The sequence below is a fragment of the Anabrus simplex genome, chromosome X, assembly GCF_040414725.1.
Source record: "Anabrus simplex isolate iqAnaSimp1 chromosome X, ASM4041472v1, whole genome shotgun sequence".
Lineage (NCBI taxonomy): Eukaryota > Metazoa > Arthropoda > Insecta > Orthoptera > Tettigoniidae > Anabrus > Anabrus simplex.
Genome location: NC_090279.1, coordinates 22,812,805 through 22,884,893, shown reverse-complemented (window position 1 = coordinate 22,884,893; position 72,089 = coordinate 22,812,805).

Sequence of the window (72,089 nt, the reverse complement as noted above, 5' to 3'; positions counted from 1 at the left end):
ATAGACTAAAGTTACAATGTTCGGAAGAAACCAAGTTTTAACCTATAGAGGTTAGACATTGCTGTAAGTTTGAAATTATAAGATTAACCTCTTCTATGGCATGAGGATTGAAGAGAATAACTATTTACGAATAGACTAAAGTTACAATGTTCGGAAGAAACCAAGTTTCAACCTATAGAGGTTAGACATTGCTGTAAGATTGAAATTATAAGATTAACCTCTTCTATGGCATGAGGATTGAAGAGAATAACTATTTACGAATAGACTAAAGTTACGATGTTCAGAAGAAACCAAGTTTGAACCTATACAGGTCAGACATTGCTGTGAGTTTGAAATTATAAGATTATCCTCTTCTATGGCATGCAGATTAAAGAAAATAACTATTTATCAATAGACTAAAGTTACGGTGTTCGGAAGAAACCAAGTTCCAACCAATAGAGGTTAGACATTGCTGTAAGTTTGAAATTATAAGATTAACCTCTTCTATAGCGTGAGGATTGAAGAGAAGAACTATTTACCAATAGACTAAAGTTACGATGTTCAGAAGAAACCAAGTTTGAACCTGTACAGGTCAGACATTGCTGTGAGTTTGAAATTATAAGATTATCCTCTTCTATGGCATGCAGATTAAAGAAAATAACTATTTATCAATAGACTAAAGTTACGGTGTTCGGAAGAAACCAAGTTCCAACCTATAGAGGTTAGACATTGCTGTAAGTTTGAAATTATAAGATTAACCTCTTCTATGGCATGAGGATTGAAGAGAATAACTATTTACCAATAGACTAAAGTTACGATGTTCAGAAGAAACCAAGTTTGAACCTGTACAGGTCAGACATTGCTGTGAGTTTGAAATTATAAGATTATCCTCTTCTATAGCACGCAGATTAAAGAAAATAACTATTTATCAATAGACTAAAGTTACGATGTTCGGAAGAAACCAAGTTTTAAAGTTACGATGTTTTAGAAGAAACCAAGTTTCAGCCTGTTGAGGACAGACATAGCTATGTGCGCGTGTTTGAAATTATACCACGTCATGTGTGCGTGTTTGAAATTATACCACGTCTATAGTATGTGGATTAAAGAGAACAACTATTTATGATTGCTTAAAGTTACGATGTTTTAGAAGAAACCAAGTTTCAACCTGTTGAGGACAGGCGTAGCTATGTGCGCGTGTTTGAAATTATACCACGTCTATAGTATGAGGTTAAAGAGAACAACTATTTATCAATTGCTTAAAGTTACGATGTTCGGAAGAAACCAAGTTTCAGCCCGTTGAGGGCAGACATAGCTATGTGCATGTGTTTGAAATTATACCTCGTCCATAGTATGAGGATTAAAGAGAACAATTATTTATGATTTGCTTAAAGTTATGATGTTTTAGAAGAAACCAAGTTTCAGCCTGTTGAGGGCAGACATAGCTATGTACGCACCTCGTCTATAGCGTGAGGATTAAAGAGAACAACTATTTATCAATAGACTAAAGTTACGATGTTTTAGAAGTAACCAAGTTTCAACGAATAGAGGTCAGACATACCTTAAAATCTTCGCGCTGCAAACTGTTACTCGGATGTATAAAATGCATGCGTTCAAGCCTGAAACTCGAATGATAATATTCTGCTCGTACCTAAAAAAAAAGAAGAAACATATATGAATGTAGTGTAGGGTGCATCATCTAACCTAGTTATCTTTACAACTCAAAGTTCGAAAACATACCTTTTTTAAAAAATGCACGTGCTGCAGACTGTTACTGGGATGAATAAAATTGTGTACTTTCGAACGGTACCTAAAAAAGAACAAACATATATGAATGTAGATGTCTAGCGTAGAAGTTGCTTTGCAAATAAAAAAAGTAACTAACAGTTCTACCTTACCTTAAGATAAAGGCTGAAGAATAATATTCACTGCAGACGGGAGATGTGTGTACGTACGTAATAAACGCATACAGAGAACTGTGAGCACTTCGCGCAGACTGCAGCGGCTAAATATTCTGCTTGTTACCAACCGGATATGAAAAAATCGCTGACAAACTGCGGGTACAGTCGGAACGAAGTGTTTATGCAAACAAGAGCTCCCACCTGCAGGCTGACGTATTCGAACCTCCTGTTGATGCCGAGGTGTCAGAATTTAAGAGTTCGAGCCTTGGAAAGTTAGCGTGTGATCCTCGACTTCTCGAGGGTACATACGCGGTATTCCTTACCTGTAGGTATTGAGCTAAAGCTAGGTCATGTAATGACGATCGCGCAGGCCCCTTGCCTAGCATTTACGGCTTCTAGTTCGAACCCGCTATCCCCGAAGTAGCGAGAATGATTGGAGAGTGTTGAGGGTGATTCATTCGTCGGATGGAGGCGTTGAGCTATGTGCAGGCTTCTTCTAGTCGGGGTACGCGATTCAAATCCTGACAAACTTATACCGTCGGGAAGGGCATCCGGCTAGATCATGCAATGACGATCGCGCAGGTCCCTCGCCTAACATTTACGGCTTCTAGTTCGAACCCGCTATCTTCCGAAGTAGCGAGAATGATTGAAGAGTGTTTGAGGGTGATTCATTTGTCAGATGGAGGTGTTAAGCTGGCTTCTTCGGTAGGAGTAGGCTATGTCGGGATATCGATTTAAAATCCTAGTCAGGAGGGGCAACCGGTTGTATAAAACTATGGTGTGAGGTGGGGTGTGCAAAAGCCAGCAATAAGTAAGGGCTGTTGATGGGGATGTTAAACCTTGTGCAGACTCCTTCGAAAATTATTTTTTGAGTACAAGACTTGACGGTGATTCATTTGTCGGATGGAGGCAATAAGCCTTGTGCAGGCTTCTTCAGTGGGAGTAGGCTATGTGTCGGTACCGGGATATCTAGTTATAAAACCAGCTACAACAATCGCGTATACTGCGATTTAAAATCCTAGTCAGGAAGGGCAGCCGGTCGTAAAACTATGGTGTGAGGCGGGGTGTGCAAAAAAGCCAGCATTAAGTAAGGGCTGTTGATAGGAGGCGTTAAACCATGTGCAGGCTCCTTCACCAGGAGAAGCCTACATGCCGGTACCGTGCAGGTTCTTTCGATAGGAGTAGGCACTGTGTTTGTTTTAACCTCTCCGTACAATCATGATAGTTTACGTTAGGAACTTACATAGGCTAAATGCTACACATTCCGTGGCAGAGCCGGGAATCGAACTCGGACCTCCGAGGGTAGCAGCTAATCACACTAACTACTGCACTACAGAGGAGGACTATTTCAGAATATTTTACAACCTTAATTGGTACTGTGTTTTAAGAGCTTACATGCTACTCAGCTAAGAAGACGTTCGCGAGTTACAAGCCGCTTATCAGCACGCAGTGTCCTCGTTCAAGGTCGAGCCGGAAGATACGTGTACAATTTCAGCTAACACATGCATTCCACACAACTCGCTCAGAATGACTGTGCCGATACTTCAAGGACTGTGGAGCAAACCTATAGCCTACAGCGTGCATGCCTCTCACCCAGTAGTCTCGGGTTCGATTCTCTTAGAAATAAAAATGTGTTTAAATCGCATGAATTTGTTGAGTTGTCCTTCCTGGTGCAAAACTAGCAGTATCTAACCTCATACACTATAGTTTTCAACCGGTTGCCCTTCCTGACAACTCGGATTAAGAATCTGTTTTGTTTTAAGACTAGTTGTCCTTCCTGACGCAAAACTGGTAGTATCTAAGCTCTTACATCATACGCTATTGTTTTCAACCGGCTGCCCTTCCTGACGTCAAAGAACTCGGATTAAGAATCTGTCGAGAATCGGGGGTTTTCGACCGGTTGCCCTTCCTGACGTCAAAGAACTCGGATTAAGAATCTGTCGAGAATCGGGGATTTACAGCTAGATGCTCTTCTTAGATTTTAAATCGCTGTATCTCTACTGCCGGATGCCCTTCCTGACTAAGATTTTAAATCGCAAGAATTTGTTTTAAGACTAGCTGCCGTTCCTGACGCAAAACTCGCAGTATCTAGCCTCTTACATCATACACTATTGTTTTCGACCGGTTGCCCTTCCTGACGTCAAAGAACTCGGATTAAGAATCTGTCGAGAATCGGGGATTTACAGCTAGATGCTCTTCTTAGATTTTAAATCGCTGTATCACGAACTATTGTTTTACTGCCGGATGCCCTTGTTTTACGGCCGGATGCCCTTCCTGACGCAAAACTAAGATTTTAAATCGCAAGAATTTGTTTTAAGACTAGTCGCCCTTCCTGATGCAAAACTGGCAGTATCTAGCCTCATACACTATGGTTTTCGACCGGTTGCCCTTCCTGACGTCAAAGAACTCGGATTAAGAATCTGTCGAGAATCGGGGAGGATTTACAGCTAGATGCTCGCCGGATGCCCTTCCTGACTAAGATTTTTAAATCGCATGAATTTGTTGGGTTACACTTCCTGACGCAAAACTAGCAGTATCTAGCCTCTTACGTCATACACTATTGTTTTCGACCGGTTGCTCTTCCTGACAACTCGGATTAAGAATCTGTTTTACAACTTCTAACACGAGAATTGGGGATTTACAGCTTAAAGATGGCAGACGACAGCTGTCAGAAAAGCACATGGGTTTGTAAAGCACGTGGAATTTGCCGTCACCACATAGAGGGCAGCACGGTGATTAAAGATGGCGGATAACAGCTGTCAAAAAAGCACATGGGTTTGTAAAGCACGTGGAATTTGCTGTCACCACATAGAGGGCAGCACGGTGATTAAAGATGGCGGATGACAGCTGTCAAAAAAGCACATAGCTTTGTTTCCAAACAAGAGCACGTGGAATTTGCCGTCACTACATAGAGGGCAGCACGGTGATTAAAGATGGCGGATGACAGCTGTCAGAAAAGCATATAGGTTTGTAAAGCACGTAGAATTTGCCGCCACCGGTGCAGCACTGTTCTCTCTGGATTAAAAGCTTTGTTTCCAAACAAGAGCACGTAGAATTTACCGCCACCCGGCAGCACGGTGATTAAAGATGGCGGATGACAGCTGTCAGAAAAGCACATGGGTTTGTAAAGAATTTAGAATTTGTCGCCACCACATAGAGTGTACCACGGTGATTAAAGATGGCGGATGAAAGCTGTCAAAAAAGCACATGGCTTTGTTTCCAAACAAGAGCACGTAGAATTTGCCGTCACCACATAGAGGGCAGCACGGTGATTAAAGATAGCGGATGACACCTGCACATGGCTTTGTTTCCAAACAAGAGCACGTAGAATTTACCGTCTCCACATAGAGTGCAGGACTGTGATTAAAGATGGCGGATGACAGCTGTCAAAAAAGCACATGGCTTTGTTTCCGAACAAGAGCATGTGGAATTTGCTGTCACCACATTTCAAACTAAAGATCGCGGCACTGTTCTCGCCACCGGGGCAGCACTGTTCTCTCTGGATTAAAAGCTTTGTTTCCAAACAAGAGCACGTGGAATTTGCCGCTACCGGGCAGCACTGTTCTCTCTGGATTAAAGATGGCGGATGACAGCTGTCAGAAAAGCACATGGGTTTGTAAAGCACGTGGAATTTGCCGCCACCACATAGAGTGCAGCACTGTTCTCTCTGGATTAAAGATGGCGGATGACAGCTGTCAGAAAAGTGCATAGGTTTGTAAAGCACGTGGAATTTGCCGCCATCACATAGAGTGCAGCACTGTTCTCTCTGGATTAAAGATGGCGGATGACAGCTGTCAGAAAAGCACATGGGTTTGTAAAGCACGTGGAATTTGCCGCCACCACATAGAGTGCAGCACTGTTCTCTCTGGATTAAAGATGGTGGATGACAGCTGTCAGAAAAGCACATAGGTTTGTAAAGCACGTGGAATTTACCACCACCACATAGAGTGCAGCACTGTTCTCTCTGGATTAAAGATGGCGGATGACAACTGACGAAATTGCCCGCAGCACAGTGCTCTATTGATTAAAGATGGCGGATGACAGCTGTCAAAAAAGCACGTGGCTTTGTTTCCTAACAAGAGCACATAGAATAGTTCAAATTGCCGCCACCACATAGAGTACAGCACTGTGCTCTGTTGATTAAAGATGGCAGATGACGGCTGTCAAAAAAGCGCGTGAGTTTGTTTCCAAACAAGAGCATGTAGAATTTTTCAAATTGCCGCCACCACATAGAGGGCAGCACGGTGCTCTCATGATTAAAGATGGCTGCTGTCACGTGGAATTGCCTGCCACCACATTTCAAAGGTAACTAGCTAAAGAGGGCAGCACTGAGGTTTGCGATGCAAGATGGCTGCTGTCAAAAAGCATTTTTCAAATTATCCGCCACCACATTTCAAAGGTAAGTAGCTAAAGAGGGCAGCACGGTGCTCAAAGATGGCGGATGACAGCTGCACGTGGCTTTGTTTACCTCGCGCTAGTTAGGTTAAGTTGGTAGCACTAAGGTTTAGACCCGTCAAGATGGCAGCACTGCCGATGACAGGTGACGAATTTTACATCTACTGCGATATAGAGGGCAGCACAGTGCTCAAAGATGGCGGATGACAGCTGTCAAAAAAACACGTGGCTTTGTTTACCACGCGCTAGTTAGGTTAAGTTGGTACCACTAAGGTTTAGGCCCGTCAAGATGGCAGTACTGAGGTTAGCGATGCGTTGTTGTCTGTCAAAAAGCACGTGGCTTTGTTTACAAATCTGTCAAAAAGCACGTGGCTGTCAAAAAGCACGTGGCTTTGTTTACCTCGCGCTAGTTAGGTTAAGTTGGCACTACTGAGGTTTAGGCCCGTCAAGATGGCAGTACTGAGGTTAGCGATGCGTTGTTGTCTGTCAAAAAGCACGTGGCTTTGTTTACAAATCTGTCAAAAAGCACGTGGCTGTCAAAAAACACGTGGCTTTGTTTACCTCGCGCTAGTTAGGTTAAGTTGGTACCACTAAGGTTTAGGCCCGTCAAGATGGCAGTACTGAGGTTAGCGATGCGTTGTTGTCTGTCAAAAAGCACGTGGCTGTCAAAAAGCACGTGACTTTGTTTACCTCACGCTAGTTAGGTTAAGTTGGCACTAGTGAGGTTTAGGCCCGTCAAGATGGCAGCAGTGAGTTTAGCGATGCGTTGTTGTCGATGACAGCTGTCAAAAAGCACGTGGCTTTGTTTACAAATTCAAATCTCGCGCCAAAATTCAAATTTCCCGCCAAAATTCAAATTCCCCGCGGGCGGCGGCGGCGGCGGCGGCGGCGGCGGCGGCGGCGGAGGAGGAGGCGGGCGGAGGCGTGCGGCGGCGGAGGTGCGGCAGAACTGTCCAATTATACTACTGAAATAAAACCAAATTAATAAACCAAAATTAATAAAATGCTGCGTTCGTCATTTGTCATAAACTACGTTATCAAGTGCCACCTGGTATTAGCCAAATAGATTTACAATTATACCCGCAAACGTAAGACTAGTGACTGAAGTGGCAATACGTAATTCAGGCAATTCACGAGATAAATCCTGACTGTATAGTGCCGGACGTCGTATCGGAAAGTGGGGTCCCTAAACTGTATGGTTAGCGACACTGAATATAAACCCAACAGTTAGAAAAGTAACTATAAATCACTATATTTACATTACAGGGGAGAAAGAGTAAGGTTGACCCTTAGTGTACGGGCTTACGTGCTCAGGAGTACAACAATGGTCATTTGAGTGTTGCAGCCAATGGCCAGAGATGAAAGTGAAGAAGTGAATGACAACAGGGAAACGATCCAGATTCTCTGCCTGTGTAAGTTGAAAGCTCAATTGGAGAAGGTGTTAATGTTTTCCATCAGGTTTCTCGCGAGAAGAATGCTGTTCGCAGGTTGAAAACAGCGGAAATGGAAAATCTTATACCACTTTAGAGCCATAGTAATGGAACCACTTAGCGACTATCGATCAAAGTGTAAAGAGAGACTTCGTGAAGACGTACGAGAAAGATAATTGAAAGAATATTGGTCTCTTGGCAGCAGAGGTAAGAGAACACCACATGTTGATACTGATAAGGAGACATTTAGAATTGTGTCATGTGTTTCATACCTAAATACAGATGTAGTATGAGTGAAAGTGCGCAGGGGAGAACATCACATGTTGATACCGAACAGGTGATCCTGATGAGTGGACATTTAGAATTGTGTCGTGTGTTTCATACCTAAATACAGATGTAGTGTGAGTAAAAGTGCGCAGGGAAGAACACCACATGTTGATACAGAACAGGAGATCCTGATGAGTGGACATTTAGAATTGTGTCATGTGTTTCATACCTAAAGACAGATGTAGTATGAGTGAAAGTGCGCAGGGGAGAACACCACATGTTGATACAGAACAGGAGATCCTGATGAGGGGACATTTAGAATTGTGTCGTATGTTTCATATCTTAAGACAGATGTAGTATGAGTAAAAGTGCGCAGGGAAGAACATCACATGTTGATACCGAACAGGTGATCCTGATGAGGGGACATTTAGAATTGTGTCGTATGTTTCATATCTTAAGACAGATGTAGTATGAGTAAAAGTGCGCAGGGGAGAACACCACATGTTGATACCGAACAGGTGATCCTGATGAGGGGACGTTTAGAATTGTGTCGTGTGTTTCATACCTAAATACAGATGTAGTGTGAGTAAAAGTGCGCAGGGGAGAACATCACATGTTGATACCGAACAGGTGATCCTGATGAGGGGACGTTTAGAATTGTGTCGTGTGTTTCATACCTAAATACAGATGTAGTATGAGTAAAAGTGCGCAGGGGAGAACACCACATGTTGATACCGAACAGGTGATCCTGATGAGGGGACGTTTAGAATTGTGTCATGTGTTTCATACCTAAATACAGATGTAGTATGAGTGAAAGTGCGCAGGGGAGAACATCACATGTTGATACAGAACAGGAGATCCTGACGAGGGGACATTTAGAATTGTGTCGTGTGTTTCATATCTTAAGACAGATGTAGTATGAGTAAAAGTGCGCAGGGGAGAACACCACATGTTGATACAGAACAGGAGATCCTGATGAGGGGACATTTAGAATTGTGTCGTATGTTTCATACCTAAAGACAGATGTAGTATGAGTGAAAGTGCGCAGGAGAGAACACCACATGTTGATACAGAACAGGTGATCCTGATGAGGGGACATTTAGAATTGTGTCATGTGTTCCATATCTTAAGATAGATGTAGAATGAGTAAAAGTGCGCAGGGAAGAACACCACATGTTGATACAGAACAGGAGAACCTGATGAGGGGACATTTAGAATTGTGTCATGTGTTCCATATCTTAAGACAGATGTAGTATGAGTAAACGTGTGCGGAGGATGTTTTATAAACACATCGGCAGTAATGAACAAAACTGTTTCTACATCTGCATAACGCAAGAAGAAAAGAGAGGAAAATCCACAGTTCTAAACCTCTGGCAAGCAACTCAATGCTGAAAATATCCTAGGGATATGAGCTACGACTCTTAAGTAAATAAAATATAATAAACTATGAGAATATATTCTATATTAATTCCTAAAAACTGCAACCATTTGTTTAATCATCGTTACCCGGTCGATTAGTTTATCAGTTTGCTTTTGTCCACCACTACGAGCGCTAATGTGAGCCAATACATTGTGTCACGTAAGCACCACTACGAGCGCTAATGTGATCTATGCAGAGTTTCACTTAAGTCTTCGTCCATATGGCCCCACATGGGTCCCGATCTCCCGCGACACCCGACACCCCTACGGTATACTCTACCGCGGGGTTCGGTATCGCTGGACCCGCCTGCCGATGGGACATAGCCTGGCCAACGCTGGGCTGTTGCAGTCCCTTGAGTTCGGTGTTCAGATGATCCCTGGCTCATCCATAGCCCCGATCTCACGGACGCTCTCATGCGCGAGATCGATGTCTATCTTACCCAGATTCTGGGCATCACCCTCAACTATTCCAAGTCGGAGCTGCACCCGACTCCCATACTGACGTATCTTGGCGTCACCATCGACATCCCCAGCCAAGAGGTGACCATGCATCATGTCACCCAGCAGCGCGCCCTCTCCCTTGTGAGCGAACTGCCCGACCTGTCCCCACATCAACTCCAACAGGCTGCCGGCTAATTTTCTTGGCTCTGCTGGGTCATGGGGTGGCCGGTATTCCCTGCTAAACACATCCTTTCAGGCGAGTTCTTCTGGGTACGAGGACTCTTCACCCCTCAGTTCCTGTCGACGCCCCGCCAGATGTCCGGTGGCTCTCTACAGCGACGCCACCCCACAAAGCGTTGCAGCAGTCTGCCCTGCAGTGAACCAGGCCTGGGCACAGGCATTCCACCAGCCTCATCGGATCAATGTGGCCGCGGTCGTGGCAGTGCATCACTTCGTACAGGACTTTGCCCACTTGTTCTTGTGTATACGGACAGTTCCATGGCCCGATACACTTTGTAGTCGGGCCGCAGACCTGACCTCCATTCTAATGTATTTCTTCTTGATTTGTATGTACAAGTTCTCAATAAAGCAGCACAGGGAGGCGTTCGCCTCTCATGGCGGCCCATCGCGTCGGCCGATAATCCTGCTGACGCTCCCTCCCGGGAAGTGCTGTCCTCAGTACACGCGAGCCTCAATTCTATATAAGGAGGCTCTCCCCGGGAGGGACGTCAGTCGGCTGTCGGTTCGGGGCAATAGGGCGTCACCTTCCCACCGCCGGGCAGCATTCGGCGTCCGACCAGAGGGTACTCCCCAAACTCGCTTAGTCGGCACGTCGATTGTGGCGTCAAGCTGGAACCTTCAAGTGCTTTATTAATATGAAAGAATACAGGAGGGCGGTCCGAAGACCTAGTACAAACAAATTATGCATGAGAATACCATTAACAAAAGAATAAGATCAAGGCTGCATAGGCTGTAATGAACAAAACAATACACAGAATCACTCCACAAGTCCATGACACAACTGGTAATGGCTGATGTACGGCGTGCTGGGCGGCAGGCAATTCCCAGACGTCGTCACTAGGTTGTGCCTCCGGATGGCGCCCCACGGGCCCCGCGAGCGCCGCGACCCCTGCCGCGACTGACCGCGGGTAGCGTGGTGGGGTTCTGAAACTGGAAACCGGGCGGCAAGTTGACCAGGTCATCAGCGGTGGCGCTGTCCACCTGGACGGCCATCCTCCACCCCTTGGTTAGTGCGTAGTACAGGATCGATATCCCGGTATAGAAAAACCTGCGTTGGACGTGATCCATTTTTCAAAAAATCAAAGTTCCCTGAGAGTGCTGAACCAAGGAACGCATAACAGAAAGAATATTTCAGCTAGGATTTGAATAAGATAGAAAACGAGTAATGACCAAGTGGTTTTAGGCTCAAAGTGATTTTCGAAATTTGTTTTTTTAGTTTGATAGAGCTCTCCAGTTCTCACAACATAACACGTTAGCCCCTCAACTCTCGGCACAATTGAGGAAATCCCCCACTTTTATAGTTTTCGCAGTATGGGGACCCTACATTGTCAGCTGAGAAATGTTTTCTATATTAAAGTCACCTGGTGATGCGATGTGTTGCTGAGGTTCGTTCATTTGAACACTATGTACTCCGTGTCGGTCGCACTCTATATTCTAGGGAATATCTTTCAAACATGTCACAAGTGTGGAACTCTACAAATGAAACTGAAGCTAGCCAAGGATTAAGGAGAACAAGAGATCAAAAATGAAATTTCTCTTCATCAGATGAATCCTTCAGTTCGACTGAAATCTGAATACACACTGAATGATGACACAAACCTGTTTGTATCGAATAAACTACAGCCGAATATTTTTTCATCACTGCACTTCCTATTTCCAAGCAAAAGTACAAGGATCTGTTAGTCCTTTACCGCTGATTGACACAGTCTTCGAAGTTGAAGTCCACTGCGGAAGCTGAAAATACACTTCCTGAAATAGATGATTTCACTGAATGTAAGTGTGCCCTGTCAGAAGGTGTAATTGTGCAAAATACACTTGCATTCTTATGAAAAGTACGACATACTTGGTGTTGTCAAAACAGTTGTCAAGTTTGAAACTTAATTTTCTTATAATACTTCAATTATTTTACGTTATTCTCCGTTCGTTCTGTCAGTATACGGTATACTAAGTCCCATTAATATTAAGAAGGTCAACGACATAAGGAAACTTATACTGTATATTGGTGGTAAGATGCCAGTTTCTACCATGACACTGTCAACAACTGTCCAATTACTGAGCAGGAAGCTCTGCATGAAGAAGAATTCTGATCCCCTTAAAGAGAAGGTACTTGCAGTTCTTGTTTCATATTCTTAAACTACGGTCAGGGACTACAATATGTTCATTACAATGGTTGCAAGGTCAGTTCTCGATGAGAGAACATGAACCGTATTGAAAAATGTAATGTCCTATAAGACGGAATGAATATGTTTGCTGATTTTTTTGTTAAAACTATAATATGTCCGTTGCTTAGGATCACTTCATAAATCTCTGATTTCTAAATGTTATAGGTTGATTGAAAAACGACATTGTAACGGAAACTCAAATTAAAATCAAAACTAAAGGACAGGGATGAAAATTTCGTTTATATTTTCTAAGAAAATTCAGTTCACATGGAAAACTGTACGCATCCGGAGAACAAAATTTGATTTTTCTTACCTTCAGGGATGGGATCTGAAATCCGTATGATAGGAATAAATGGCCCTTTACTAGTTATATGCAAATTCGAAAATTTCGTTTGTTAATTCCATTTTGTATCTCTCCTGTTAAATGCAATATTTTGGACGTGTCCCCTTTTCCAGATGACCGACTCAGTCAGTGCCAATCGCTCAGCTTGACTTATGTCAGGAGAAAGTTGCTGTTCACCACAGAAACAGGCTCCAGAGGTGAGAGAACTCAGTTCGTTAGCAGGAGAACGAGGAACTCTCAGTAACGTTATCAAGTCTAGCCGTTACTAGGAACGTACAACTTACCGGAAGTTCCATGGAAAGGTAAACATCGTCGCGCTAAGAAATGAACAATGCCAATTACAACGCCTCAGTTCTCTTTAAATGAGAATCCAATTGCTTTTAGATGTTTCCTGTTCGCTGAGATACGAGTATAAATGTCCTCCATCACCAGTGAGAGAAATTTGGCCACAAGTGAACAAAACGCATAGTGCATTCCCTAGTACAGCTACGAGGAAGAACGAAATCACTTTGGACCCACGAATTAACCTGCTACTCATATCTGGAGCAGGCTGAGTGAACCTCTGGGTCATGTGCTGCTCCAGAAAATGAAATCTATTTTCTCACGTTTCTCGAACTCACACCCTTCCAGGAGAATCAAGGACGTGTTGGCAACCTCGGCTATGCAGCCCTTGTTAAATAGAGGTCTTACTGTAAGGGTGAGTCTCAATTCTGTGAAGACAGGTGACTGGTGTAAATTCAGGATATTTCTCCCTCTCTCGGACGACCAATGACTTACATCCAAGTGTTAGGCGATTTAATACGCGTGCCTAACGGCAACACAAGTGTTCATAGACAATAAGACTGCATATTATTCGTCGTAATTTGACATTGAAAGAATGTTTAACTTTACTCTGCGCGTTTAGCGATTACAAGTGCAAACAGGTGTTTTAGAAAATAACCTCAGATTGGTCGTAAGAAAGGCGTTGGTGATAAACAGTTGTACACCGCGGGTGTGATTGTACTTCTTAAAGTAGCTGACATTACGGTATCTGTAATGAGAAAATGTGTAGATCTGTTTTTATCGTGAGAGGAATGAGAACTACCAAGTATATCCTGATATATTCATCTAACAAACGTTGAAGAAACTGCAACTCAGGTACATTTTACCGCACGAGCTACTCATCTCTTGAAAGTAGCAGTCATACATCACAATGAAAACAATAACAAGATATTTATAGCACAGCGGACATTGAGCAGGTACGGCAATTGCTTGTTTTAACCACTTAGAATATAATTAACTACTTCTAAATCCCGTAATGGTCCACATTGTTTATTATCGTGTTATATTAGTTATATTACTCGATTGTAAGCACTTCTGATACGAATAATAGAAACACTCACTCGGATCATGAACTTAATAGTGGGCACTAGGAAAGTTTTGCAATACGCAGAACCAGTTGGCTGGACACCGCATTTATGGTGAGGGATGAAAAGAGGGTGAAAACCGGTCTAGAAGACAGCAAGGCGCGACCTTCACACCAGTTGTTACCAAGCAGTGGGATTGATAGCATGTTAAGATGTCAGTGTGGTCTAAGGGTGAATATCGCGCAAATAACCGCTACAATTTTGCTCGTGTATTAACTGTTAACCAGTGCCTGGAGGAAATGACTCCGGTGCTGGGGAAAGACTGTCCACATCGGACACCAATTTTCCTCTGGTATAAGCAGTTCCAGAGGGGAAATTTTGGGGTTCAAGACGATCCTCATTCTGGGCGAATCTTTGAGTCAGTGACTGAGGAAAACATTGAAGCTCTGAGGAAAATGTTGCAGCAAAGGGACGGATGACATATCGCCAGGTAGAAGAGACCTTCCACATTTCTGCACCAGCTATTCATTCAATTTTACACGACCATCTCCATGATAGAAAGGTTTGTTCCCTTTGGGTGCCCCATTCACTGTCAGAGCAAAGGGCACATCGAGTGAAATGGTACCGAAAAAATGCTAAAACAGTTTGAAAATGAGACTTCACGTAACGCCAATAGCATCGTTACAGGTGACGAAACTTGACTCTATTATTACGATATCCCAACAAAATCCCAGAACAAGGTGTGTCTGTTTGAAAATGAGGGTACTCCTGTGACTGAGCGAAAGTCAAGGTCAGTGAAGAAAAGGATGATCGCAGTATTCTTCACTTAAGGGGTCATCCTGACTCGGGTTGTGCTAGAAACACAAAGAGCAGTTTCTGCGAAGTGGTACAGTGAGACTTGTCTGCCTCAGGTCACCCAGGCTCTGAAGCAGCTCCGTCCAAGGTCACGGCTCAACACTTAGCTCTTGCATCACGACAATGCTCCAGCACATACAATTTTCCGCTGGTTAGGGAGTTCCAGAGGGGAAATTTTGGGGTTGAAGACGATCCTCATTCTAGACGACCGTCTGAATCAGTGACTGAGGAAAACATTGAAGCTGTGAGCAAAATGTTGCAGCAAGAGGGACATCGTGCTAATGCAACAATGGATTTTCTTGCCAGATCAGGGTTGACTGTGCTTGATCGCCCTCAGTACAGTCCTGATCTTACCCTTGTGACTTCGCACACTTCCCAGAAGTGAAGATGAAGCTGAAAGGGCGGCGGTTTGCATCCGACCAGGAGCTTCTGGCAGCATGGGATCAAGAGTGTGAAAATGCAATCGAAGAAAAGTGGCAGAGTTGGTTCAGTGACTGGTTTCGACGTATGTAGAAGTAAATTGAGTGGGGTGGAAATTATTTTGAAAAAGTCTAAAGCGTTCACTCACATTGCAAAACTTTCCTAGTGCCCTTTGTATTTGGCATTTGGAAAGAGATCCTCTAGCGAACACCAATCCATGAGCAAGGGAGATGGAGGGAAGATATTTCGTTGATCAGTCACAGGCAGTGTGTGGGCTGAGAGCACAAGATTGTCAGTATCAGTCAAGTAATTGAACGATAGGAAGAGAGAGTTATGCTCATGGCAGAGCACCAGGAGATCGGGAACAGATTGTTACAGAACTGATGACAATCTTCCTCTCTTAATACCAATCAGAGGACAATGAAGCTATCGATAAAAGGAAGGGAAGACACAAACGTAATCGCGTCAGAGTCGGAAAAGATTAGGAGTTGACCAAGGAAGATCGGACAGTGAATACGAAAGTTAGAAGGCTCACAAAATAACAAGATAGTGTGTTAGACTCAGCTACGAGTTTCGTGGTCACCAAGCGTAGAGTCAAGGAGAGGTTACCTCTTCTTTCTCCTACTTAGGATTATGTGATTCACATACGGACGATCTTTTCTACAGCTGTCCCCTATCAGTTCAACATGTCGCATCACTAATCAGATAACTTGGTGGTTACATAGAGTTAGGCACCCTTTTATGTCCTTTCTTACGACCGCGCTCAGGGTGATTCTGTTCAGTCTGGTTGTTTGTATACTACATTTAAAAATGATGAGCTTCGTATTGTAGCCAGAGAAGGGGTGTTAGGTCAGAGTGGCGACCGTGGAATCACGAGCTGGGTAAGACAATGTTTCCCCTCTCCCTGTCCGATATCTCTTGGTAAAGTCCTGGTCTCTTCTGACGCACAGTGAATCTCTCATTTTCTGTGGACATGTCTTCATTGCATTCTATTTTCTCTTTTGTTTTACCTGCGCGCTGTACCGTCCTGGTCACAATCCATACTTTGTAAGGAGCACGAACACTACATTTATAAAGAGCTCGCTTCCAAAATTGGCAAGTTATTGAATTACATGTAAAAATTACTTTATATGTAATTTTTACTCGTAATTCACTTCTGAAATTAAAACTGTAATCGTTACATTGTAGTAATCGAGATACATCGCAACAAGAGCTTGGTAACTTTGGAGCCCCAGCACTCGTTCATTTACTCGCAGCTTGTACTACATTGTTCAGACGGTGGTGGTGATTATTGCTTTAAGAGGAAGTACAACTGGACAACCATCCTCTATTAACACTAAGCAGAGGGAAAATGGAGGAGATATGACATTTAAACGTATCGGCAAAAGAAAGAGTGGACTCCATAGGACTCGAGCACCTCAAAAAACCGTGGAAGAGACTCACACAAGACTCAGCTAGCGGAACCGTGGAGGAGCCTCACACAAGAGCCAGCTAGCGGAACCGTGGATGAGCCTCACACAAGGCTGAGCTAGCGGAACCGTGGAGGAGCCTCATACAAGAGCCAGCTAGCGGAATCTGGGAGGTACCTCACACAAGAGCCAGCTAGCGGAACCGTGGATGAGCCTCACACAAGGCTGAGCTAGCGGAACAGTGGAGGGGCTCATACAAGACTGAGGTAGCGGAGCCGTGGAGGAACCTCACACAAGAGCCAGCTAGCGGAATAGTGGAGGAGCCTCACACAAGAGCCAGCTAGCGGAACCGTGGAGGAGCCTCACACAAGGCTGAGCTAGCGGAACCGTGGAGGAGCCTCATACAAGAGCCAGCTAGCGGAACCTGGGAGGTACCTCACACAAGACTCAACTAGCGGAACCGTGGATGAGCCTCACACAAGAGCCAGCCACCGCAACCTGGGAGGAGCCTCACACAAGAGCCAGCTAGCGGAACCGTGGAGGAGCCTCATACAACTGCCAGCTAGCGGAACCGTGGAGGAGCCTCACACAAGAGCCAGCTAGCGGAATAGTGGCCGAGCCTCACACAAGAGCCAGCTAGCGGAACCGTGGAGGAGCCTCATACAACTGCCAGCTAGCGGAACCGTGGAGGAGCCTCACACAAGTGCCAGCTAGCGGAATCTGGGAGGTACCTCACACAAGACTCAACTAGCGGAATAGTGGAGGAGCCTCACACAAGACTCAGCTAGCGGAACAGAGGAGGAGCCTCACACAAGACTGAGCTAGCGGAATAGTGGCGGAGCCTCACACAAGAGCCAGCTAGCGGAATAGTGGCCGAGCCTCACACAAGACTCAGCTAGCGGAACAGTGGAGGAGCCTCACACAAGAGCCAGCTAGCGGAACTTGGGAGGTACCTCACACAAGGCTCAACTAGCGGAACCATGGAGGAGCCTCACACAAGAGCCAGCTAGCGGAATCTGGGAGGTACCTCACACAAGGCTCAACTAGCGGAACCATGGAGGAGCCTCACACAAGAGCCAGCTAGCGGAATCTGGGAGGTACCTCACACAAGACTCAACTAGCGGAACCATGGAGGAGCCTCACACAAGAGCCAGCTAGCGGAATCTGGGAGGTACCTCACACAAGACTCAACTAGCGGAACCATGGAGGAGCCTCACACAAGACTCAACTAGCGGAACCGTGGAGGAACCTCACACAAGAGCCAGTTAGCGGAACTTGGGAGGTACCTCACACAAGACTCAACTAGCGGAACCGTGGAGGAGCCTCACACAAGAGCCAGTTAGCGGAATCGTGGAGGAGCCTCACACAAGACTCAGCTAGCGGAACAGTGGAGGAGCCTCACACAAGGCTGAGCTAGCGGAACCGTGGAGGAGCCTCATACAAGAGCCAGCTAGCGGAACCTGGGAGGTACCTCACACAAGGCTCAACTAGCGGAACCGTGGATGAGCCTCACACAAGAGCCAGCCACCGGAACCTGGGAGGAGCCTCACACAAGACTGAGTTAGCGGAATCGTGGAGGAACCTCACACAAGACTCAGATAGCGAAACAGTGGAAGAGCCTCACACAAGACTGAGCTAGCGGAACCGTGAAGGATCCTCACACAAGACTGAGCTAGCGGAAACGTGGAGGATATTCGCACATGGCCGAGCTAGCGGATTCGTGGAAGAGCCTCACACAAGACTGAGCTAGCAGAACCGTGGAGGTGTCTCACACCGTTACCGAGGTAACTTTTTTAGCCTTCCCCTTTTATGTTTTGGACTGGCTATCGCTGTAGAAATTAGTGTCACATCATGCTCTTCTTTCAAACTGGTTTTCTACGACTACTTCTAAGTTACTGGGGGCCATACTCTTAACTTATTATTTCTACTTGCCTAAAACACTCTGTTCTATTTTAATTCAAGAACTGTCTGTTTGTGTTTCGCGTTATTCTGTGCCAGGTATGGACCATTGATGGACTAATTAATATAAAAATAGGATCAAATAATTATAAAGTGTGCACTATGGAACAGTTAAATGAACTAAAGTGATATGCGGGAGAAATGGTCACAACATTTTGTAACTTTCTATTGTAGTTTAATTTTAGAGTTATCCTTGTAGTATATCGTCATTTTTAACTTTAACTATTAGAACGTAATTAGTAATACAGTTTACTTTTGCTGCCGTAGTGGTAGATTGGTGTTAGTAGTAGCAGACTTGGTTCAGTGCCTTATTTTTGTCGTGTTTATTTCCACTTACATTATTGACACATTGCCATTATCGTATTGATCGCTGTAAATTGTTATTTCCAATCCCATTATTGTCATAATCATCTCCAACGTAACTGAGAACAACGTAAGTTACAATCCCCCTGATGAACTTGAGATAAACGAACAGGCTCCCCTCTTCCTTGCAAACATTCCTCAAAACCTTTCATTTACTCCACCCTCCCCCACTGTCGCTGGAACCAGCTGTGCTGGCAACACACATCTATTGTCATCTGAGCTTTCTTGCCATTCCCAGTCGCAAGGGACATCATTAACCACCAGCTTTCTCCGTACAGTACTGCTCTAAATATTTGCAATATAAACGCTCAAAGCTTCCTTGCAGAGGCGCGAATGGATGAAATAAAAGCCCTATTTATGCCTCCCAGTTTCCACGCAATATTAATCACTGAATCTTGGTTGAAACCACACCACGCAATAGAAAGACTGCAGCTGGCGGGTTATACATTTCTCAGATCCGACAGATTAAGTAATCCCTCCGGGGGTACTGCCGCATACGTCACGACCAGCTTACGCCCTAAAATAATCTGTAGGTCTCCAGGTCCGTACGAGCGAAAACTTGAGTTAATGTTCCTGGAAAAAACTGTGAGTGAAGTAAAATGTCTTCTGGGTGTAGTATATATAAACCACCGAAAGCGGGTTTTTTATGCGATCTAGAGACTCAAATACAAGATTAAGTCCCTGATTACTCAAATATAATTATAACGGTTGACTTCAATATAAACCTTCTTGAACTTAACCATCCTCAGACCTACTAACTTCTTTTAAAGCTTGCGAGTTAACGTTTCTCTCTCTCAACGCTACACATCACACAGACACATCACACACTTTAATAGATCTCATTACCACTAACCCAACCTGAATTAGTTCCTCATCGTGGTCATATTAGTGCCCCAGGCATATCGCGACATGATGCTATATTTATGGCCTATTCTATTAAAAGTCCCAAGTTCAAACCGAAAATAATTTCATATAAAGATCTACGAAGAATTGATAAGAATAAACTTTTACAAGACACAGTTGCAGTGCCATGGCATGACATATTTAAACTTAAATACATAAATGACAAAGTGACTCTCTTAAATCAACATATGACTGAACTGTACGATATACATGCCCCTGAAAAAAGGCTCGATTTACGCGAAAGCCAGCTCCCTGGCTCTCAGATGAGATTAGAGCACTAATGGCTGAACGCGATGCTGCTTATAAACGAGTTAAGAAACATTGCACTCCTGACACTCTACTGAACTATAAGAGACTAAAAAACGCTACGACCCAACAGATTAGAAACGCGAAACTACGACACGCCCACAGTTTAATTCAAACAAATGCTTCAACAGCTGTATTGTGGAAATCCATAAAGAGCTTTGGAATTACCAAAGGACGAGACGACGACGAAAAAAATATACCCTTGGAAAAACTGAACGATTATTTTTCATCTAACTGCACATTAAATGCAGCCCTGAAACAGGAAGTTATAGACGGGAATTATGCAAAGACGCGAACAGATAGAAAAAACTTCTACTTCCGTCCAACAACCCACTCACAAGTCAGGTTTGCTATAAATCGGATAACATCAGCGGCAAAAGGAAATGACAGTATAGGAATAGAGATGATAAAAATTATTCTGGATGTGATATTACCTGCACTAATTAACAAATTTAACTCTTCCCTTGTAGAGAGCACATTTCCCGAAATATGGAAAATGGGCATTATACGTCATCTAAAAAAGTAGCATCCCCTTCTGAACCATCTGACTACAGAGCCATCTGCATACTTTCTACTTTATCCAACGCGCTAGAGTTCATCGCTCATAGACAAATAACAGACTACATGACGACTTACAACATACTTCATCCACTACAATCTGGTTTTCGTCAAGCACACAGTACTACAACGGCACTACTGAAGGTCACAGAAGACATCCGAGAAGCTACGGACACCAAGGAAGTGACAGTTTTAATACTCCTAGACTTTGAGCAAAGCTTTTGACTCTGTTGAAATTGACATTTTGCTCTCGAAATTGTATTTCCTCTATTACTCGGACAGCGCCCTCCTTTGGTTGCATTCCTACTTATAAGGCCGTCAGCAGTGTGTTACAGATAGAAGAAACAAATCAATTTGGCGGTCTGTGCAGTGTTGTGTACCCCAAGGGTCGGTGTCAGGACCCCTTCATTTTTCTATTTACATTAATGACGTCTCCCAAATCCTAACACACTGCAAATACCATATTTATGTTGATGGTGTACAAATGTACCTCCATACATCAACAAATCTAATATATTTGGCCGTAGACAAAATCAATCAGGATTTAACATCGTTTTCTTCTTGGTCTTCGAGATGTGGTCTTAGGTTAAACCCAGCAAAAACGCAAGCCATCATCCTTGGATACCCGAAAATACTCGCGAAGGTCAATCCACCAGAGATTCCATCTATAAGGTTGTGTAATACTAACATACCATTCATGTCATCAGTAAAACTCCTAGGTGTTACTTTCGATGATGATATGTCATGGAAAACGCATATTACAAACATCACCCAGAAAACATTCTCTGCAGTGCACATGCTGCACGGGTATAAATACTTATTTTCCTGAAAAACTCAAAAAATACTGGTAGAAGCTCTGGTTTTCTCTCATTTCGACTATTGTGACGCGATTTATAGAGACACTCGGGGCATGTTATTGAGCAGATTACAACGTGGTCAAAATGCATGTGTGAGATTCGTCTGTAACCTACGGTGCTATGACCACGTAACTCCTTCATATAACCACATATCTTGGCCCCGACTAGAAATCCGTCGCACTATGCCATCTCCATAAAATCCTTAATTCTTCAAAGCCATTTTACCTTACTTCATATTTCATATACCTATCCTCTTATCATACTCTTAACACCAGATTTGCTAATAATTCCATCCTTGCTTTACCTACCCATAGAACTGCCATCTACGATAAATCATTCACAGTAATTGCCTGCCGTGAGTGGAACCTCCTTCCCGAAAGTATCAGGGGGTTAAGCGCTACTCGCACTTTCAAGGAAGCACTATGGAGACATTTTATGCACTAGTAAGGATCATCTGTAAACTTGATGCTGCTACTTACAACCATTCTCTTGGTTTGGATGTCCTGGTAGAGAGTCGAAAATTCTTATCCGATTTGTTTTTAAAATCAAGTTTTATGTACTTCCTCTTTCTTTTACATGTAGAATATTAGTTTGAAGGATTTATCCTTTCATTATATCTGATTTATTTCATCTTAATTTAATCTTAATTTATTTCATCTTAATGTAATCTCACCATCCTTGTATTTTTATTAATTTAATTTGTATGAGATCTACTTATTGTAAGTAATACAATGTAATATATGCATATTTCACTTCCTGGTTAGATGGAAGAGGAGGCCTGAGGGCCTTATAGATCGGTTTTGTTACAATCTGTACTCCTTCTGAATGTTCATTCTTGTTTTTCATGGTTTCGCAAGACTAAGTTCTTTACCATATTAGATCTTAACCAGGCATATAATAAAATACCTCTGGCAGAAGAATCCAAACACATGACGGCTTTCGCCACGGATTGGAATCTGTATCAATACTACCGCGCCCCTTCGGGATCCACACGTATGCAGCTGTCCTTACTAGACAGCTGGAGAGCGTGTTCCCCGATATCAAATTAGAATATCTGAACCATTACCTCGATGATGTCGTCGTGTTTTCAGTGACCTCCGAAGAGCACTTAGATCATCTGACGGAAGTCCTCAATCGCCTTCGGAAGCCTGGGTTGACTGTTAAATTATCTAAGGTAGCCTTTGCTAATCCTTCTATGTCGTTCTTAGGGCATACTGTGTCGCCCGATGGTGTTTATATTGGCCATTCCAGAACACAGGATATTCGTGACTTCAAGCCTCCGAAGGACATAAAGGGAATCGCTAGATTCATAGGCATGGTGATTTTTTCAGGAAATGTATTCCTAACTTTGCTATTAGGGCGGCGCCCTTTGAACTTACTTCGCAAGAAAGGTGTAAAATTTGAATGGGGGCCGTCGCAGCCAGCCGCTTTTGAAGACCTTAAATTAGCTCTTTGTAACGTCCCTGTACAAGCCATGCCCGATTTCTCTAAGAAATTCACTATCCAAAGTGATGCCTGTTCATCTGCTGTGGCTGCTGTCCTTTTTCAGGAAACGGAACTCGGAAGGCAGCATACCTTCTATGCGTCTAGGACCTATCGGCTCAAGAAGCAAAGTTTTCTATCTATAATTAGAGGGTTTTGCAGTCTTGTTTGCCCTGGAGAAGTTACGCCTTTATCTGGAACATGTCAAATTTGAATTAGAAAGACACAAGCAGCCTTAAGGTGGGTTTTAGCAAGGCCTCGTAACGCCCGTTGGGCTCTCAGGATCTCAGCTTTCCTATGTGATGTACGACACATTAGGGGATCAGAAAATGTAGTTGCTGATGGACTAAGTCACATGTTTTCTAGTGATATTGAGACCAGTGAACAGGAAGTTAGTTCTTCTCTTTCTATGCCCACACCTCTTAGTATTAATGCTATTTTGACGGATGCCCCTACGCTGTTTCGTGACACTGAGAATTATCAACCAGAAGATCTCGTGCTGGATCCGATAATGGAAACCCTTTCTTCTGGGGAACATGTTGTCCCTTATGTATTGAGTAACGGGGTTTTGTGTTGTCCTTCGAAGCATGATCAGAAAGTTATGGTTCCAACCTTCCTTGTGCCAATGATCTTCAAATATTATCATGAGACCCCACTAGATTTTCATGGTAGTTTCCCACTAAGCTGACTACAGCTCAGTCTACCATTTCTTGTCTTAATACTATCTTTGCTTCTTTTGGTCCCTGTCAAGATATAGTTTCTGATAATGCAAAGTCTTTCATATTTAACTTATTCCGGAATTTGTGTTTCAATCTGTCCATATCCCAGGTAACAATTTCAGCTTATTACCCTCAATCATCTCTGGCTGAGGGGATCAATCGTAATTTTCGATCTGCGTTGATCGCTTTTCATCATGGAGATCATTCCAAGTGGGATACTTCTCTGCATTGGTTATGTTTTGCTTTAAATTCGGCTGTTCATGAGTCCCACAAGTTCAATCCCGCCTCTCTCGTGTTTAAATTTTTTCCAAACACGCCGCTGTCTAATCTTTCGTCACTCAATGACAGATTACAAGAGACAATAGGTCCTGATAATATCAGAGACCTATGGAAGAAGGCTGAAAGTAATCTGAAGGCTTCTCATGAAAAGGTTACAGAGAGATATTATCGTGGACGTAGGCCCACCAATTTTAAAGGTTGGAGATGAAGTTATGGTTAAGAATTTCGTACCTGCAGGAAAATTTGCCCCCAGACTTCATGGGCCTTATATTTTTTGGACTTCTTAACTCCCGTCACTCTTTTGGTCAGTTACTCAGCCACTGATAGGTTATTTAGAGCCTACTTTCGCAGATTAAACCTGTATAATCTTTTGTTTTGCAGTATAGGCCACTAAGTCATGGCAATAAGGAAACTGTTATCTTTATTCGGCGTCAGTTCTGTAACAAAAGTTTTTAAATATCACTTTGTAAGGTATATGGGGAGGCCTTCTGCCTAGTTGTACTTCCTCTTAAAACAATAATCACCACCACCACCACCATCCCATATCCACCTAACAGCAGTATCCTATGCATATACTTATTGCTATACATCCTTCCCCCCTAGTGAGGTTTGATTATCCCGTTGCCCGCCTCTAAGCCCAAGCCTACTAGTCGCACATCTGAAACTCCAACTTAGAAAAATACACAACTCTCGCTCCCCACAATTTTTGTCGCCAAATAAATGACAGCTTCATCTGGCGAGGGATGCCGGCGTGTGGTAACGGCCCACTCTGCTCTGGCCCAGTCTCCTGCATAACGGCGTACTGGAACACCATCCTTTCCGGCGAGGGCTGTGGTGCCTACCCATCTTGGAGCATTATCACTATATTTGGTCTGTGGCGACCATCATCATGTCTACCCCTCTCACGGTAGCGGGAGAGATGTATCTGAGAGTACTTGGGGATCCGGGCGACCCCACCAGGCAATAGGCTGCGGCAGCTGCTCTTGCCGTCAAAACGTGAACTGTATATCTTGTACTGGTACGGTTGAAAGAAGACTTCAAGACTTGTTTTTAACGTAATTTCTTAAGAATGAACTTTCTCAAGAAAATTTCTGCCTGTAAAATACACCTTGGTATATTTTCTTCTAACAAGTAAAATGTCAAACTTTAACTGTGAGGAGAGACTTTAAGGGAGGAGAGGTCCATACCGGGAGGTACACCCGCCCCGTTCATTTAAATGAAGCGCCTTGAAGAATGCCATCTGATATATGAATGTCGCAACTACTAGCGCAAGAAATTTGGACTTTTATCTACAGATGTCTCTACCCAAAAACGTATGTTATGCCCTCTAGTGTGAAGAAGAACTACTCAAATCTTAAAGTAATTTTTCATTTTGAGGTTTCCTAAACTGAGTTGATTATGCTTTGTTTTTGGTGTATTCCAGTTTTCAACACTTCTATCTCTGTCCACTAATTTCAAATATCAACCAATATAAATTTTTTATATTTTCTTTTTAGGGAATAGGATCCGTCGTGTACCTTTTTGATTATCTAATAAAATTTGGAGGTGTATTGGGCCTTACCCCAGAGCTCTTTAGAACATTCCTCTCGGGTATAAAATCTAGTACCTTGCCTTATTGATCGTCCAGTCCACTGAGTGTGTGTTAATAGATGAGGCGGCGGCGTCTCGCCCTTCATCGAGTATTCCAGCAGATTAATGTAATGACAGCCCTTTAATAACTATGTGATAGCTCTGAAAGCTCACTCGATGGGAGGGTTTCCTATCTTTCCTAATGTAAAAATAAATTTCCAGTCTTCTCAAATGTAAATTTTAAACAAGCCGAAAAGCACTTGGTTAAAATTCGGGAATAGAGTGTGACACCCTTTGAGTTCCCTATCAACTTGACTTAGAGGTGACTATGACTTTGTAACCGTTTTCTGTCTGTAGCTTTCCTAACTTACATTTTCTCCATCTAGTCACCTCAGTAGTATAGGCTTAGCCTCTGTAACTTCGGGCCGAAGTCCAAATAGGGTTTTGATGTTTTGAGTGCAAATTTCAAGGAGTGCAAGTGTCCGCCTCCACACCATTTTGATTCTTGGGCCAGCAACATTAATCTTTGTGTCTTCTCCCACCAAGTCCCGTTAGAATGGGTATTCTATACTTCTGTAAAATTGATTACTTATGTTAAGACTGTTGAGTGTGTAAGACAGTGAATACGGTTTGAATTGTAAAATGTAGGTTTTGCCTCGAGAGGCCTGGAAAGTGTTAATCTTATTGAGCAAATGTGCACTGGTTGTGAATGTAAAAGTTGAAGGTTGCCTTGAGAAGGCAGGAAGGATATAAAGTTCGGAGCGCAGCCTCCTAGATAAATTCATAGAGCATAGACTTCTTTCTATTCTTGTAGAGGTGATAGTGTAAATATTGAATGGTGCCTTTTGGATGGCGGTAACGTTGTAGAGCAAAAGGTGCTCTCGGAAGATTGTACGTTGTGAGTACTCTTTAAATGAAATTGGGAGACCTGTCTCCTTGACCACTGAGTGTATGGAGCAACAGTGCTCAAGTAACATTTGTAAAATTGGGAGACCTGTCTCCTTGACCACTGAGTGGATGGAGCAACAGTGCTCATGTAGCATTTGTAAAATTGGGAGCTTTAAGCTCGTATTGTTAATTAGCAATTTTGGTTGATTTTCTGATTTCTCCTATCTTGTATCTAAGCTAACGAGCTAGTTCTGTACCCGAAGTCTTGCTCTGTTCCTGAGCGACTTGTTTTGTTGAAACTTAGCATAAAAACAGCCAAAAAATTAATATATAAATATAGATTTTCTATGATGCCCCTTACTTGATTAAATCGACTCAAAAAACAATTTAAAGAAGTATGATTTAAATGAAGGAGGGAAAATTTTAGCTAGTCTCATACTGAAGAATTTTATAACAAAGATTCAACCATTGTTCCCAGACTAGCCCCAAAATGAATAAAAAGTATATTTCACTTTCCTCATTTTCTCCAATGGGAGTTTGTTTAGCTGTTCGGACTGTGAGTCATTCTGTTGCTTGTGGCATAAAGGTGGAGGTTCAATTTAATTCACTACCACCCTCTACAGCTATTAGAGCTGATTTAATTGAAATATGTGACATACTATTTGACATCTTGGATTCCTCAAAATGTAGTATCACAGGTCCTAAGCAGTATAGACAACACCTTTGCAGTAATTCTAATCATTTAGAAAAATTGGTAGAAATTGAAAATATCTAAGACAGATCATTGTGTTAAACAGAGGTGGTAATAGTAAACTCAACCCAACATGTATTCAATGTTGGGTAGATAATGTCACTGCTCTTAAGATTTTGTGGTCAGCATTGACGGAGCAACGGATTTTCAATTTCTCTTCACCAGAAGACCGACACAAGATTTTCTGGAAAATTCATTTGCCAATGTCAGAGGTAAAGAGGGCAATAATACAGCTCCAGATGCATCTGATATTCACAGTGCATTAAGAACTGTTAGATAAATAACTTACTATCCCCATCACAAGGTAGCAATTGTGAGGCTGATGCTGCAGTATTCCTAAACAAATACAATTACCGGTATTTTAAAATGAGTTACGCTGTGAACGAAAGATTAAATATTAGTGATAAGAGACCTAATAGTAATGAAAAAATGAGATCATCGACAGTAATGTGCAAACTACACAGGCAAATGCAGACAATTATGTTATTGGTTGGGCAATCCCATACAATGAATGTAAAGATATTTTGATGTCCCTTGAACTTAATTGCCATGACCCTGAAAACTTCCTCTTACTAGTGAAGAAATATGAATCAAGTAATATGATATTCCCCATTGAATGTTCTCACATGTTGTACTTGAAAAGCTATTCCATAATTCGTCTAAAACTTAAAATCAATACAATACAATACAATACAATACAATTTCGAGATCTCTGGTTCAGGTATTATGTATTGGCAGCCGCAAGGGGCAGTCGACTCCGAGCCGCTAGATAGTGGTAGAGGCTGCACCTTCGAGAGTGTTTCTGCTATTATCTTTATATCCTAATTGGTATGACCATGTAATGCGTAGAGAGGGCACTTCGCATCACACCATCTGAAAACAGGTCGCGTGGTCGGTCCTAGAAACACTGGCTTGATCGCCTTCAAGAAGACATGAGGGATGTTCATCTTGTTCCAAATGATGCTCTTATAGAACCGAGTGAAGATTGGCGTACAAGAGACACCAGACCCTGCTCCATTGCGGGACAAGCGCTCACAGGTATTACTTGCCTATGAAGTGCTCTGTAACAATCAGGATGTAACAATACAGTAAACCGTACTCTGGGCCGACATCAGTAACTTAACAGGTAGTAATACGAGCTTGTGTCATGAGCACGAATATCTTACTTATACAGTTGGCAAGTAATTGAATTGTAACGGCTACCTTCTTAGTAACTTTTACTCGTGATTTACTTCTGAAAATAAAATTGTAATCGATACATTGTAGTAATCGATGTACATCGTATCTAGAGCTTGGTAACTTTGGAGCACCAGCACCCGTTCATTTACTCACAACTTGTTCAGATTTAGGTAATCGTGAGACGGTGGTGGTGATTATTGTTCTAAGAGGAAGTACAACTGGGCAACCATCCTCTATTAACACAAATCAGAGGGAAAATGGAGAAGAAGTGAAGGTATCGGCAAAATAGAGGGAGGACTCGCAAACCGTGGAGGAGCCTCATACCAGACTCAGCTAGCGGTACCGTGGTCACCAAACGACACTCCCAAGTTGACAGTCCTTGGTCTCCCTTAAAGTCGCCTCATACTACAGGCAGGGAATACCGCCCCCACGTCATAGGGAATGGAGCCGATATACACTCGTGACGATGAACGGGATAAGGCATTTCCACTCCCCTATTTGAATAAGTTATCCTGAAAACTCGAAAGTGACATTCTAATTTTGCTCGGGAGCTATCATTTTGAATGTCTATTTAGTCTCACGCAGAGATGATAGCCACTTAATGTCCTTGTACTAAAAGGTACAAAACAGACAAATGAATTTCCTTCTGGCATACCCATGTAAAAAACTCAGTGGTTCTCTGAAGACTCGCGTCCTACGATTATTGTAGCTTTACTGATTACATTCAGAAATTAATTTATGCTCGGGTAACTAATTGAACCCAATCACTTTTATTTTGCACTTCTCCCGTCACAGCTTAGTTACAGCACAACTAAAATGTTTCCACAGAGCGAGTGACCACATAACTGTCGGGACAAAGTGGGTTCAAACCCCACCTCAGCAAACTTGAATATTGATTTCTGTGGTTTCCAAATTGCACACCAGGCAAACTAAGGCCAGTGTAACTTCCTTCCCTGTCTCATTGTCACCGTAAGACCTGTCCACATCTAATAGTGAACCTGCTACCTGGTGACTGCCCTAAATGCAGATCAGTGGCGACTGGCTGAAAGTTGCACCCTCCTTTTCCAATACCACGGATATTCATAAACGCATCAAGGAATCAAATGCGGCATTTCTTGAAGGAAGATTCGCAAAGGATTTGTTGGAAGTAAGAGTTAAAATGTTTAGATTGAAGTGCATAATATCGCATAGTGCAACTAGTGACCCACTCAAGCTTCCTATGGGATCAATAGTTTCTTTGTAGCGACAGGACTCTTATGTCATTGGGTGTTCTCCCCTGTGCATAGCTCAGTATGACAGCCGTCAGCTCCCTCCTTTCAACCTGTGTTATGTTCAAACCCATTCTGCCATATCAATGAAACTACGGCAGCATAACATTTAGCTTGGGTTCGATTCCAGTTAAGTGATTAAAAGTTATATGCGGCTCCATTGGGGAGTGCACCTGAAATTAGCTGCACTAATTCAGGGTGAGGACACGAGTTTACTGAGCCAACAGCTTTTCAAACCAAATATTCAATGCAAAATATATTTTTATCGTCATAAGTTAATTGAGATCATTCATTATTATTTTGATAAATACTATGTAATTATCAAAATATGGTTTCAAATTTCAAGCCTGATTTTATACCCTAGTAAAATCACATTTCAAGCACTGGGATAAGTGGATCATTAGTCTGCCTTATTCCCCGCTGACACAGCCACTTGCATCGATTCTCACTTTCACCCCTGTTTAAAAAGTAATTCAAATACTTCTGCAGGGATCAATGCAGGAACTACTGAAAGCGTAAATGTAGTGGTGAAGAGTGAAATCATGAACATTTTAAGATGACTGATGTGCTTGTCATTTGTGTGATGGGAAAATTACGTACATTACTTCAAGTTTCCCATCTGTGCCATATCTGGAGGCTACCTACCTAAGTGAGATCAAGCTACATATTTCATGCCAGCATCTTCAACGGTAACGTTCCTCGAGGTCACATACCTGGATGATCTATGGTGCTGACTATCCACACTGTCCTCAGCCTGTAGAGCGGCTTCAACCACTTAATTCGACGATACTGTTTATTACTCTACTCAACTCCCAATTAGAGAGCGGCATATGGCCTGCACCTCTCGGGAACAAAGGAGGCAGAGAGCTGCTAATTTAATCACAAGATTGATGGGGCTGGGGCCAGCACTAACTCATATTTAACAGTTTTATTACCTTGAAACAATTTATTTACATTGATACAAGCCTTAGCATAGAATAAAATTCGCTTCCAGGCAACGGCACAACACAGAGTTCTTTGTTACCGGCAGAATCCCTCACTGTTGTAGCACTGAACCTCCTGAGAGGAGGAAGGGCTCCTCCTCACCTCCAAGGCGCAGGTAAGGATCGTACTACGGATAGAAGGAGACACACTAGATTACTGTTGTGTGTCCAAGTAACTTACTTATTCAATGAGCACTGCTCTAGGAAGCGTACCACCTCATGGTGCCTTCCCCTCTCGTATGGCAAGGGTTACAGCTGTGCAACTATTAGTCTATGCATTGAAACTAGTGGGGTCTTGTGTGGTGAGGTACCTCACTATATCGAGGTGACCCCACTGAGAAGCTTGTACACGAGTAGTACCCAGCAACTCCCCAGTAATACCTGCCTCCTCCAGCAGGTACATCACCACCTCCACGTGGCCCTGTACGGCTGACAAGGAAAGTGCAGGCACTCCTTGTCTGTGGGTACCAATGTTCACATAAATGTCACTCCTTCCAAAGGACAGTCCTCTCGACCTCGATTTTCTCCTTTCCTACCAGTGCCTCCACAACATGCAGCTGTCCCCTTCTGCAGCATGGTTCAAATCGGTACGTTTCCAGTCCACACAGGGATTTCTTGCAAGAAGGAAATTCACCACATTGATATATCCCTGATCAGCGGACCAATATAGAATTTGCTGAAGGATTTCGTGACCTGGTTCGTACTGGACGAGCAGTTCCCGCCACCGTGGACCTTCCTCTCTTTTCCGCCAATCCTCTCTCTCTGGAGAGGAGGTTTCTCTTTCATCTCGCAAGCCAGCTCTCTCTTCTCAACAACCTTCTCTCTGTCCTTACATGCTCTTTCCTTTTACTCCTCTCTCTTCTTACATGTTCTCCCCAACTCCTCTTCTCTCTCCTTACGTGCTTTTTCACATCCTTTGCTTTCTTCTCAAATGCCTCCTCCCTCTGTTCTATCACCATCTCCCTCATTTTCAGCACATCTTCCCATGAACTCGTGCTGTTCCCTCTCTCCTTAGGGGTTCTCACCAATTCTTCCACCACTCTGGTGTCATCTTCCAGCTGCAATTCCCTAATCTCCACATGTTCCGCCAGTGACCCAAGGAGTGCCGCACACAGTCGCACCGAGTCTGGAACACACAATAACACCACAAATTAACAGAGAGTCCTCCTTAGAGCCGGTTTACATGGGATCATGTTAATGAAACTTGCCACCATGAGAATTACCTGAAAGGAAATTGATTCAGTTACGAAGTGCTGCAGACATGGCAAACCTATTATAACGTTATAGAAACTTACTTCGTCAGATGAGTGGCACTGTAGTCAGGTTGCCAACAAAGAAAGAAAGAAAAAATTGCACGCTAAAAGGATGATTTAAACACTGAATTTATTTGCAATGTAGAACCCTCACCTGTCATTTTGAATGCCACACGTTTTATATTGAACTACCTGTATTTCTCAATGTTCACGGTTGAATGTTTACTTCTAGGATTGTTACGACCTGTCAATTATCTGTGATGTGATTTTTTGGAGATTTATTTACAGTGAGAGAAATTTATATTCTTCACTTTTTAATTTTAGTTATAAAGTTAATATATTTTTAATTAAAAATTCTAATATTCTGTCTTAGGTTTTTTGGCAGCTCAGTTTGTCTACGGAATAGTTCATCCTTTCAAAGTAATAGCAACCCTCGATTCCCTATTCAAAGTAATTTAAACAACTATAATTAATGCCAGACTCAGCTTGAGGTCCTCTAGCCGCTAATACCACGCTCGGAAGCTAAGAGCTCATAACACCCCTTTGTAGTCGTTTCTTACAGAAGTATTCCATCACACTCCTGCCTATGTTACATCACTCCACCGAGAGTCGCAATTTAGGAAGGGCATCCGGTTAGAAGGATAGAACCTAGAATTGGGGTAATACGTGAAAAAAGCCCTAGCACAGCCTCCACCGGGTTAGTGCCATAAGAGTACATGTATACGCGTGCTTGTAGATAAAACGAACTTTGTATTCCATGTGTCAACAAATACATCCAAACTAGTCAAATTGCACGAGCTTTTTTTTTTTTTTTTGGCTGATATGTGCATCCCAGGTTCACCGTTTCTAGAATTTCCAAGATGCTTCCCAATATTACGCCCCGTATGAATAATCCTATCCTACCTTCCTCGGTTCTCTTTTGTTCTTTTCCGACCCCCCATGCTATTACGTTTACGAGGGCTAAGGAGTCTTTAATTTCCACGCCTTTCGTAGCTCTTGTCTTTCTTTGGCTGATACCTTGCGCGGTCGCTCCACTCCCCAAGACCTAAAGTCGCTTTACAGCGTTAAGCCTCAATGAATAATGCACATCGTGTATTAAGACTTACACCATCTGCCTGGTACCGTGTCAAGTCCTAGGAGGTTAATGCGTGGTCAACGCAACGTTAGGCCTTCAGGAGTATCGAATGTGTAGTGTAGGTAGGGATTTCATTCCATATTCGAGAATTCTGATAATACGCGAAATCGTGCAGAGCTAAATTCCGGCACTACATTAATTTTTACCTATTATATTGGGTATTCAGTACAAAGATAGTTTAGGTCTTCCTGCGTGATTGTACCTAAGTTGCGAACTTGTAGATAAAACGAACTTTGTATTCCATGTGTCAACAAATACATCCAAACTAGTCAAATTGCACGAGCTTTTTTTTTTTTTTTTTTTTTTTTGGCTGATATGTGCATCCCAGGTTCACCGTTTCTAGAATTTCCAAGATGCTTCCCAATATTACGCCCCGTATGAATAATCCTATCCTACCTTCCTCGGTTCTCTTTTGTTCTTTTCCGACCCCCCATGCTATTACGTTTACGAGGGCTAAGGAGTCTTTTAATTTCCACGCCTTTCGTAGCTCTTGTCTTTCTTTGGCTGATACCTTGCGCGGTCGCTCCACTCCCCAAGACCTAAAGTCGCTTTACAGCGTTAAGCCTCAATTAATAATGCACATCGTGTATTAAGACTTACACCATCTGCCTGGTACCGTGTCAAGTCCTAGGAGGTTAATGCGTGGTCAACGCAACGTTAGGCCTTCAGGAGTATCGAATGTGTAGTGTAGGTAGGGATTTCATTCCATATTCGAGAATTCTGATAATACGCGAAATCGTGCAGAGCTAAATTCCGGCACTACATTAATTTTTACCTATTATATTGGGTATTCAGTACAAAGATAGTTTAGGTCTTCCTGCGTGATTGTACCTAAGTTGCGAACTTGTAGATAAAACGAACTTTGTATTCCATGTGTCAACAAATACATCCAAACTAGTCAAATTGCACGAGCAGTTATTTTTTTATTTTGCTGATATGTGCATCCCAGGTTCACCGTTTCTAGAATTTCCAAGATGCTTCCCAATATTACGCCCCGTGTGAATAAAACATTTGTATTACACCATATCCCTAGTCCTATGTGTAGCCATCAGCTTCCACAAATCTCAGCATCAAAGTCGAATCTCATACTTGAGACTGTAACGCCCTTGTAGAGTTAAGCCTGGCGTCAAACGCATGGGTTAACCTAGCACTTTTGACCATAATCACGTTAGCAGTTAGGTCTTGAGATGTTAACGCGTGGGTGAGGCGGGCTGATGTACTGGTCATCCTCCTCAGTTGTATCCCCCGACCCCCAGAGTCTGTAGCACTGCCCTTGAGGCGTTAGAGGTAGGATCCCTCGGTAAGTCCAATGGAAAAACCGACACTGGAGGGTAAAGAGATAAAGAAGCAGAATAAAAAGAAGAAGTAGTAGTAGTAGAAGAAGAAGAAGAAGAAGAAGGAATTAAGGAATTGCCTCTATAAGGCTCTGTGTATGCCTATTTACCCCTGTGTCCTAGCAGAGCTCTCCCCTGAGTTAGCCTCCCTATTAGTCACCATTACGACTGGCAGTACACCATTGATGCAATTCTACCCCTCCACCTCACCTCATAAAAATGAGGATCTGAGTGGAGTGACGTCATCATGGAAGCAAGAGCTGTAGTGACGTCACTGCGAACAAGCTTTGACCTGTAGCGTTACAAGTTATCTCAAGTCAGGTGTCTTGGGTCATAACACACTGTCGCATTCCTTTACAACGCCAGATATAAAAAATGCAACTTAGCTCGCAAAGTCATTCTTTTTTTTCTGCTGAAATGTACACGTCTCCATATTTACTGTAGTCAGTACATCTTCATCGTACACATATTTCAATCAGGGTGAGGATATTTGAAATGCACTTAAGCTCTTTTAGTTTTTGAGTTTATGTCAACTCCACGTTCGAATCCTTTGGAGTGACATTTACTCTGCTCACCTAGGGCTTAATTGCCCCCTACAAGAGTTAGCCAAGGAGGTTAGATAGACGACAGCTTAGCACACAACATGCCTAGACTCAGAGAGAGACCCCCGCGATTTCTCCAATGCAGACAAAACAACAGCACAGGTTGCTCGGCTCCTGCCTAAGGCAAGGGTGCCCCTGGAGGAGCTTTACTTATAGAACCCCACCATATCAGAATGAAGTGTCCTACAAGAGTTGGCCCAGGAGGTTAGACAGACAACAGCTTAGCACACAACATGTCTAGACTCAACTAAATACCCCTAGTTCACCAATACAGACACAACAACGGCACAGGTTGCTCGGCTCTTACTAAAGGCAAGGGTGCCCCTGGAGTAGCTTTACTCCTTTAGAACTCCACAACATCAGAATAAAGTGCTCTACAAGAGTTGGCCAAGGGGGGTTAGATACACAACAACTTAGAATACATCATGCCTAGACTCAGCTAAAGATCCCAGTTCGCTAACGAATGCTATATCAAGTCAGGCATCTCTTTTAGTAGCCTCTTTCGACAGTATTCCATAAGATAACGGCATCCTGTTGTCTGAAGGTGTCAGAGGACTTAACGCGTGTCTAGTATCATAATCTCCATAAATCCCTTCTACAGCTGTAGTATTGTATCCAAGGGACGAGCTCAACCTTGGTATCAAAACTCCTACTTTCAGCTGGAAATATATCCCAGGCAATGTGCTTCAATGTGGTAGCAAACACTTGTACTGAATTATGGATTTGTGACAATTAGGCCTATATTCTACAGAGTCCTTGCGGTTACCCCGATAAGTCTTAAACTTATTACCATATTATAAGTTCAATATTAATAGTTCACGGTGTAGGTTACTGTAGTCACGTACTTCAACAGATGAGTGGTCCTGAGTTCGGGATACAAGTTGCTACAGAATAGGTGTGGCCACCTCAAGAACATTCTGAGTTGTAGCCCTCCCTGTTAAAAGCCACTGCAGTGAGCTCAGAGTTTGATCAATGGCATTCTGTGAGAAAGAATTCCCAGACCACACTATCTTTTCATCGGTCTGTTTTCACATCAACTTTGCTGCATGGGAGTGAAAGCTGGGTGGATGTGGGGGTACATTATTTATGAGATATAAGTAACAGACCTGAAAGAAGTGAGAATGACTGCTGGTATAATCAGGTGGAAACAATGGCAGGAGGATATTCGGAATGAGGGTAGTCAATTCAAATTTGTACAGTACAGCTGCTGATTTAATTTGGCTTTGGTGGTGGGGTCATGTTTGGCGAGTGGCAATAGAGGGCAAGAGAAGTACAGGGAGGATCAATACGACGATGGTTAGACTCAGTTCTTAACGATATAAAGATTAAGGATATGAAACTAAATGAACCACAGAGGGTTGCCGACTGAACGCAAAATACGTGTCAGTTGGAAATTAAGAAGTACTTAAGACACACTTCCCGAGTCTTTGACAGTAATTTGTGTTTGTATCAAGCCTGTCCTTATTCCGAATATTCCTCCTTCCAAGATGCGCAGGGATGAAATGATGCCAGACGCCGCTAGCTGCAGGAGAAGATGGCCGATACACAGCCTGGTCTCGTTTCACAGCTTATCGCTTCTCTCAAAACACCTGATGTATTCAAACACGTGGAAAAAACAACTTCAGAAGAAAAGAATTAACAAGTAGATTTTGAGATAAAATAAACAACACAGAAATTACAAACAAGTTATAAACTTCAAAACTTGGCATTATAACATGAAATGTGATCACAGCGAACAATTCCCCCAAAATACTCTCAAGATTTCACAAATTACCTTTACTTCGCCGCCTGCATTGCTGCTAACGTCACTTCGTTTGTTACTACGCTACTGACTTTATACTGCCTCGCCGTACAGCTGCTACCTTCGCTTATTCTCCTCACTTCTGCAACCTGGGAACCTCTATGTCACTACAACATCAGCCGTCTGGAATCATCTTATGATAAATGTGTTTTTGAACCTTCTACACTCGCCCTATAACAGATCAGCCCTCCGCTTCTACAAATCAGTTCAATTTTGACAGCGGTGTGGTTCTGCTTTCGGCGTATTTAAGTTGCCTTAACATCTTTGCTATCTGGACTCTTGTTCAGCACGGCATATGGGCAAATTAAGTCCTCACAGTATGGATTATTTATATTAATTTCAGCAGCTCCGTTAGTCAAACATCTACGAGTGTTTATTAAGCTATCTCGAAATTTATGAAGTTCCCAGAGAAGCACAGTGATTACAGGTGGTTAACGATCCTTTGCATTATTTTGGTTACGTAACTGTGTGTGGCCATGTGAAGTATTTTTCTTTACTTATGCCATTTTCAACTACGCGGGACGGTTGCTTCGATTCATGTACCTCCCCGAGTTCCCCTTTTCCTTTTTCCAATGATGGGGTTCTTCCTTTTTAATGTTCGCCACTTCTTGTTATTGTTTATCTGAGATTTGGTGTCAGAATTATTTCCTTAAGGCAATATTCTCTGTTGTTATCTTTGCGACCATACAAGTAATATGCGGCTGGTACACTGCGTCTTGGTCAGTGATTCGTTTTATGAATGTTATTCCGTGTTGCTCTCTTAACTTGGTCCTCTGAATTGTATATTTAATTCTTAGCATTAATACGTGTTATACGTTGAGTTGTTTGGAATATTTTTTACTCTCTTTTGTCAATAATGTACTTTCCTGCGAAAATCTCTGTTTGCCGAAATACTTCCACGAACCTAGTTAATTCCTATTATTATTGCTCTTTGTCGGTTGGACATTAGTTTCTGTATTGATGTTCGTGAGTATTATTATCATTATAGCCAACTCGCTTGAGTTAAAGTCAATTTACCACAGTCTATTAAACATTTGATACCTAATCCAACGTATAACAACCAGAACACATATCTGCGTGCTCTGGTACAGCAGATGTTCACTTCACAACGGTCCTTTGGAGATTGTTCAGTTCCCCGGATGTCACACCTGTAGATGGCCACATATGGCCATACTGAAAGAATTTTTTCCAGTCAAGACGACTCTGTCTAGAAATGAACATGAATGAACATCAATTACAAGAGAAAACTCTCTGCTGCAACCAGTATTTACAAATATGTTCGACGATCTACAGGATTCTTATGATCAATGCATGACGCATTAGGCCACACTTTTGACAGACTTGCACAGCAAAGTGCATACCAGTTCGTGCTAGTGCTTCAAAATTAACACATTGCGCACGGCCTATGCAAACATATGAGGAAACGGAATAAGCGAAGGAGACATCGGCCATTTATCCAACGAACATGTACGGGCGTTTTTACAATTCTCTACATGTCTTTAATGGGAAGCTCCCATAACCAGGATCTCAACTCCATTTTGCTAATTATTATGCTTCTCAGTGTTGCTGTTAATCTTCATACATCAACAGCGATTGCACTCAGACCGGCTACTTCAGGCCAGGGAAAGGCTGAGCATTGTAAGCTTCAGTTTGTACCAATGAAATCATGTGATTCCTACGGGAGAATTTGAGGCATGTAGAGACAATTGCTCCTGGATATCTGTGATCCAATGTGCTCCCTTTGTTTTCCCAGGTAAGCTGTCTTGTATATGACAACTCTTTCCAAGTATTGGGGAGACTCACTTTACTTCACAACAAGCCTAATTTCTTATTAAAATCTCTACAATTATTATTATGAAGGATGAACACTGGTACCTGTTATGCTTAAGGGGGAGTGTTTGCATATAAACCTGAACTAAAGGGTACATGTCTGTGAAGGACCATAATTTTAACTACAAATCACACACAAGATATCGCCAGTAGTTTGCTTCATATACACCCGAAATTCACTGTACAAGTGGAATTAACCTTTTAGAACCATAAAACAACAAAGAAAAATTATTTAGTCAAGTATTTTAATAATTAGCCTACTGTATCCTTTGTATGTAATTTACTTTTTTGGGAGTGTAGACAGTTTTTAGGTACCTTTATCTCTGAAACTTATCAATAAAGTCCACCATTTTTAACTGTATACAGAGAATGTGTGTGTACATAAAGTAGACCACTACGGAAAACATACAGAAAGAAATGAATTATCAGCATTAATTAAAACTTGGTACATAAAAGTACAGCAATTTTTTGTTGGGTGTAGCTGAAGTCAAGTCCTAACTTTTTAAGATAGGTCCATGATTGTAGTCTACTATTCTTCAATTATCGTACTGATTCTATGCACGAAGCTTCAGCCTTCTAGCTTGAGTACTTTTGGTCTATTAAATTAAATATGTCAGAAAACTAAACTTTTGGGAAATTGGACTTAAAGTTTAACTTTGCTTTTAATGAAAGTTGTGGCGTAACCTGATGTGTTTAATGTATTCCAGTCCCATAAACATCTTGTTTCAGAAGTTCTTCATCCTCTTTCTTCCTCCTTATATTCCTTTTTCTGGTTCTTGCCTCATTGGAAGTCACCTTGAACATTCTCTCTGCCTCGGCAACTATTCTGTCAATAGCAGTGAGGAGGTAGAGGAAGATCCATAAATGCACAGAAAGTTTGTGTTGCTTTATACCCTTTGCCTATACAGCGCATACGATAGGCTAGTCTTGTGTTCATATTATAAAGCCTCTTGTTATTTACCCCTGAGGTATATACAGATTCCTCATGACCACAGACACTGCACATAATGATAAGTTTTGAGAATAAACTCTTTACTACTATCTACATCTTCAAGCAGTTCAATACTACTATCACTTTCACAACATTTACACTCTAATATTTGTTCAGTAAACTTCACACAACACTCAGTTCAATTATCACAGACCCAGGATTTATGTTTGGAATCTTTTCTTCACTAAAGTTACTGCTGTATGAATCGTCCAAATATTTCAGTTTATTTTTGAAGCACTTGATTGCACCTTAACCTCACTCTCACCAGAACCATTACTGGTACTGATTTGTGTTTCTTGCTCCTTATATGTAAATCTATTTCCATAGAACTTGCGCCTGCCTGCATGAAATTTCAGTGTCCTCGGCATATCTGTGGAAATATTTGCTACTTATATTTTAGAAAAGCTATTGTGATCAACACTATTGTTTATTTTTTACTGATGTGGAGAAAGATGAACATCGTGCAGGTTAGGCAACTTTTGAAAGTTAAATTTACTATTTTTGCATAGAAATTACCTTTAATGCCCCAAAGTGACTTGTTCAGGAAAGATTATGAAGTTTAAATACATTTGACATGTAAAGGGGCGCGGCAGAGTTCTGCATATATTTAAGATTAGGGCTGTAAAAGGTCGTAACACATTAATAATATGTACTTATTTTATATGGTTGGATTCACGAAAGACTGGGGGATAGTATAAGAGCAAAACTTATTTTAATTTTTTTTAAAATTCGCGTACATGTTCCCTGAAAATACTAACTATGATTACAAGTAAATAATACATAACAATAGTACGATATAGACAAGGAGAATATTTGAGTGATATATGATTTGTCTTGGTTGTGGCAGTGAGTTTACAGACGAGGAAGTGACACGAGTAAGTTAATAAACATAATGAATTATTTTATATTTTATACGAGTTTATTGAGTTGAATTCTAAAAACTGACCACGTACGTCACAAAAATTTACTGGAATTATTTTTATAACTATTTCCTTATTTTAATTACATTTGTGATACTTCAGGAAAGGCGATATTTAATAGTTACATGAATTAGAACAAAAGGTAAGTCATACTTCCTGCAGTCTTGTACCTTAATTACTGTATCTTAATCTCCCTCATTGAGGCAACTGTCAACAGCCCCACATTAACCCTTTGACGCCGACATCCATATATCATATACGACTCCTTTTCTACACACGCTGCCGACCTCTATACGTGGTATAGACACCTGCAGGCCCAACATCATTTTGTTGTTGCTCTTAAAGTAATAAATGTTGTAGAGATGGAAGTGGTATACCTTTGACGGTAAAGATCTCTACCTTGCTTGTATGTATGAATCACCTCAAATCAGTGTTTCTGTCTTTCTCTCTGAAGTGTTTGAAATAGTCTGATCCCTATCCGCTTGAGAGCACGAAGTCGAATCTAGCAGATGTACGTTTCATTACGGGATGTTTCCTCATGTAGATTGAGAGTAGAAATCGCAATCTCTTCAGTGATATGAATGTTGACATCATCTGGTGAATTCATATACCGTAATTATTTCAGAGCCTTGAAATCTGCTATCACTCCTTATTCGTTGGGGGAAAGGATATAGAGATAAACCACCCAATCAATTACAAAGTCAATACGGCCAATTTGAGCTGATTATCATAATTAATTGACCCGCTGTCAATTTGAAATGACATTGCGTGGAGCAGAAGGATGGCACGGTGCAGTTTGAATGAAAGGGAAGTAATACAGGTTTAATAAATCAAACGATATCAGCACTGCACCAGACTAAACTGAGCGAAGCGAGAATGGGCGTATTAACAAAAGAAATGGGAGTACATGGTGCGCAGCGAAGTAACGGACGACGAAACACGCCAAAGTATACGCCCTCCTTCTCATGAAGTATTCGACCCATTAACCTGGGATTGGTGCCAAATAAATCTTCGAACTATTGTTCTCAGTTCTTCCACTCAGTTACTGAGACAACGATTACCGTAGTTTTGACTGCATTGAGAAACATCCCAGACAAATACAAGAACGTCACTTTCATTGTGTACAAATGCGGAAGGTCCCTTCTCTATTACTAAACTATCAAGGTAAATACAAAGTTATTGTAAACTACATTATTTTCAGTCTCTTCTGTAAACGTCTGAAAATAATCTGGACTAAACTGTATAAACTTCATGATCTGTATTGTCAGTGCTGAACTGTGCAAAGTGTAAGTCTTTGTTTTTTTTCTCCCATCCAAAACCTTATTCAACCTCCGTAGGGGGTTACAGATTCATGTCAAGTTCGCTTAAAAGAACAGACATGTTTCGGTCATTCTTTATGGGCATTTGAGGTACAGATTGCATTGTACTGCCCCACAAGCTAGGTAACACATACCAACCTAGCTGATCGGCAGTAAAACTGCACCACTCAGGATAAAAGGTCCAGTGCAAGAGAAACAAACAGGAAGCGTCACATACACTACACACCCAGAAAAATACGAAAAGAACATAGAAACAGAGTAAACTTACCTCCAGGTGGCAGAAAACAACGATAAACCGGTGGATCAAGCTACCAACTGTCAGTGTGTCAAATAGTTATAGAGCAGAAAACAAGACAAATCTTTCCTTTTTTAAGAAAAATATAATTCATAAGCTCAAAGAGAAGTTGACAGATCAAATTACAGGTCATCCTCGCAGTTTTGTTTTCCAAGATAAAATAATAGGTTAACTGAACAAAATAAAATCAGTTTTAAATCGAATAGGAATAAAATGGTCTTTAAAATAACATCAAATTAGATGAAATTAAAGTAACCTGACCTCACTAAATCCAGAGAAAAACTCCAATTAAATTCAAGTTGAACACCAAAGATAAAATAACAGAATTATTTTTAAAACCGCCGGTCGGCAAGAAATAAATTAAAGGAAATAAAATGGTACCATCAAGTTGAACAGAACACGTTAAATAAACGAAATTAAATTATAAACGGCCGGTCGGCAAGAAATATAATCTAAAATGAAACACATAGATATATTTCGTACATTGTATTTGGGCTTTGACGGGTTAACATGGTGTGTGTATGTGTGTGTGTGTGTTCGTGTGTGTGTGGTAACTATCACAGTCTCAACGAGTGTACTATACCTCACACTGATGACTTCAGTTACTTTCTTCAAGGTAAAACAGTGTTTCTTAAATTAGACATGTGACAAGCCTTCTGCCAGGTATGCTTAGCAGATGAAGATAAAGAAAAATTAGCCCTAATCACCCCTGTTGGACTATTTCAATTCAACTACATGCTGTATGGGCTTAAAAGAAATCACATTTATTGGAATGTTTTGAGAAGATTGAGATCGAAGATGTTAGGATAATGTAACAATAAGGGAGTGTTTTGGTTTTAAAAATTACTTAACAATTCCGAATTTTTGCTTTCTTCTGGAATTCTTCTATGAGACGATGAAACATTGATAATTTGTATAACATAATTCCGACGCAGAGTGCCAATGCAGTTACCATATTCAATGCATTAGAACGTTTTGAATCAGCTGTTTCTGGAATAAGAGAGAATAATGAATGGTATCAGGAAGTTGATGATGATGAATGTTGTACCACAGCAACAAGAAGCTCTAAATAGAGTTCTGGTTTAAATCTGACTGTAGATGCCAACGAAGTGTTGGATATAGTGATCAACCAAATGAAAGACCAATTCCAAGAGTCTCACATATTAAGTAGTTTCGAAAATTTGTTCCGAAAAGTTTGCTACGGTCAGAGAAATTTTCCCAGCGAATTTAGCCAATACTTTCTCATTAAGTTGCAATCCATTTATCTACGAAGATAAACTGAGAAATGAACTTTCAGTGATTTATCGGATATTCCTTCTGCCTGTGATTTGTTCACATTCTTCATGAAGCATTCCTCCGAAGAATCGTTCTCTGAGGTACACAAAACTCTACAAATTGAACTAACTACGCCAGTTTCAACAGCGAAAGAAGAGCGAAGTTACAGCACATTAAAAAGAGTCAATGATTATCTTTCAATAATATTGGTCAAAACAGACTGAATTCACTCACTGCTTGTTCAGTTCATAAGGAGGAATCTGGTGGATGCCCAACTTTAACAACAGAGTCATTGTTCAGAAGAACAGGCGTGCTCAACCGCTGTATAAGTAATGTGCCATTTGGTGAAATAAATACTATTCCTTCATTATTAACTACTTAGTGTATATATTTAGGCCGATATATTTTGATATACGTACTCTCCTTTGGAGTTTTTGTGGTACGGTGTAGATACCCATGTTTCAAAAATACCTGCCGCAATCCCATTTCCATGGCCGAAAAGTCTATATCGGGCCCCACTGGTGGAATTGATCACGAGTCACCACTGTATGCATTCAGGTCTGATAATATTGTAATTGGTCTTGTTCACGCCCGGGGACTGGGTATTTGTGTTTGTCCCAGAATATTTCTCTTTATATTTACGCAACACTATCAACACGCAATAGAGATTACATCCCATCACGTAGGCTTGACGCCGGGAAGAGCATCAGGTCGTAAAACAGAGTCAAATCTACATGTGCGACACATCTCGCACCCACTGGTGAGGTAGAACACAACATATCCATGCCGTGGTTACTGTACCGGAGGTACACCCGCACCAGCGCCTTGTAGAAGGTCATCTAGATCATGAAAAATGAAACTCATTTTGGAAATAGTGTGGAACATTTCTCGACAGATGTCATTACTATCGTGTTGCGCTTCTGAGGTGGAGATGAACTACTATATATATATATAAATAAATAAATGCCATTGTATGTATGTATGTATTACATCTCCTCCTAAACCACTGGAGCGATTTACTCCAAACTTGGTACACCTACGACTTAGTATCAGGAGACAAACCGCGTGGGGGTAAGACACCCCAAGTACCCTTAGGGGCGGAGGGGCGCAGGGGGTCACATTTAAAAATATTCGCTGGGATGAATAGTGACACTCCGGAATATTTCAAAGTCCAAATTCATCCCCCCTCGGGTGGGGGCGAGGGGGAGTGATATATCAAAATAATCGAAAATAGTGTCGAATCCACCCTTTTCGAGGTCGCTGAGATGAATAGTGACACTCCGGATTTTTTTACAAACCGCGTTGGGGTAAGACACCCGAAGTACCCTTAGGAGCGGGGGGCGAGGGGGGTCACATTTTAAAATATTCGAAAATGGTGTCGAATCCATACTTTTCGGGGTCGCTGGGATGAATAGTGACACTCCGGAATTTTTCAAAGTCTAAATTCAGCCCCCTTTGTGGTGGGGGGCGTGGGTGAGTGATATATAAAAATAATCGAAAATTGTGTCGAATCCGTCCTTTTCGGGGTCGCTGAGATGAATAGGACACTCCGGATTTCGTTTGACAAACCGCTTTGGGGTAAGACACCCGAAGTACCCTTAGAGTCGGGAGGGGGGCGAGGGGGTGACTTTTAAAATATTCGAATATAGTGTCCAATCCATACTTTTCGGGGTCGCTGAGATGAATACTGACACTCCGGAATTTTTTAAAGGCCAAATTCAGCTCCCTTTGGGGTGGGGGGCAAAGGGGAGTGAGATATCAAAATAGTCGAAAATAGTGTCGAATCCATCCTTTTCGGGGTCGCTGAGATGAACAGTAACACTCCGGATTTTTTTTTGACAAACCGCTTTGTGGTAAGACACCCGAAGTACCCTTAGAGTCGTGGGGGGGCGAGGGGGTGACATTTAAAAATATTCGAATATAGTGTCCAATCCATACTTTTCGTGGTCGCTGAGATGAATGCTGACACTCCGGAATATTTTTAAGTCCAAACCGCGTGGGGCAAGACACCCCATGTACCCTTAGGGGCGGGGAGCGAGGGGGTCACATATCAACATATATGAAAACAGTGTCGAATCCATCGTTTTCGGATTCGCTGAGATGAATAGTGATACTCTGGAAAATTTCCACGTCCAAATTCAGTCGCCTTTTGGGTAGGGGGTGAGGGGGGAATGATATATCAAAGTAATAGGAAATAGTGTCGAATCCATCCTTTTCGGGGTCGCTGAGATGAATGGTGACACTCCAGATTTCTTTTGACAAACCGCGTGGGGGTAAAACACCCCATGTACCCATAGGGGCTGGGGGGACGAGGGGGTCACATATAAAAATATACGCAAATTGTGTCGAATCCATCGTTTTCGGATTCGCTGAGATGAATAGTGATACTTCGGAATTTTTCAAAGTCCAAATTCAGCCCCCATTTGGGTGGGGGCGAGGGGGCAGAGATACATCAAAGTAATAGGAAATAGTGTTGAATCTATGCTTTTCTGGGTCGCTGAAATGAATAGTGACACTCTGGATTTCTTTTGACAAACCTCATGGGGGTAAGACATCCCGAGTACCCATAGGGGTGTGGGGCGAGGGGGTCACATATAAAAATATACGAAAATAGTGTCGAATCCATCGTTTTCCGAATCGCTGAGGTGAATAGTGATACTCCGGAATTTTTCCAAGTCCAAATTCAGCCCCCTTCTGGGTGTGGGGCGAGCAGGGAGTGATATATCAAAGTAATAGGAAATAGTGTCGAATCCATCATCTTCGGGGTCGCTGAGATGAATAGCAGCACTCCGGATTTCTTTTGACAAACCGCGTGGGTGTAAGTCACCCCATGTACCCATAGGGGCGGGGGGCGCAAGGGGGCTGACATATAAAATATTCGAAAATATTGTCGAATCCATACTTTTTACGATCACTGAGATGAATAGCGACATTCCGGAATTTTTTAAGGTCGAATTTCTGCCCCCTTTGGGGCGGGGGCGAGGGGGAGTGATAAATAAAAATAACAGAAAATGGGGTCGAATCCATCCTTATCGGGGTCGCTGAGATGAATATTGACACTCCGGATTTCTTTTGACAAACCGCGTGGGTGTAAGACACCACCACGTATCCATTGTGGCGGGGGGTGGTGGAGGGGGTGACATAAAAAATATGAAAAGGTGTCGAATCCATACTTTTCGTGGTCGGTGATGTGAATAGTGACACTCTGGAAGATTTTAAAGTCCAAGTTCAGCACCGTTTGGGGTGGGAGCGAGGGGGCAGTGATATAAGAAAATTATCGAAAATAGGTCGAATCCATACTTTTCGGGGTCGCCAAGATTGTTAGTGTCATTGCGGATTTTTAAGGTACATATTAAGCACCGTTTGGGGTGGGGGCGAGGGTGGAGTGATATATCAAAATGACCGAAAATAGCGTCGAATTCACCCTTTTCGGAGTCGCTGAGGTGAAACGTTACACTCCGGATTTGTTTTGACAAACCACTTGGGGGTAGGACGCCCCATGTACCAATTGGGGAGCGGGGACGAGGTGGTGATATATAAAATATTCGAAAATAGTGTCGAATCCATACTTTTCGTGGTCGCTGAGATGAATAGTGACAATGTGAATATTTTTAAAGTCCAAGTTCAACCCCGTTTGGGGTGGAGGCGGGGGAGTGTTATATAAAATTAATCGAAAATGGTGTCGAATACATAGTTTTCGGGGTCGTCAAGGTGAATATTGGCACTCCGAAATTTTTCCAAAATTCAAGTTCAGCCCCTCTGGGGTAGGAGGCGAGGGGGTAGTGATAAATAAAAATTGTCGAAAATAATGTCGAATCGACATTTTTCGGGGTCACTGAGATGAATAGCGGCACCCCGAATTTTTAGTAGCATGAGACAAACCACGTTGGAGTTAGACACACCACCTACCTTTATGGGTAGGGGGCGAGGGGGTAAGATATAAAAATCATCAAAAGTAGTATTGAATCCATACTTTTCACTGTCGCTGAGATGAATAGTGACATGCCAGAAATTTTTAATGTCTAATTTTAGCCTCCTTCGTGGTGGGGGAACGATGGGGGAATGATATATACAAATAATCGAAAATTGTGTCCAATCCATACAATTCTAATTTTTTTTCCAATTTGCTTTTTCGTCGTACCGACACAGATATGTCTTACGGCGTCGATGGGATAGGAAAGGCCTAGGAATTGGAAGGAAGCGGCCGTGGCCTTAATTAAGGTACAGCCATACATTTCGAGGTCGCTGAGATGAATAATTACAATCCGGTTGTCGTTGTTCAGCCCCTATAGGCATGGATATTAGAAGGGGTGGAAAAAAACGTTCAAAATGACCAAAAATACGGATGTATTTTTCATTAAGCATAGCCCTCATATAAAATTGGTACACGTATGGCTTACTATCTGAAAAAAATACTGTTGGGGTAAAACATCTCTAGCACACATACGGGAAATGGTGAACTATAAAAATAAACGTTTTACTGATATTAATGTCGAATACTTCTTTACGAGGAAACAGAGTTGATCTGTGACACTCTGGATGGTTGTCATACTTCAGCCGCAATCACTTGACAGGGGGTGAAAATGAATGTAAATATAAGGGATATGTGGGTATGTTCCAGAATTGCTCTCAACGAAACTTGGTACACATATGACTTACCATCTTAGGAAGAATACTATGGAGATGAAGAATCACAGCCTCCACTGGGGGTGGGAAATGAGAGGGGCTGACGTGCAAAAATGATGGGAAACAACCGATATGAAGGTCGAAAGCCATCGTTTATGTGTCTCTTATACGAACTGTGACGATCGTTTAAGTCCACGTTCAGTCTCCATTGAGACAAAAGCTGTGTAGGGCTTAAAGTGACCGAGATTAGTATTGGGGTCATTAGGCTGATTGTGACAGTCTCAATGACTGCCGAAATCGTGTACATCATTATGCATAGTGTGACGGGTAAATACATATAATTATTACTTTTTTTCTTTTGGAAAGAAACAGATACTTCCCAGTCAATTGTAGCTTCCACAAGGACAAGGTTTTACACGAAAATTAAATAATCTAAAACTTGAAATCAGATACATCTATATAACTCTAAAACTACATAATATGTCGTAAAATCAATATCTCAAAAATAAATCAATAAGCATCCACTTCACACTTAACTAACTGGTAATACAAATACTAAAGGTAAACATTCGAAAGCTACCCGGACAACGCCGGGTACTACAGCTAGTATATACTGTATATAAATGTCATTGTATGTATGTATGTATGTATGTATGTATGTATGTATGTATGTATGTATGTATGTATGTATGTATGTATGTATGTATGTATGTATGTATGTATGTATGTATGTATGTATGTATGTATGTATTACATCTCCTCCTAAACCACTGGAGCGATTTACACCAAATTTGGTACACTTACGACTTAGTATCAGGAGACAACCGCGTGTGGGAAAGACACCCTAAGTACCCATGGGGGCGGGGGGGGCGGGGGGGCGAGTGGGGTCACATATAAAAATATACGAAAATAGAATCCAAAACATCATTTTGGGATTCACTGAGATGAATAGTGATACTCCCGAATTTTTCCAAGTCCACATTCAGCCCCCTTTTGGGAGGGGGTGAGGGGGAAGTGATATATAAAAGTAATAGGAAATCGTGTCGAATCCATCCTTTTCGGGGTCGCTAAGATGAATAGGACACTCCGGATTTCTTTTGACAAACCGCGTGGAGGTAAGACAACCCATGTACCCTTAGGTGCGGGGGGGAGGGCGCAAGGGGGGTGACACATAAAATATTCGAAAACAGTGTCGAATCCATAATTTTTATGGTCGCTGAGATAAATAGTGACTTACAGAAACTTTTTGAAGTCCAAATTATGCCCCCTTTGGGTTGGAGGCCGGGGGGTGAGGGGGTCACATATAAAAATATACGAAAATAGTGTTGAATCCAACATTTTTGGATTCACTGAGATGAATAGTGATACTCCCGATTTTTTCCAAGTCTACATTCAGCCCCCTTTTGGGTGGGGGGCGAGGGGAAGTGATATATCAAAGTAATAGGAAATGGTGTCGAAACCATTCTTTTCGGGGTCGCTGAGATAAATAGTGACACTCCGGATTTCCTTTGACAAACCGCGTGGAAGTAAGACACCCCATGTTCCGTTAGGGGCGGGGGAGGCGCAAATGGGGTGACATATAAAATATTCGAAAATAGTGTCGAATCCATCATTTTTGGATTCACTGAGATGAATAGTGATACTCCCGAATTTTTCCAAGTCCAAATTCAGCCCCTTCTGGGCGGGGGGCGAGTGGGAGTGATATGCCAAGATAATCGAAAATAGTGCCGAATCCATCCTTTTCGGGGTCACTGAGATGAATAGTGACACTCCGGATTTCTTTTGACAAACCGCGTGGGGTAAGACACCCCACGTATCCATAGGGGTGGTGGGGGCGAGGGGAGGGGTGACACATATAATATTCGAAAATAGTGTCCAATCCATACTTTTCGTGGTCGCTGAAATGAATCGTGACACTCCGGAATTTTTAAAGTCCATTTTCAGCCCCCTTGGAGTGGGGAGCGAGGGGGAGTGATATATCAAAGTAATCGAAAATAGTGTCGAATCCATCCTATTCGGGGTCGCTGAGATGAATAGTGACACTCCGGATTTTTTGACAAACCGCGTTGGGGAAAGACACCCGAAGTATACTTAGGGAGGAGGGCGAGGCGGGTGACATTTAAAAATATTAGAAAATAGTGCCCAATCCATACTTTTCGGGGTCGCTGAGATGAATACTGAGACTCCGGAACTTTTAAAGACCAATTTCAGCCCCCTTTGGGGTGGGGGGCAAAGGGGAAAGATATATCAAAATAATCGAAAATAGTGTCGAATCCATCCTTTTCGGGGTCGCTGAGATGAATAGTAACACTCCGGATTTCTTTTTGTTGGAGGACACCCCATGAACCCTTAGGGGCGGGGGGGGGGCGAGTGGGGTCACATATCAAAATATACGAAAATGGTGTCGAATCCATCGTTTTCGGATTCACTGAGATGAATAGTGGTACTCCGGAATTTTTCCAAGCCCAAATTCATCTGCCTTTTGGGTGGCGGCGAGGGGGAGTGATATATCAAAGTAATAGGAAATAGTGTCGAATCCATCCTTTTCGGGGTCACTGAGATGAATAGTGACACTCCGGATTTCTTTTGACAAACCGCGTGGGAGTAAGACACCCCATGTACCCATAGGGGGAGGGCGAGTGGGGTCACATAAGAATATACGAAAATAGTGTCGAATCCATCGTTTTCGGATTCGCTGAGATGAATAGTGATACTATGGAATTTTTCCAAGTCTAAATTCGGCCCCCTTTTAGGTAGGGCCAAGGGGGAATGATACATCAAAGTAATAGGAAATAGTGTCGAATCCATCCTTTTCGGGTTCGCTGAAATGAATAGTGACACTCAGGATTTCTTTTGACAAACCGCTTGGGGTAAGACAACCATGTACCCATTGGGGCGGGGGGCGAGGGGTGTCACATATAAAAATATACGAAAATAGTGTCGAATCCATCGTTTTCGGATTCGCTGAGATGAATAGTGATACTACGGAATTTTTCCAAGTCCAAATTCAGCCCCCTTTTGGGTGGGGGGTGCGAGGAGGGAGTGATATATCAAAGTAATAGGAAATAGTGTCGAATCCATCCTTTTCGGGGTCGCTGAGATGAATAGCAACACTCCGGATTTCTTTTGACAAACCGCGTGGGGGTAAGTCACCCCATGTACCCATAGGGGCGGGGGGCGCAAGGGGGCTGACATATAAAACATTCGAAAATAGTGTCGAATCCATACTTTTTACGATCACTGAAATGAATAGCGACATTCCGGAATTTTTAAAAGTCGAAGTTCTGCCCCCTTTGGGGTGGGGGTCGAGGGGGCTGATAAATCAAAATAACCGAAAATGGGGTCGAATCCATCCTTTTCGGGGTCGCTGAGATGAATATAGACACTCCGGATTTCTTTTGACAAACCGCGTGGGGGTAAGACACCACCACGTACCCATTGAGGCGGGGGGGGGCGAGGGGTCACATAAAATATTTGAAAAAGTGTCGAATCCATACTTTTTGTGGTTGTTGAGATGAATAGTGAGACTCGGGATTTTTTATAAGTCCAAATTCAGCTCCTCTGGGGTGGGGGCGAAGGGGTAGTTATACAAAATTGTCGAAAATAATGTCGAATCCACATTTTTCGGGGTCAGTGAGATGAATAGCGGCACTCCGAATTTTTAGTATCATGAGTCAAACCACGTGGGGGTTAGGCACCCCACCTGACCTTAGGGGAAGGGGGCCAGGGAGTGAGATATAAAAATCACCAAAAGTAGTGTTGATTCCATACTTTTAGCTGTCGCTGAGATGAATAGTGACACGCCGAAAATTTTTCATGTCCAATTTTAGCCTCCTTCCGGGTGGGGGAACGATGGGGGAATGATATATAAAAATAACCGAAAATTGTGTCGAATCCATGCATTTCTATTTATTTATTTCCTTTTTGCTAATTTGCTTTACGTCGTACCGACACAGATATGTCTTACGGCGACGATGGGATAGGAAAGGCCTAGGAATTGGAAGGAAGCGCCAGGGCCTTAATTAAGGTACAGACATACATTTTGACGTCGCTGAGATGAATAATCACACTCCGGTTGTCGTTGTTCAGCCCCTATCGGCATGGATATTAGAAGGGGTGGAAAGGAAAATGCTCAAAATAAAAAAAATACGGATGTACTTTTCATCCAGCATGCCTTCATATAAAATTGGTACACATATGACTTGCTATCTGAAAAAAATACAGTTGAGGTAAAACACCCCTAGCACACCTGGGGGAGACGGTGAAATATAAAAGTAAACGATTTTTTACTGATATTAATGTCGAATACTTTCTTTACGAGGTCACAGAGTTGATCTGTGACACTCTGGATGGTTAAGGCATACTTCAGCCGCAATCAGTATGGAGGTTGAGAGGGGGTAAAATGAATGTAAATATAACGGATATTATGGATGTACTGTATGTGGGTATGTTCCAGAATTGCTCTCAACGAAACTTGGTACACATATGACTTACCATCTTAGAAAAAATACTATGGAGATGAAGAATCACAGCCTCCGCTGGGTGTGGGGAATGAGAGGGGCTGACATGCAAATTACTCGAAAATTAAATAATCAAAAACTTGAAACCAGATCTAAATAACTCTAAAACTGCATAATAGGTCGTAAAATCTATATCTCAAAAATAAATCAATAAGCATCTACTTCACACTTAACTAACTGGTAGTACAAATACTAAAGGTAAACAATCAAAAGCTACCCGGACAACGCCGGGTACTACAGCTAGTATATATATAAATGTCATTGTATGTTTGTGTGTATGTATGTATGTATGTATGTATGTATGTTTGTATGTATGTATTGCATCCCCTCCTAAACCACTGGAGCTATTTACACCAAACTTGGTACACTTACGACTTAGTATCAGGAGACAAACAGCGTGGGGGTAAGACCCCCAAGTACCCTTAGGGGTGGGTGGGGGGGCGAGAGGGTCACATTTAAAAATATTCGAAAATGGTGTCGAATCCATACTTTTCGGGGTCGCTGTGATGAATAGTGATACTCCGGAATTTGGTAACATATAAATTCAGCCCCTTTTTGGGTGGGAGCAAGGGGGGAGTGATATATCAAAATAATAGAAAATAATGTCGAATCCATCCTTTTTTCGGGGTCGCTGAGATGAATAGTGACATTCTGGATTTTTTTGACAAACCGCGTGGGGGTGAGACACCCAAAGTAACCTTAAGGGCTGGGGGGCGAGGGGGTGATATTTAAGAATATTCGAAAATGGTGTCGAATCCATACTTTTCGGGGTCGCTGAGATGAATAGTGATACTCCGGAATTTTTTAACGTCCAAAATCAGCCCCCTTTTGGGTGGGGGCAAGGGGGGAGTAATATATCAAAATAATAGAAGATAATGTCGAATCCATCCTTTTCGGGGTCGCTGAGATGAATAATGACACTCCGGATTTTTTTGACAAACCGCAAGGGGGTAAGACACCCAAAGTACCCTTAGTGCCGGGGGCGAGGGGAGTGGTATTTAAAAATATTCGACAATTGTGTCGAATCCATACTTTTCGGGGTCACTGAGATGAATAGTAACACTCCGGAATTTTTAACGTCCAAATTCAGCCCCCTTTTGGGTGGGGGCAAGGGGGTGATATATCAAAAATAATATAAAATAATGTGAATCCATCCTTTTTCGGGGTCGCTGAGATGAATAGTGACACTCCGGATTTTTCTTGACAAGCCGCGAGGGGGTAAGACACCCGAAGTACCCTTAAGGGCGGGGGGTTGACATAAAATATTCGAAAAAAGTGTCGAATCCATACTTTTGATGGTCGCTGATATGAATAGTGACAGTCTGGAAGTTTTTAATGTCCAAGTTCAGCCCCCTTTGAGGTGGGGGGCGAGGGGAATGATATAAGAAAATTATCGAAAATAGTGTCGAATACATACTTTTCGGGGTCGCCAAGATTAATAGTGACACTGCAGATTTTTTAAAGTCCAAGTTCAGCCCCCTATGGGGAGGGGGCGAGGGGGTAGTGATACAAGAAAATAATTGAAAACAGTGTCGAATCCATACTTTTCGGGGTCGCTAAGGTTAATAGTGACACTCCGGATTTTTTTAAGTCCAGGTTCAGCCCCCTCTGGAGTGGAGGGCAAGGGTTGAGTGATATATCCAAACGACCGAAAATAGTGTCGAATCCATACTTTTCAGGGTCGCTGAGATGAGTAGTGACACTCTGGAATTTTTTAAGGTCCAAGGTCAGTCCCCTTTGGGGCCCATTGAGGCGGGGTGGGCGAGAGGGGTGACATAAAACATTCGAGAAAAGTGTAGAATCCATACTTTCCGTAGTCGCTGAGATGAATACTGACACTCTGAAAGTTTTTAAAGTTAAGCCCCCTTTGGAGTGGGGGCGAAGGGGGAGTGATATAAGAAAATTATCGAAAATAGTGTCGAATATATACTTTTCGGGGTCGCCAAGGTTAATAGTAACACTCCGGATTTTTTTAAAGTCCAAGTTAAGCCCCTATGGGGAGGGGGTGAGGGGGATGAGATACAAGAAAACCATTCGAAAACAGTGTCGAATCCATACTTTTCGGGGTCGCTAAGGTTAATAGTGACACTCCGGATTTTTTAAAGTCCAGGAGTGGTGGGCGAGGGCGCGGGTTGAGTGATATATCCAAACGACCGAAAATGGTGTCGAATCCATACTTTTCGGGGTCGCTGAGATGAATAGTAACAATCTGGAAGTTTTTAAAGTCCAAGTTCAGCCCCCTTTCGGGTGGGGAGCGAGGGGGAGTGATATAAGAAAATTATTGAAATTTTTGAATCCATACTTTTCGGGGTCGCCAAGGTTAATAGTGATACTCCGGATTTTTTAAAAGTCCAAGTAAAACCCCCTCTGGGGTGGGGGGCGAGGGTTGAGTGATATGTACAAATGACCGAAAATAGTGTCGAATCCATAATTTTCGGGGACGCTGAGATGAGTAGTGACACTCTGGATTTTCTAAAGTATAAGTTCAGCCCCCTTTGGGGTGGGGGCGAGGGGGCAGTGATATATCCAAATGACCGAAAATAGTGTCGAATCCATACTTTTCGGGGTCGCTGAGACGAGTATGACACTCCGCATTTCTTCTGACAAACCGCGTGGGGGTAAGACATCCCATGTACCCATTGGGGTGGGAGGCGAAGGGAGACTTATAAAATATTCGAAAATAGTGTCAAATCCATACTTTTTGTGGTCGCTGAGATGAATAGTGACAGTCTGAATATTTTTGAAGTCCAAGTTCAGCCCCTTTTGGGGTGGGGGAGGGGAGTGTGTTATATAAAATAAATCGAAAATAATGTCAAATACATAGTTTTCGGGGTCGCCAAGGGTGGGTTTAAGGCAGGAACCGTTAGGGGTGGAGGGCGAGGGGGGTGAGATATAAATATCATCAAAAATAGTGTCGAATCCACATTTTTAAGGGACGCTGAGATGAAACAAACAGATTGGAGGGTGTGAAGTTGTACATCAGTATGTATACCTAGGCTCCTTACTATCCAATTCTGGTGGTTCCAAAGATGAAATAAAGCGCAGAATTGAAATAGCAAAGGTAGCAATGATCCGTCTGCGGAAGATCTGGAAAGATAACAACATCACCATTAAGACAAAAAAGAAGCTCATTGAATCTCTAGTCTTCTCAGTCTTCTTGTATGGCGCAGAGACGTGGACCATCCTCAAACGTGATCGTGAACGGATAGAAAGCTTTGAAATGTGGTGCTGGAGGAAAATGTTAAGGATTCCTTGGACAGCTCATCGCACGAACACATCAATCCTGAACCAACTTCAGATAAAAGTTCGTCTATCGTGTAAGGTCTCTCAACGAATTGTACGCTACTTTGGACATATAATGCGCCGAGATGGTAGTCTACAAAAGCTGATTGTTGAGGGCAAAAATCCAGGGAACCAGACAACGAGGGCGAATACCAACGCGATGGATTGACATGGTGAACGGCCCCCTACAGTGTTCTCTCAGAGTAACCACATTGAAATCTTTAGATAGGGAAGGATGGCGGAGTATGGTTCATCGGCTAGAGGGCTGAATATTATGATAGTCACGACGCCTCAGTCATGAGGCAAAACGAAGAAGAAGAAGAAGAGATGAATAGTGACACTCCAGAATTTTTTAACGTCCAAGTCTATCCCTCTTCGGGGAGGGGGGCGATGGGGGAGTGATATAAAAATAATCGAAAATAGTGTCGAATCCATACATTTCGGGGTGGCTGAGATGAATAGTGAGTCTCCGGATTTTTATAAGTCAAAGTTCAGCCCCCTTTGGGTTAGGGGCGAGGGAGGAGTGGTATATAAAAATAGTCGAAAATAGTGTCGAATCCACAGTTTTCGGGGTCGCTGAGATGAATAGCGGCACTCCAGATTATTAGTGTAATGAGACAAACCACGTAGGGTTGAGACATCCCAGGTTCACTTTAGGGGCAAACTTGGTATACACATGACTTACTATATAGGATACATTACTGTGGGGGTCAGATACACCTAGCACCCATAGGGGCGAGGGTGAATTATAAAAAAAAAACACAGAAAGACGGGTGAAATATAAAAAAAAAATAGATAACGACAAATATTCGTGTACAGTCCATACTTTTCGAGGTCGCTGAGGTGAATAATTACACTCCGGTTGTCGTTGTTCAGCCCTGTCGGCAGGGATATTAGAAGGGGTGGAAAGAAAACTGTTCAAAATGACCAAAAATACGGATGTATTCTTCATCCAGCATAGCACTCATATACACGTATGACTTACTATCAAAGAAAATACTGTTGGGGTAAAACACCCCTAGCACACCTAGGGGAGATGGTGAAATATAAAAATAAACGATTTTTTACTGACATAAATGTCAAATACGTTCTTTACAACGTCGCAGAGTTGATCTGTGACACTCTGGATGGTTAAGTCATACTTCAGCCGCAATCAGTATGGAGGTTGAGAGGGGGTGAAAATGAATGTAAATATATCGGATATTATGGATGTGGGTATATTCCAGAATTGTTCTCAAAGAAACTTGGTACACATATGACTTACCATATTAGAAATAATACTATGGAGATGAAAAATCACAGCCTCAACTGGGGCTAGGGAATGAGAGGGGCTGACGTGCAAAAGTGATGGAAAATAACCCACATTAATGTCGAAATCCAGTGTTTATGTGTCTCTTATACGAACTGTGACGCTCTTGATACTGTTTAAGTCCACGTTCGGTCTCCATTGAGACAGGAGCTGAGAAGGGCTTAAAAGTATACAGTATAAAATGACCGAGATTAGTGTTGAATTCACTGCTTTTGGGGTCACTAGACTGATTGTGACAGTCTTAAAGACTGCCGAAATCGTGTATATCATATGTATAGTGTGACGGGTAAATATATATAATTATTACTTTAATTTTTTTGGAAGGAATCAAATACTTCCAGTGAATTCTAGCTTCCACAAGGACAAGGCTTTACTCGAAAATTAAATAATCTAAAACTTGAAATCAGATACGTCTAAATAACTCTAAAACTATATAATAGGTCGTAATGTCAACATCTCAAAAATAAATCAATAAGCATCCACTTCGCACATAACTAACTGGTAATACAAATACCAAAGGTAAGCATTCAAAAGTTACCCGGACAACGCCGGGTACTACAGCTAGTTTCGAATAAATTTTGTGTGTTAAGTTTTCCTGAACTAGAATATTTATTGTTTGTTTTCGATGTTCAAAAGTTATCAACACTTCCATCTCTTCCCACCAACTGAAGACGTTGGCCAGCGAAAATGTTTGTACATTTATTCATCGACCAATCAAAAATTTCTCACATTTAATAAATTAACCAATGAGAATGGGGGTGTGTCCAGAGTTTCCTGGATCTTTCCTCTCCGCTATAAAAGCCGAGGCCTGGTGACCGCTCCAGTCTAGAGTGTGTACGTAACGGAGGCAGGGGAAAGGCTCCCTCGTCCATCTTCTGGATGTCCACCAGCTCAAGGTAATGGCAGTCTCGGCGTAACTGCATGATAACTCGAGGGGAACGTTTCAAATATTTAGTACTGTAACTTTTATTTTCTCAAATGTTAATTTCAAACTTTAAATGTAAATTTCAAACAAGCCATGAGAACTTAACCGAAATCAGGGAATAGAGGGTCATTAAAACTCTCTTGTGTTCCCTCTCAACTTGATATTGAGATGACTATGATTTTATAACCGTTAAAATCCACCTGGCATGTCTCCATGTAGTCACCTCCGTAGCCTCTGTAACGTCGGGCCGTAATCCCAAGTAGTGCAAGTGTTCGCCTCCTTACCTTTTGCTTTTACCAAAGGTCAGGTATGATGGGTACTTGTTACAGTTAACATCATTCATTTCATTTTAGGCAATTAGACAGGTGAGCAGTTAGGAGAGTGACTACTGTTTAATTTTGTTAAATGTAGGTTGTGCCTGAATAGGTCTCTGAACTTGTAACTTTCGAGAATAGTCCACTAAAATGTGAATGTGTAGAACAAAAAGCTCTTCACTGATGTAGAAATTGGGAGATCCGCCTCCTTGACTGTTGATTGAAAGGATCAGTAGCGCTCATGTAAAAATTGTAATTAGGGAGTTTCATGCTCATATAATTAATTTACTAGTATCTGATTTTTCCAACATTGTACCAAAGATAACGAACTAGTGCTGTACCTGAATCGTTATTTGTTTAGCAAAGTGTAAAATTTAAAATTTGAAAAGGAAAAGTAGAAGAGAAAGCAATTTGGCTCAAATTTTAAAGCAGCTGTCATCACTCTTCGGGACCCATCGTGTTGTGAGGTGATTGCCGCATTACTTCTGTACTTATCTACGACGAAACACTTCGAGGTACAGTCATGCGCCCCGTGTTCCTAGCTATTAACGAGGTGGATATCTGCCAAAATTTGAGAAAAATTTATACTCCTGCGTGACGGTACAAGCTACAGTGATGTGTGAACATATGCCATCCACTCTGAATGTTCATAAGCGAAAAACTTGCATTTATATTTCAGAGGAGACGTCCCTAGATCACCTTACATTTATACCGTAGGCCCAGTAGGCTTCGAAACACTGTGCCGGCGCAATCAACACATCAAGGCTCCACTGTTTCGAAGCACTGAGATCACTTCGTGTGTCACGTCGCGTGAACAGGAACCAACACACGTCAGCTACACCGATGCTTCGGAACATCACAGCTTTGAAACAGTGACGGTGCTTTGATCATCTCCTCGCCACAATAGAAACACTCCGCGTGACATTGCCCTGAAGATAAGACGAGACTCTTTATATTCCGAATCGCGAGTCAAATGATTAAAATAACAATGCACTCCACAATGTAAGGTCTTTCACACGGAAAAATGACATTATTGTTCTCAAAGGAGGCTCATATTATAACAGAAAGAAGGGCAAAGTTTCTAAAATTATGTTTTTAAACTTAAAATTGAAGTAAAATTTTAAACTGGAATAGACCAAGTCTGTTACTATACACATAATACCGATCTTGGGTACTTCTGAGATGTTATTACTCATTTTATAATTATTCAAGTTGAAATAATAATAAAATGTTATTTGCTTTACGTCCAACTAACTACTTTCACGGTCTTCGGAGACGCCGAGGTGCAGGAATTTAGTCCCGCAGGAGTTCCTTTACGTGCCAGTAAATCTACCGACACGAGGCTGTCGTATTTGCGCACCTTCAAATACCACCGGACTGAGCCAGGATCGAACCTGCCGAGGTGGGGTTAGAAGGCCAGCGCCTTAACCGTCTGAGCCACTCAGCTGCCGCATGCTTTAGGAATACATAGAAAAACTATTTTAAACTGTATTTAAGTATCGTTAATCATTTTATAATTATTCACATTAGTTGCTGTTTAATGTGCACTTAACGGCTTTTATTACCACTGTAAGCGCGTAATGAGGAAGGAAACGCTTTTTATTACCGGTACTGTATACTGCTACTAAATACTGGGCATCATATATTTATCATACTGTACGTTGTACATTTGCTCATTAAATATTTCATGAACCTCATATTTTATCTGTATCAGAACGTCGAACATTTTAGTCAGTGAATTAGAGTTAGCTATGAAACGTGGTTCATGTTCCACCACGCAATCGCGAAGCACTGTTTCTCTTGCATTCCGAGACGGAAGTGCGCCGTGTGTCGAAATGCGCTGCCGTATGAAACATTCAGCAGTGACATGTCTGTTATTAAAACAGTATTTAAGCCACACGAGGCGGAATAATTCAGGCTTATTGCATTCTAAGTTGTACATATATACTGACAATATAAAACTAGCAATGTCCCATCTTCTTCTCTTCTACAATATACTCATCGTATGTCGGCTGTCATCGGGGCGATCTGACCCTTGTCCTAAGCAAGTTGGGGTACCGAGTCCATACCATTCTCGCACAGTCCGTAGCCAAGATTTTCTCCTTCTTCCCCTACAGCTCTTTCCTTAAAGTGTATCTTTGAGATAAACTGAAGGAGGTCGTTTATTTATTTGTGTCAGTCTCATAATACAGTACAAATTACAAGAGAGATGATACATATTACAGTGGTGCTGCCTAGTGCCAGATACGAGCACTAGTATCAGGTGGATGTTATTCTTTACTTTGTCCCACTTTGTCTGTTTAAAGACTTCCACACCGTCCAGGACTCTTCGTAGTTACGGGGCAAATTCTATTCAAGTTTCACAAGTTCCAGGCGATCTGGATAAGCAGCCCTACCTGATCATGTCAAAGCATCGTGAGAGAGGAGTTTTCCCTCGGTGTTAGCGCAGTGATACTTGCAATGTGTGGCCACAGGTACATAGGTGTATCACTGTGTTCCAGTACTTCTCCCATCCACTTGACCTGTAAGTTTCAAGATGCTTCTTTATTCCTCACGTGAAAAGCATGGATCTGGTTTTTTGATGAATTTGGTTTTAACGTATTATTCTCCAAACGTATAAACTACTGCACTACCTCATAATTTCGAATGATATTGTACGTGACCTCCAGCTCGGAGTACTGTAGCCTCACATCTCAAAGGATTGTGTTCAGGCCTCAACAACTTAAGTAAGACACGAAATACACAACACCGAACTAAACATGGACGGAGAAAATGAAGTCCCTGTTACAGAGGCTTTGGATAATTCTCTTGAAGGCAGTCCTTGGGACCCAGTTTCAACAGGACAGCTCAAGCTGTGATCAAGTATGCAGGTGAGAGACCTAAAGTACTGGACTTGCTTTAGTGATGTGCCAGCTACTCTCAACTTTATAGGTTGACTGACATGTTTTCTTACGATCATGAAGTTAGTGTTTTCGTGTTTAAACGCACAACTCTGTTTGACCACACAGTTCGCTAATATCTGTGGACCTTCAGCACTTATTGCAAACCGAAAGGTATCATCCGCATATGGCCGATTATTTATTGCGATTCCTTCAACAATACTGATATCAGAAAAGCACCCTTTCATAGAAGTTATTGAAGAGGAGTGGAGTTATAACAGAGCCTTGCCTCATCCCTTGCTTTATTTCAATAGCACAGGCGTTGGTGTTATCAACCTTAACAGATGCGGACTGATTTTAATATACAGTAGATTGGCAATGGTTCGTATATCTTTTCCATCCAGACCAATACCATATTGTAGAGTCAATTTACCATGTAACCAAAGAAGTCTCTGGACAACTGGAAATAAAGCAACACCAAGATGAATTAGTCTCTTCTGCAAGGAAACTTTCTGCCTTTCATGAACATATATACCTTGATCATGACCAAAGGTTTCTAGTGTAATGCGGAATCCGAACCAGAGGATGCCTTCATTTCATAACTCCCAAAATCCGTGGCCAGAACTCGAACCGCAGCCAGCTCACCGACAATGATACTAGGCTATCATGCCCCCTGATCTATATCGTCAGATTAAGTCAGCAATACCCTTATGATAGGAACATCGGTCCTGGTCGAAACGGGCCTTTACTTTGTGTCAAAGTTGGATGTCTTCACTTAAGGCACCATTTGGATGGTCCACTGATAGAACACTAGCAAGGGAGATGTGGAGCTACAGGAAGAGACCAAAAGAATTTAGAGTTTTGTGTAAATGTGTTGGAAGGAAGATATCTTAAGATGTCCTTGGTGGTGCGGGTAGTCATTTCACCACTGCCCTCTCCTTAAGCTCGAGGGATTCCTGAATTCTTTGAGATTGTCGGTTTTGTCTTTCACGGCCGTTGTCTTGGCTGTATGCCGTGGTCGAATTGCGTTAGTAGTTGCCAATGTCCCACCGGAAACTGAGCGAGGCATTCCCAGGAATCCGCTCCGTATGAAGTTCAGTAGTGTACTGAAGGTGTGGCATCCAGTAAATAGAAGAGCAACCCGAAGCGGCAAGAAATTTCTCTGAAAGTAAACATAAAACACTTTGTTGGTGTAGCTCGGAAGATGTAGCAAAATGAAACTGCCGTGAAAGTGGGAATCTGGCAACGCTTGTGGCCGTCGAGTGGAATGACGTATTCCTACAAGCTGTGGCTCAGCTTACCTCGTCTTTCCGTTATGTATAACAGAGGGAGGACTGTTTACTACTCGGCCATGTGTACATATTTGAAACTGAACTCAACATACAACAGCCACACCCTCACACCCAGAAATCTCCTGAGCTATATAGTGATTACATTCCTCATGACGGAACTGCAACGTGTGTAACAATTAGCCATCTCTTCGTGATTTGATTATGATGATGATTGTTATTTAAAGAGGCCTAGCATCTAGCTCCTCGGCCCCTAATGATACGAAATGTAAGAACAATTTAAAGGTCCAAATATTCAACCTCTGACCAGAATTCATATCTTGATTGTGAATAATGAATGGACGAACACGAAAGCAGGATAATCAGCGGATCCAACTCACGATATTGAATAATAAATCGAATTCCAATAATCAAACCTCCGAATACAATTATAAACATGACGATGAACAATTATTATGAACTTAAAACAATCATCGGATCCGGACCGCAATGGCCCACCTTCCCAGAAGCTAACTTATAACAATGGTATATACTGACCAAGGAGCTTATTCTAAAGCACATCCCTGAATCGATGATGCTTTTTGTATAAAGAGGTCGAAAATCTAGGTGAACGGCCCCACATAAAGGTACCTACCGCTAGTAAAGAAGAACCATGGTGTTTCCCAAAAGTAACGTAAACTTTCGGTGCTCAACACATAAGAACGCAACCAGGCAACTCAAACCCATGGTGTTCCCCACATAGTGGGTACTATTCACTGGGACCCCTTCTACCTCGCGGTATTCCTGACATAGTGGATAGTAATCACAGAGACCCGTACTATACCGTGGTGTTACCCACATAGTGGGTACTAATCACCGGGACCCGTATTATCCGCAGTGTTCCTCACACTGTCGTACTAATGCGCGGTAAAACCGACACACGCGGTGTTCCGCTCATAATGGGCATTAATGAGAAGTAAAACCCAGACCCGTAGTGTTCCTCGGAGGCAAACCCAAGTTGTTCCTCACATAGTTGTACAAATCTCAGGGAACAGTATTGTCCGTGGTGTTGTTCACATAGTTGTATGAATGACAGGTAAAGCCCAGACTCGTGGTGTTCCTCGGAACGCAAACCCATTGTGATCATCACATAGTGGTACTAATCACAGGTACCCGTACTATACCGTGGTGTTCCTCGGAACGCAAACCCATTGCGATCATCACATAGTGGTACTAATCACAGGTACCCGTACTATCCCGTTGTGTTCCTCACATAGTGGGTACTAATAACAGGTAAATCACAGACACGTGATGTTCCACGGAACGCAAACCCATGGTGTTCCTCATTAGTGGTACTAATCACAGGTACCCGTACTATCCCGTTGTGTTCCTCACATAGTGGGTAATAATGACAGGTAAATCCCAGACCCATGATGTCCTGGGAACGCAAACCCATAGTGTTCCTCACATTGTGGTATTAATGACAGGTAAAAAGACCCGTTCCTCAAAACGCAAACCACGGAATTCATCACATAGTGGTAATAACCACAGGGACCCGTACTATCGCGTGGTGTTCCTCACAGAGTGGGAACTAATCACAGGTACCCGTACGATACTGTGGTGTTCCTGACAGTGTGTACTTATCACAGGTACAACCCAGACTCATGCTGTCCTGCGTGACGCAAACCCGTGTTGTACGTCATATGGTTGTACAGGTGTCAGGGACCCATACAATCCCGTGGTGTTCCTGAGAACGTGAATCCATAGTGTTCATGACATAGTTGTACAAGTGTCATCGACCCGTACTACCCCGTGGTGTTCCTCACATAGTGGATACTAGCGACAGGTAAATCCCAGACCTGTGGTATTCCTGAAAACGTGAAGCCATGGTGTTCATCACATAGTTGTACAAGAGTAACGGTCCCGTGCTATCCCGTGGCGTCCTCACATTGTGGTACTAATAACAGGGACCCGTACTATCCGTGGTGTTCCTCACATAGTGGGCACTAACGGCAGGTAAACCTCAGACCAGTGGTGTTCCTGAGAACGCGAATCCATAGTGTTCGTCACATAGTTGTACAAATGTCAGGGACCCGTACTATCCGTGGTGTTCCTCACATAGTGGGTACTAATGACAGGTAAATCCCAGACCCATGGTGTTCCTCGGAACGCAAACTCATGGTGTTCCACACATAGTGAGTACTAATGACAGGTAAAACCCAGACCCAAGGTATCCCTAGGAATGCAAACCCATGGTGTTCCTTACAAATTTGTGCATATCTCTGGGACCCGCACTATCCCGCGGTATTCCTCACATAGTGGGTGCTAATGACAGGTAAAACCTAGACGTGCCGCGCTGAGTGGCTCAGACGTTTGAAGCGCTGACTTTCTGACCTCAACTTGGCAGGTTCGATCTCGGATCAGGTCGGTGGTATTTGAAGGTGCTCAGATACGTCAGCCTCGTGTCGGTAGATTTACTGGCACGTAAAAGAACTCCTGCGGGACTAAATTCAGGCACCTCGGTGCCTCCAAAAACCGTAAAAAGTAGTTAGCGGGACGTAAAGCAAATAACATTATAAAACCTAGACTTGTGGTGTTCCTCGAAACACAATCACATGGTGTTCGTCACATAGTTGTACTAATCACAGGGCCCGTACTATCCCGTGGTGTCCCTCAGAATGCAAACCAATGGTGTTCCCCACATAGTTGTACAAATCTCATTGACACGAACTATACCGTGGTGCCCCTCACATAGTGGGTACTAACCACAGGTATATCCTAGACCAGTGGTGTTCCATGCAACAGAATCACATTGTGTTCGTCAAATAGTTGTGCAAGCCTCATGGAACCGTACTATCTCGTGGTTTTCCTCACATAGTGGGTACTAATGACAGGTAAAACAGACCCGTGGTGTTTCTCAGAACGCAATTCCCTGGTGTTCGTCATATAGTTGTAGTAATGGCAGGTAAAACCTAGCCTTGTGGTGTTTCTCGGAACTCAAACCGTGGTGTTCCTCATATGGTGGTACTAATCACAGGGACCCGTACTATCGTGTGGTGTTCCTCACATAGTTTTACAAATCTCTGGAACCCGTACTATCCCGTGGTGTTCCTCACATAGTTGTACAAATCTCTGGGACTCGTACTATCCCGTGGTGTTCCTCGGAACGCACACCAATGGTTTCCACAACCAAATGCTGAAGCAACCGAGCGAGGTTAGCTTCTTTTATCTCCCTGGGATCCTCTGAGTCTAGGCAAAGGATTAGCCTCCGTCATAGTGGTGTGTACTACACATTGTTACTGTAAATCCACAGCGATCCTCCAACAGACCCATGGTATTCCTCAGTTTGTGGTGGTTAATCACAAGGATAATGTAACTAAACATAATTTGGTTCAAAATTAGCACTCGTTGGTCTCGTCCTCAACCCACAGAGATCTGTGTGTTTGGTCCGCGAGAGCTCTATTATTTCGCTCATGTCGACCTCAATGTCAGGTAAGACCCCCCTACACGCCACCTGGGACGCAGCACGTGGGAGTAAAACCTCTCCCCATGCTACGACAGCGTAGTAGGTTCGTGGATAATCTGCCGTTACCTGATGTCGTGTATCCCCCCTGCCTTACCACTCTTACAACTGCCAATGGCTGCCATACAGAAAAGCCGCATAAGATGACTAGACTCTAATTCTTCTGACCGTAAAATTTTGAATCTCTTGTTGAGGTTTACCATTTTCCACAAGCTGATGGGCAATCTGTTTAGCTGTCACATTCGCATGACCCTCTCTAGCTGCTGGGTTACAACTCAGACGTTTAACAAACCCCCAGCCTTTCTGGCTACCCTTCCTTAGATCAGTCTCCCCCATAGCTCCTGTTATTAGATATCGCTTTTAAGAAATCTTCCCCAGCTTGGACGGTAGCGGATCTCAAAAAATCGTTGTCAAAGAGATCACGAGAGTTTCTCAATATTTGAATAGTTTTTGTATATAGTGTTCACCGTCAGCGAATTGAGATACGAGAGAAAACTTCACGATATTTACATAATCATCACATGATTAAGGAAAAGGCTCTATATTCTGAACGTTCTCCTGATGTGAAACACAATCAGCCTTCTTAAAATGACATCATCTTCGAAAAGGAACTCAGATTCTAACGATTTAAAGGTAAGATGTATTGAACTAAGACGAGGCCACAGAACTAGTTGCAGAACTAGTGGCGTTTAGTAAATTCACATACGGTCGCAGACTGAACGCTGAAAGGCATAAAAGACTGTAATGAAGATGTATGTATGAAAAGGAACTGTCTTCGGTCAGATTGCAGCATATATCTGGCATATAATAGGACGATGAGGGATTGTTTGCCCCACTGATTTCGCTGAAAACCGAGATATGTGTTTGCTTACGCAGATACTGTAATTTAATACCTGGATAATATCCATTCTCCCACTGTTGAATGATACTGAAAGTTTGTTATCATGCTGTAGAAATAGATTGCACGAATCTGTCCATTCTACGCCAGCTTCTCCTCTTTCGTCGCTACCTGGGTAGCCCCATGCTGTATTATGACTCTTGATGTCACCAACCACAAATTTCACATGTTGATGCTGGAAGGCTCCACAAGTCTAAATACAGTACCTGGTGGCTTATTGATTCAGCTCTACTGTGAGTGTCTCAATGTCATCACGGGAGATGATCTGGATGTTGGATAGCACTGAGGGTGTTCAACCACTAAACGCATGACCTTGATTTTTGGACGGCGAAGATTCTAGTCTCGGCGAATTTCCTGACTGCATATTATTAGTGTCCAGTAAATTGCAAGGCTATATATTTTGTGTTGTCTTTCAGATTCTTAAAATTAAGTGAATAATAGAAATAAAATAATCAAAGTGCAAAATATTATTATGAAAACTTGCATAAAATAAACCAGTAAACCCGTACATACAGAGGACGACGTTGAGCAGAAAATGGGAGCTGACAAGAGTTAAATATAGTCTGTGTATTCCTGTAGATTCTACCGTCCGACTCGTTGGCTGAATGGTCAGCGTACTGGCCTTCGGTTCAGAGGGTCGTCCCAGGATCGATTCCCGGCCGGGTCGGGGATTTTAACCTTCATTGGTTAATTCCAATGACCCGGGGGCTGGGTGTTTGTGCTGTCCTCAATATCCCTGCATCTCAAACACCACACATAGCACTATTCTCCACCACAATAAAACGCAGTTCCCTAGACGTGGATGATGCAGCCCACCCTCATCGGAGGGTCTGCCTTACAAGGGCTGCACTCGGCTAGAAATAGCCACATGAAATTATTGTTATAGTAACGTCTACAACGTAGTCCGGTGTATTTTGCTATGTGTAGGTCTGATTTGACCTTGTAATATTTTAGTGGAAGTTTATCACAGTTTTAGCTATTAATTCTTGTGCTGAAAAGACACAAGTAGAAATTTACGATGCTTGCGTATGGTTGAAGTGTCACTGTGTTATAACAGACGTTTAGTCATATTTTTCTTAAGGATGGGACGTTAGATTGAGTGCCTTCCTCATAAAATTTGTTCAGACGTAATGAGGAACTTGTTTGCAGTATAGCAGTGAAATTTAGAGGAATTTTAAGTATGTTAATTTGTGAGATTTTATGTCCACAGACGCATAATCAGTTGTGGATGCAAATTGGAAAGTTCTGGTCAACTTCTAATTTGTAAATGTCAGTAATTACAGTATTTATTTATTTATTTATTTATTTGGCGTGTGGCTACATCACTAAAACAAATAATATTTACAAATATTATTTCATACTAATAACAATAATTGATTTCATAACGCTAATAAGTTGAAGACAGGGGAGAGTTCGATTTTAATCAATCTTAGCAGTATAACTAAGATATTTAGCATCTGAGGTTGCCTCAAGACATTTTCTGTGAAGCCAGTTAATCATAAAATTCATATCCAATCTTCGACCTTCACGAAAGGTCTCATTATTTTATCCAACAATAGGGAGGAACGAATTAAGTCCCTGGAAAACTTCGTGCAATTGCATCTAAAACGAATCTAAGACTCATATAAGAAAACCCAATACATGGGAGGATCTACTCGATAATTACACAAACAAAATCCGGTAACTCATTTTCGCAAAATTACTCGGGTAAATAATTTCAAATACTTGGAGAAATCATCCAACAATCTGCATTAAATCATGAGGCAAGCAGAGAGAGATTTCTACATCACAAGTAGGCCATAGAATCACATGGAAAAGGTACGACAAAATATCAGTATCAAGCAACGCTAAATTAAAGCATTATAACACCGTAATTAAGCCTCAAACATTACACACGTCAGAAACCTTGATCAGTCGAGAATGATCATTATCTAAAATGATCGAAAACCAAGAAAGGGAAGACCTCAGGGAAACCATGGCCCAGTATGCATAGAAGTGTGGATGAATAGGAGGTCTGCGGAATTATATCAACATATTGAGGAGATATCAGATACAATCTTTGTAAAAGGTGATTGAAGTTTGATTGCCATATTCAAAGAATAGATGATGAAAGACTCACTAAAAAGATATTTAATAATGCCTCCTCGCTAAAAGTCATAATAACTGGATAATCGAAATTGAAAGGACCTTCAAGAAATCAACATTCCAGATGAAATTAAATGGGACACGCCTAGCATTAGAACGTTGGTGAACTAACACCATTTTGCTGAAAACCCAAGATGAGAACACAGTTACACAGAAGGAAGAACAGATGATAAACACAAAGAGGGAGGAAACTCTGGCAGGAGAAGAAAGCACAACCATCTGCAAAATAAGTACAATCGCGCTCCTTAGTGAGGCAAAACATTTTGAAATAATAATAAGTAATGAGTAATAGGTACCATCCACGTCGTATGCTTTTTTGTGAAGGGTCAGTCTGCGATACATTTGTCAGGACGTGATAGTTCGGGGTTCGGTCTATTGAGGTTTAGGGTCTATGTTGGGTGTCATATGTGTCTGGAGTATTGTATTTCCAAGTGAAGTGAGAAACTTCGTAACTGTCCATAACTGTCGGTGGTAGATAACTTCTATTTGTCCATGTAGTTATGAAACCATGCGACTCAGTTTGTGAGACATGCTCCTAGTAGATACTCCAGAGGTAATGGTGTAGATAATGCTGAGGTTTCTTTGTAAAAATGCTCGAGGGAAAAAATCAGGACAGAGTGTTTTAAAATAGGGTAAGGTCCATGGTTTGTACACTGAACAGGATCCTATATCCAGAGGGATTCTTTGTTCATCCAATAACTCCATTAGTACCAGTGAATTGCATATCAAATTCCACAGATCTCATTAGACTTGAAATAATTCGTGATGGCAATAATGTTGACCGATAAATTGTGATAATACAAGGATTTGGACAAAGATCTGTGCTGTAGTAAAAGGCCGTCCGTGGCGAGATTTGTTTGCTCACATGTAAGCCGGTGGAGAGCGGCAGGTATAAACATGTTTGACGAGATAACAGGTGTTCACATTTATATGAGGCGGAACCTCTTTGGAAATAGATGGCCGTGTTACAACATTATTGATGTTAAAATAAAAATGGGAATAATTTGAATTTCAATTCGACTGCATAGGCAAATGACAGAGTGGATTCTCAGTAACATTCCCGAACACTAGACTATGTATGCTACTTTCGATGTTTCCTAAACAGTTATAGTTCGTATTGCCACTGAGCGTTTAAATAATTACTTTGGTGTCAGGAGGTTGCCCTTAGATATTAAGATTTCCATTTCTTGATATATTCGTAGTGTAGCTAGGTGTTAAGGACTGCCGATGGCGTGTCCTTCAGTGGAAAGCAGGATGGTGGTTGAAGTGCATGGAAGGGATACATGGGATTGCTCGCCCATGCTAGGATCGTGAAATTATGTTGCTAGCCAACTGCTCCTAGAGAGGTAAGTATTCTTGTTTTACACAGAGTCGGTACCACATGCTATTCCGTAGGATGTAGTAGCACCCTGCCATTAGTCCATGGGATACCCATGATTTTTGGCCATGTTGTTCATAAAGGAGTTTTAATATTGTGTGTGTGTGTATATTTTAGCAGGACTATATAAGTGGATGCAGTTGAACTCCGTGACCTACAATATGTAAGGGTTACACATGAGTCGAGTTTATTTTGGGGTTTGACTGAAAGTTATAACTAAATGGTAACCGGATTTCTTTTCACAAGTTTTCATGAATTTATTCCAATCACTGAATTCAACCTGTTGTTTCGGTTCATGAAAAACACCATTCAGTCAATACAAATAACACTATTTTATGTTGTGTAATTTTACGCTATTATTCAATGGCACTTGAAGTCCACTTGTTTTGGAGGGTCACTGGGGTCATCACGCACGTTCAATTAACTTTAACGAGAGGTCACTTTGGTCCTCAACCTTAAACATTAATATAATGGGTGACCACAATAGCTCAGTGATGTGAATTCGATGTTACTCAGATTCCATTGAGGGTCCAGGTATCTCGTCCTATACTGATGGACATTTAGTGGATGGCCTAAATTAAAAAGGTATCGAAAACACTTCCTGATATTTAGACGATCGAGAAATCGGATGCATAACGCACAGTTGTTTATGGAGCTGAGCAGATTGAATCTCATGTTGTTTTCTACTTAACCATAAACTGGTTTTCTGTGAATGGCCCGTCAGATATTTTTGGGGTGGATATTAATTTCAACTCGAAATCGTCCAGCCGCAGCGTTATATTAATGTCAGTGACCGCAGACCACTGTATATAGCCATATTTGTATACACACCCGCGATCATATTTCATTGTCTTTTATTGAATAAAAATAGTTGTATGTAGGCTTTTAATTTATGTAGGCCTTCCTTGATACCCAAATAGTCATGTCTGGAAGTGACGAAGAGCTATTAACACCCCCTGAGACATGAGTTAAAAATTCATGCTGAAGACCTGGAACAGGCAAACATCAGTTTGACATGACGAAAGGGTTCATTACTCACTATGTCTCTTCAACACTTGCAACGTTGGGATATAAGAGATTCTTAGTGACTTCCTTGTGGCTCCATTAGAGAAAAGAGAGAGGCCAATTCACTGCCACCAGGTAAACAAAAATGGAGAAAAATATACTGCAGCTGTTGACATACGAATCCCTATTTAAAGACGCCCCTCGAAAATTACGTGATATTCATGAATAGCTACGGGCACTGAAGTAGAACTTTCAATTTGCATTCAGAACCGGCTAAGAGATACAATATTATCGTACAAGTGCCGGGGGAGCATGTACAGTTTTGAGCTACTGGTCTACTCATAATTAAAAGAAAGCACGACATGTAGGAAACGGGAGCACAAGTGTGCTCAGGTTTCAGCAACAATTTCTTCAATTGCGTCATATTATGACTTGATTCGGCACTTACTTATTCCCTTGAATTGTTTATTCAAAAGTTTGAATACTTCTTTCCTGCGCTTCCAGTTTTTTACCAGTTTTCTTTGCCATATGATATTTCTGTTTTCATCCGAATTACTTCTTATCCTCGCCTTTGGACGGCTCCCAAACTATTGT